Source organism: Salminus brasiliensis, chromosome 2 (assembly GCF_030463535.1).
Source record: "Salminus brasiliensis chromosome 2, fSalBra1.hap2, whole genome shotgun sequence".
NCBI lineage: Eukaryota > Metazoa > Chordata > Actinopteri > Characiformes > Bryconidae > Salminus > Salminus brasiliensis.
Genome location: NC_132879.1, coordinates 14,230,249 through 14,291,731, shown reverse-complemented (window position 1 = coordinate 14,291,731; position 61,483 = coordinate 14,230,249). Strand labels below are relative to the sequence as shown.

At 41.9% G+C, this 61,483-nt stretch overlaps 1 protein-coding gene across 1 annotated transcript; it reads left to right on the top strand.

The window, feature by feature from the left end:
* The first annotated feature begins 11,504 nt into the window (after window positions 1-11,504).
* On the top strand, window positions 11,505-44,877 carry LOC140549835 (BTB/POZ domain-containing protein KCTD16-like). Its single transcript, XM_072673575.1, has 2 exons — window positions 11,505-13,423; window positions 41,643-44,877. Exons 1-2 carry the CDS (start codon window positions 12,646-12,648, stop codon window positions 42,092-42,094), a joined length of 1,230 nt encoding a protein of 409 aa, XP_072529676.1. The 5' UTR covers window positions 11,505-12,645; the 3' UTR covers window positions 42,095-44,877.
* The last annotated feature ends 16,606 nt before the right edge of the window (window positions 44,878-61,483 follow it).

Genomic DNA, 61,483 nt, shown 5'->3' with positions numbered 1-61,483 from the left:
CAGCCAGTATTTGTTTTTACTTTAATTCACTGGTTTGTTAGTGCAAGCCGATCTGCTAAAAAAGCTTGAGAGAAGGTTCCAATTTCATCTGGACAGTGCTAACTTTCTCCCAAGCTTTAGTTTTTTGCAGTATCTCTCTGTATTTAGAACCACCCATCTGTCTTTCGGTCTTAACAAGATATTCAGCCCCTGCTGAGGAAAAGCATCCCACACCATTATGCTACCACCCCCATGCTTCATTGTTGGGGTGATGTTTGTTGAAGAAGAGACAATGTTAGGTTTGCAACACAGATAGCATTTTAAATTCTGTCCAAGTAGTCTGTTCTTGTTTATCTGACCACAGAACTTTCTGGCAAACTCCAGACGTGCTTTGATGTGTTTTTCTTCAGTAAAACCCTCCAATACAGGCCACTTGTATGCAGTGCTCTTGAGATTGTTGACTGGTGCACCTTCACTCTGGTTTCAGTCAGTCTAGCTCCTTCAAAGTGGTTGTTGGCCTCTTTGTGGCTTCCCTCACATATCCTCTTTTTGCTTTGAAGCTGCGTTTTGAGGGACAGCTTTGTGTAGACAGTGTCTGGGTGGTATATTGTAGCTTCATTTCCTCACAGTTGGCCCAGCAGTACTCACTGGAATATCCACACACTATTATTTTGTAGCCTTTTCCTAACTAGTGCATGTCTACCCTTGTATGCATGTCTACAACTTGAATTAAAGGGGTTCTTTCTACAGAAAAGGTCAACCTTTTTTTTTTTTTTAAAGTACTCAAGTATTCAAGATTTTCTGTACTTAAGTATAGCAAGTAGTTTATTATAAAATGTACTGCTTAAGTACTGAAAGTAAAAGTGCATGTAGGTATTACAGAAATCAGTCAAAAGTCTGAACATCATTGTTTATATTATTTTAAATGCTTTGGCTTAAGGACTGTCACAATTCCTTTGTGACAAGGACAGGAACGTAGAAGAGTACATGTACATGAGTCTTCAATTAACTCTCTAAACAAATTCTCCCAAAAGAAAGGCTAAACAGACCTGACAGCAACCTGCTACACACAAGTGTTTCATATGTAAAAACGAGTGAGGAGAGCACTGAGCTTTACTCTCTGTAAACTGAACTACCACTAACAGATCTCAGGCCATTAGGCCACATACAGGTATTTGAAGGAGGTGAAGATGGTGTTTGTTCTGGTGGATCCTCCATCTGGAAATAAACTAACAAAGCTCTAGTGTTAGTGTCCTCACTGCAGCAGCGGAGTGAGAGGAAGCTCATAGCTCGATTGCTTGTCCTGCTCAATGTTGAGGCGGCTTCATCAATTCCGGTGACAGCGCCATCTACCGCTCTGGTGGTGATAATGTGGGTTTGAAATGATTCGTACCAATTTTATAATTGTAACGAGTAACGAGCACATCAAAAATGTAACAGAGTAAAAGTTTAAACTCATCCAAAATATGTAGTGAAGTAAAAGTGGACCATCTGTGTTTTTATGGAACCCAAAATGGTTCTTCTATGGTATCACACAACAAAAACCTTTGTAGCAGCTTTATCTTAAATCAACTCTGGTGAGTTTAATGCAAGTCCCACTTTCCTAAGTTAGCTTGCTGTGTTTGTTGAAGCCTATGTGTTTTTACACTGAGCAATCCTGTTCTCACAGCATCTTAAGCATGTCCAAATATTTGTACAAATGTTCTTTGCTAAGTGTTTGAGTTATAGAGTTACAGAAACCCAATCTACGTAAATATGTGTGTTATTTACATGAGGTTTGACAAAAGACTGTCATTAAAATTACATACACTGCAGCAGTTCTTTTGCCTTTGGCTGCAGTTTGACCACCTTACTAAACTACCTTGAATTGCTGCAGGTTTTGCACCCTAAAACCTATTTTGTAATTTTATATTAATAATTATTGTAACTAGTCAGCAGTGGGGTCTGCAGTACTGTGCAAAAGTTTAAGAATGAAAAAGATCCTTATCTTGAAAGTAAGTGTTTATTTGCTCAGAACACTAACATTAGAATACATACTAATAACATTCAGACTAAAATGAATGGTTTTACATCATTGTGTTCATTAAAACATCTCCAAAACCCTCCTCATGGGAGTCTGGTATTTTTTATAGTTATCATCCACCATGGTAAATCTGGTGATGGATTTAAAAATTGACTTTATCTCAAATCTCTCACTTAACTTCATCTCAACTCAACTCCACTTTATCTCAATCCAACACCACTTAACTTCATCTCAACTCAGCTTCATTTAACTTAATCTCAACTCAACTCCACTTTATCTTAATCCAACACCACTTAACTTCATCTCAACTCAGCTTCATTTAACTTCATCTCAACTCAACTCCACTTTATCTCAATCCAACACCACTTAACTTCATCTCAACTCAGCTTCATTTAACTTAATCTCAACTCAACTCCACTTTATCTTAATCCAACACCACTTAACTTCATCTCAACTCAGCTTCATTTAACTTAATCTCAACTCAACTCCACTTTATCTCAATCCAACACCACTTAACTTCATCTCAACTCAGCTTCATTTAACTTAATCTCAACTCAACTCCACTTTATCTCAATCCAACACCACTTAACTTCATCTCAACTCAGCTTCATTTAACTTAATCTCAACTCAACTCCACTTTATCTCAATCCAACACCACTTAACTTCACCTCAACTCAACTCCACTTTATCTCAATCCAACACCACTTAACTTCATCTCAACTCAACTCCACTTTATATCAATCTTGCTAGTGGTTTGTCCCAAACAGAGTAGAGCTAGATCTTTTAAACACACCCACAAATATGACAGTGTAGGTACATTTCAGCAGTTCTGTTTGAGTGCCAGTGTAAAAATCATACTCTTATAATCACATATTTTAGCAACACAAGAATGGAAATTTGTCCGGGAGTGTGTGTGTTTGTCAATATGCCACTTAAACCTGGTGACCTTACGCCTGCTTTATGGCGGCGTGAATCAGTAATGTAGCTGTGGTACTCAATACTGCCATCATGTGGATGCTTTTCCCCACACACACAGGAATTCAGTGGCAGATCTAAGTAAAAGGTTATTCTGTTTGGGAAAGAAGACTGATAACTTTATAGATTCATGTTGACTGAATAGCTTCATGTGTGGACCTTTACCTAAAACACCTTATCCACCAGCAATCAGTGATGCAGGATACTAATTGAAACTGACAACAGAGGGGAATACTGCAACATATTTTACATGATCAATACTTTACCTCCACTGGGTGTCACACGTGTAGAAGTAATGCTATGGAGTAAATAACCATTGCTAGGCTGGTATTGATTTTTTTTTTTTTGCCCTCTTTAGTTGAAGCTTAGCAGAAGTAGGTGCTGTGTGAGTGACACCAGCAGAAAACTGGAGATTCTACAGGAAAGGATTGCCTTTTTTGTCGATACATCACAGTCTAATAGGAAATATGCTGTATATAATGTAGGTTGGCCTACTGAGGCCATAAAACTCGATGATTCGTCTATTACCGTGCTATTAAGTTTAATCAGGTGTCTAGTTTGAGACGAGGCACATTGTTCTAAAGCAGGCTCCAGCATTTTCTAATATGAATCTCTATTTTGATCCACAGTGTATTTAGTAAAACAACAGAAACCATGTTGAGTTAAAGCACACTTGTAATCAGGACTCCAGACCAGTTTGAGGAACCAAAACTGACAACTGTATTTTGCTGCGGGCGTGAAGCAACTGAAAACGCAATTATCCTTAACTGTTCTGGAACAGAAATGTTTAATTAAAAACTCTTTTATCAGTTTATAACCTCATTATTAAGGTTATACATAAAGGAGATAAGACATAAATAATTAGCTTATTATGTGTGTTATCTCCAAACTGGTTTCACATGATTTCATTCAGGGTATCATTAAACCGTTAAGCCAACTGGCATGTCTGAGCATTTTCAAATGTGGAATTTGCTTTAAATCTACACTCTTAACAATTGAAGTGCTTCAAAAGGTTTCTTCAAGCACTGCCATTGAAAAGAACCACTACTGGTTTCATAAAGAATCACGTTTGTAATAGAGAAACATTAGTGGGAGGAATCTTTTAAAGGTTTAAAGAACCTTCATTTCTCAATGTAAAGGTTCTTGTCTTTAAAAAACATGATTCTGACCGGTTTATAAATAGAATAATCCGCAAATGCACTGAAAGAAAGAAACTTTCCAGCTGATCCCTGTGGACTGAACCTCACAAGGCCTCATGGGAGGCAGCAGGCAGTTCATAAAGCTTCTCCAAGAGTGAGGAGATAGTTCCTAATAAACGACCTAACAAACTCACCTTGTATTTTTTTGAATATATGAAGGTTGTTTGAACATAGTTGTCCAACCTAAAACCAAAAAATATGAATAAAAAGAAAGTGGGGTCTTACATAACTGTCCTTGAAAAACTGTATAAATTGGGAAGTTAAGAAGCCATTGCTTTGAGAGACACTCTATGGGCCTGTCTTAATATCTGAAGATCTGCACCATCTCTTCTCTCCAAAACTCAGGGTTTGGCTATTTATTTAATTTTATTTATTATTTTTTAATACAAGCCAGAGTTGATCATTTAGTCCCGGCATTTAGTCCCAAAAGACGTTCTTCTATGCAATCCTTCACAGATCCATTTGAAGCATCTTTATTTTTAATAGTGTACTGATGAAGTATAATATTACGTTTGGACCTGTTTTGTTTTGAACAACCTCCTGTGTGTGTGTCTTCATCAATACAAACACAACTGCTGGGTCTTTTCATATATATATATATATATATATATATATATATTAGATATATTTTATTATACTAGGCCTGTATACAGCCTTTACTCTTAAAAAACGTGGTTCTATAAGGGAGCCTGTTCTATATGGAGTGGTTCTATAGTATTTGGAGGCATGAACACTCAAAACTTAAGAACCCTTTGTCAGTTCTCTGCTGAACCATTTTTGCTTAGAGTGCTTGTGAAAGAAGCACTGTGTCATTTTGTTCCACTTGGAAACGTTTTGTTGGGGTCGGGACACCAATAAAGAATCATTGAAATATTGGTTCAACTCTGAGAGAACTGATAGATGCCTATTCTGCTTCTGAGCCCTTTCCTGTAATACAATGCCAGTGGGCTCTTGTTTCTGGACGTGCCCTTTGGCTTTTGTTATAAGAGGCAGCCATTGCCTACAGGTTAGAGAAGCCGGTTTGGGACCAGAAGGTGGTTCGATGCCCTGGACCAGCAGGAAGAGGGGGTGGGGGCAGTGGAGGAAGAGCTATTTCTCCTGCAGCATTCACAGCTGCCCACTGCTCCAGGTTTGTGTGTTCAATAGCCCTGGTCACTAGCATGCAAGTTAGTGCCACAGATGGGTTGAATGTGGAGGTTCAGTCTTAACAAGTTTGCTGTAATTAGGTCCTGTGTTGCAGATACAGCAGTAGCACAGTGATCTTTGAGTCATACTGAGAATGCTACACAGTTGCCTTACAGAGCGCTGCACTCGGCCCTTTCTCCGAAAAGCTGCATCACAATCGCAGGTCTAAAACCCCAGCACTGATGTGACCGCACTGATGGATGAGATTTGGCACGTTCGACCTAAAGACCCCAACAATCGAGACCCTCCAAAAAGGCAGAGAAAAAGCAGCTCCTGCTGTATCTGTGTGACAAGAGTGGCTGAAATCCAGAGAACACTGAAAATCTAGGTCAATGGATTGCTGCACGGCAATGATAGCTCCCTCCTCTGAAGTGTCTCTTTTATGCGGTGTGTGGGGATGGCTGGAATAACATGAGAAAAAAGGCGAAGGGGAAAAAAACAGGACTGGAGCTGTAATCTCGGGGCAGCGATGCACATGCGATTGCTCATTTCGAGAACATGCAAGATTGCACAACAGTTTGTGCACAGTAAATAAACAGCCCTGTTCTGCTGAAATGGGGGTCTGAATTACGCTGATTGCAGATCCACCTCCGCGCAGGAGTCAGCGGAGGAGGAAGAACAGTGCTAGACTCTTACCTGACTAGAGCTTTGCATAATACAAAAGTGGTTTAATGGCAACAGCCGCAGGAACGTCTTCTTTTTTCCCTGTCTCTCTCTTTTTTTGCTTGACACAAACTCAGCCAGTCTCACCCCCGCCCTCAATAATTCATGCCCGACTCACACAGGCCCCTTTTATAAAACCTCTTGGAGGTTCTGGGAGGGAAGGGTGGGTGCAAAAGCAGTTCAAAAAACATTGTGGATCATCCCCAGCACACACAAGCTGATTTGTGTCTTTTCCCAGCAGGCACTGGACATTACTGTGATGTCAGAAAGATGTCGGACTTTATCAGACCAGACTTCAACCAGGCATTGTAGTTTAGTTGAACATGAAAATCTGGTTGAAGCCCCATCATACAAGCGTTAATTTTGGTTAGAAATTAACAGAAAGTTACATATTACTGCTATATATCATATATCTAACAAGCTTATTGACCATTTTCTACTATCATTACTATCATTATGATTACCACTATTTGCCTTCTTTCATTATTTTTACCATCTCTACTATGATCATATTAGTTATTATATATTATATTATGTATATATACATTATGTCATATATATTATATTATGATTTCAGCACACCCGAGCAGAAGAACAGTCTTATGTGTGGGTACAGTGACTTTTATCAATAATTAATAAATAGTTCTGACCAGAGGAGGATAGATGGGTCCCCCTTCTGAGTCTTGGTTCCTTTTAAGGTTTCTTCCTCCAGCTCTGAGGGAGTTTTTCCTTGCCACTGTCGCCTTTGCTTGCTCACCGGAGGGATTTAGGTTTTTAAGTTTGGTTGAACTCTTGTCCTCTTACTGATTCTGCACAATTAAATCTATCCAAATAAATCTGATTTGATTATGGCAAATCTATCATAAACCAGCATTGGACTGACATTGGATCAAGCTCCAGCGATACACAGATGTAAAAGTTTGACAAGACATAAGTAATGAGCTTTTTGGTGTGTTTGGTGGCAATGAGGATCATCTCCAAACTCAGCTCATGATTTCATTCAGTGTACCATTAAACCTTTTAAACCAAGTGGAAAGTCATATATCTATAAAAAAAACAAAACAAAAAAAAAACAACAACAACACTGGGCTGACATGAAGCTCTAACATTAGGCAGATGTTAAACTTTGATAGGGTATTATTTGGGAGACAATATGTAAATAATTAGCTTATTATTGGTGTTCTTCAAACTTGGCTCACGTGGGTTTTGTTAACTCATTTAGCTACGTTGGACTCTTAACATTGGACAGATGTTGAATTATAGTTGAAAAGAAAAATTGCATTGATGTCAAAACCCAACATTGTAAAGATGTTGAATTATTATGGACTATTATTTGAGTTTTGCCACATAAAGGAGACAGGATAATTAAATAATTACCTTTGGTATGTTTGTGGCAAAGTGGATTACCTTCAGCACACAAGCTGATTTGTATCTCTTCCCAGCAGGCCTCGGACGTTACTTTGATGTTGGAAGGATGTTGAACTCTAACATTGGCCAGATGTCAAAGTTTAGTTGAAAATGAAAAGCGGGTTGACATCAAAACACAACGTTGTACAGACAATCAGTTTTAGTTGGAAATCAAAGTTACATAGTTGTCAAAAACCAACACCGAATTGACATCAAACATTAGGCAGATGTTGACTTTTAATTCTTTTTTTTATTTGGGTATTATTTTGGTTATGCTACATAAAGGAGACAAGACATTAATAATGAGCTTTGTAGTGTTTGGAGGCATTGTGGATAAGCTTCAGCACGCACAAGCAGATTCGTGTCTATTTCCTGGCAGTAGGTCAATTTTACATCAGAAAGATGCTGCACTCTATCTGACAGAAGTTGAATTTTAGTTGAAAAGGAAAACCAGGTTGACAATAAGCTCAAACAACGTTTGACAGATGTTGAATTTCAGTGGATTTTGTAGGTTGTGATACATAAAGGAGATACGACATGAATAATTAGCATATTATTGATGTTATCTCCAAACTCAGCTCACATGGTTTAATTCAGTGTATCATTAAATGTATGTTGGACGTCAGACAGACTCTGAGGTTTAGTTGAAAATGAAAATCCAAACATGTAAAGACAATATTCACCAGAAAACAACATTAGATAGACATTTTTGAATTTTGCTTACTAAACAAAATGACTTAAAAATATAATAATATCAACATCACCTGTCATCGCTATTCTATGTCAAATAGACATTGGAAGTAAAAATTTTTCTGACATTGAATTTTGGTCACCCGACTTCACAACTCCCTTTAACCTACATTAACAATGTCTATCAGCATTGGTGGCCAGCTGGGATGGTATGGGTGTATTTTTGGCATGCCCTTAGTGGACACACAGGGATCCAGACGTTGGATTCAGATGACTGTGGACTATGGGCTGCAAAGATCAATCAGACTGGATGTCTCTTCCATCGTGCTGGTGTGTGTGTGTGTGTGTGTGAGATGTGATGAGAGAAAACGAGGCTGCAGTGTGCGCTTTGCCGTGTGGATCCCACTCTCTGTGTCCCCGCTGGTGCTTAGCAACACTTTTCAACCCAGTGCTCCTGATTAGCAGGGTAAGCGTGACCATGAGCTTGAAGGCAGCAGATCAGCACCACAGCACAAGGCCAGGAGCTTCACATCACCCAATAAATATTTGTGATAAATAAATAAATAAATAAATAATTTTTTTTGTTTTTTTACCTGAGGGCTGCGAGACTACTGATCTTACACAACCAGCTGTTTCAAAAGGAACTTTACTTTGAAGTACAAAATCTGAGGCTCTTTGTTTGTGTGTACAAAGCAATATCATTTTTATTCTGGAATTTTTTTACACTAGATGTTGGAAGATCAGTGCTGATGCTGGATGATTAAATCTGGATCACAAAAACTGCTCTAGTTCATACCAAGGGATTAGATGGAGCTCCACCACCAGGGAATGCAGTTCCACTTCTCCACAGCCCAGTTCTTAGGGCTTTATACCCGTTTAGCTGGTGCTTGAATTGCATGGTGACCTGAGGATGTACTAGAATTTCATGATGAATGGCCCAATAGAGTTCAAGTAAAATGAAGGTACATTGATTTTTTTCTTTCTCCTGTAAATTTGCCATTTTTAGACTTTTTATAACATCAAAGACGAAGGCTGATTTCTGCTGAATCTCTTAATGTTGTACAATTGTGGTCAGAAGTGTGCATACACTCATCATATACGTGAATGTCATGCAAATATGGGATTCTTTTTCTGGGGAGTGCATCATACATCTTTAATTTAAAGAAACAAGGCTTTAATTGTAAGTTTTCATTTGGTATGGGAGAGAGTTTCTCATATCAACAATGTGTCAAGATTTTACATACAATTATACAGACAGAGGCAAACATATACATACAGCACACCCAATATTTGGTTACATGCAAGTCATATCTTGACCAGATGCTTTCTTAGCAGACTTGGTAGAGTTCAGTTCAATTTGTTGGTTTACAGCCATGGATCGGACTTTTAAACACAGTCCATTTATTTTTGATAGGTTTGAGGTCAGGACTATGGGAAGGCCATTCCAAAAGGTGGAGGTAGTCCTTTCAGAAATGTACCTACTCCACTGGCAGCAAAACAGCACCGGAGCATGATGCTGCCACCACCATGCTTAACAGTTAGTACAGACTATCTGGAGTAAAATGCTTCTTCAATCATACCTTTGAACTTTGTGGCCAAACAACTCAGTCTTTGTTTCATGAATTTAGTCTCAGTCTTTGTATTCATAAATTGCATAGATTTCTTTTGCTTGAAAGTGCCAGACCGTTGTGCTTTCAGCTCATGTCAGGCCTGTGCCTTTGTGGTTTTTAAGTACTTGGAATTATTACTATTGAAACTACTTGGGACTATTTGAACTAAAATTTCCTCTAAGCCTTTCAGACTTTGTGGCACCTCCAAATAACTTGTAGTTGTTGCCTTGAAAGAATGCTGAGCTATATAAAAACACTGATAGACTATTAATGCTTTTTATAAGGATCTATCCATGGTGCTGAAGGGGTTCGCACTCACCAGACTGCAGTTAATGCAGGACTCACCTCCACCCCCAATCTAACACATCCCATTCAGTTAACCTGGCTTCTGCAGATACTCATTTTCTGGACCATGTGGTGGATTTGAACTGAAAGTCTGTTGAAGCTGAAGTTAAACTCTGAAGGCTAGAGGAGGGGAAGTGACCACTGACCTAAAAGACTATATTGACAATAATCATCAATCATCAACTGAACTTTGAAGCACAATTATGGTGCCAGTATAGACTGGTGTACAAGCTCATGTAACTTTGTGTGACATTGATACAGTAGATGTGAAAGACATTGAGTGAAATGTCAAATGACAAAAATGATCATACTCACATGTATATAATAACAATAATATGAACTTTAATTACCTTTCAGCTCTACATACAGCCTCTGCCAGAGCTGTAATACAACAATACCAGTGTTCCCACCCCATCCCACTGTTTTTTTCTCCTTAAGCTTAACTTCACTTTTTTTAAATGCTTCCAAAAGTCTTGTTCAGATGTTCCTTTAAACACTTCTGATCTAGAATGTTGTGGTGAGGACAGGTGTTGCTGCACAGTGGAATAGTGCGCCACCACTCCAGAGTCTGCTAAATTTGCATTTCTGAAAGGCTTTAACAGCCAAATGTGGTTTTCATTTGCCTTTTTTTGATATTGGGCTTAGCTTGAACTGTAATTTCTTAAATACATCACACACTGTGGAAAAGCCTACCTGAAAATGCTATCTTATAGCTTCTTCTGCTTTGCAGGCATCAGTTATTTAAAATCTCAGAGTTCTAGGCAGCTGCTTAGAGGAGTCTATGGCTGCTGATTGCTGGAATGTGGTTTGGAGGTGTTTTATTTTTTAAAGCTTTAAATTTCCAATAATAACTGTAAACAAGCCACAACTCTAACACGCTAAGTAAGATCTGAGAACTTGGTCAAATATAAAATATATTTGAGAGCTCAACTATCTTACCATTTCTCCACTCTTAAAATGGTACAAAACAAAACGAATACACTAATCTGTGCTTGGAATCGTGAAAAGCATGTTTTCAGATCAGCTCATCTTCTACTGACTGAATTATTCATAGAATCAGAAATTTTGAGCAGGGGTGTCCAAACTTTTGCATGCCACTGTATATGAAACTGGCACTTACCTGTGTGGAATGGAGACGTACTCCACTCAAACTGCAACACACAGCCTCCATCACTGAGTGATTCATGGTAATCTAATGGAAGCATGTGTACTGTTTCCCAACACTGTCATTTTCCTTTAAGATGATGTAAGGCTCAACTGCCTAAGAATGCCCCCCTCCTCCACACACACACACACACACACAGCACACAGTGCTGGAGAAACATCACCCCCCCACCCCTCAGTGCTCGCTGTACGCTTTAAGACTACCCACTCCACCCTCAGTCCACACAAGCGACAGGATCGCGCAGATGTGCCGGATCAGACGCCGCTGAGGTGAGCGGCAAGCGGGACCTTTACGGATGCTGGACAGAGCCACCTTGCCTGAAAGAACCCATCTGGAGAGAAGTTCACCTGAAGAGGCTCCATCAGTAGAAGGACTGTTTTGTTTAGGCAGGCATATCTCTCCTTTTTTTGTTAGAGTTGGAGTTGGAGGGAAATGATGCTCCTCTGTGAGGTGAGCGTTTGGCTTTCTACTTCGATTTCTCAGAGCTAGTTGAGTTCTGGAAGAGTTACAGAAGGAACTGCATGGATGTGATGCTTGAAGGACTCTGAGAGCATTAAAAGCCATGGGTGCTAATCAGCACTGCTGATGACACTGACGATGTTCAGGAGTCATGGTGATGAAAATGATCAGTGGTAAAGATATAGAAGGTCGGTCTTAAAGGGGATGAAGATCAAAGGTGAGAATGATGAAGATCAAAGGTAAAGGTAGTGAAGATCAGTCAGTCATGCCTAAAGATGTGATGCAGATGTTGGTGTTGGTGTTACATGTGATGAAGATCAGTGATGAAGATAAGGAAGGTCGGTCTTGAAGTCGATGAAGATCCGACTCAAACAGGGTAGATGATCAGCGCTAAATGTGATGATCGTCATCGTAGTGAGATAAAAGGGGAGGCAGATCAGTGGTGATGAAGACGAGGAAGATCAGTTTTATAGTGTAAACATGAGAAAGTTCGGCTGTGGAAGTGATGAAATTTTGAGGATCAGTCTGAAAGCTGAAGGAAGGTGAAGGAACTGAAGATCAGGGGCAAAGATCTGACAAAGATCAGCTTGAAAGGTGAAGACCAAAGGCTGCTGGAGATCAGTCTCATTATTTTGGGGAGATTCTTTCAGTCCTATGGCTATTGGGGATAAGTCTCACAGATTATGAAGACCAGTCTCAGAAGTCTTAAAGATCTTGAAGATCTGCACATCAACCCTAAAGATTCTGAAAGCAGTCTTAAGCTGATGAAGATGATCAATGGCAGAGATCAAGGTTAAAGGTGAAGATCGCTCTAATGACCAGTCCTGAGGGTCGATGCTGAAGATGCATCTGTGTGGTTGATGAAGTTGATGAAGATCAGTGATGAAGACGATTCCTCCCTCCATTCTTCTCCGTTTGCTCTGAATTCCTCCAGACAGTCGCAGCATGGCTCTGACCGAGACATGCAGACTCTATCAGTCGCCTAAAGACGGTGGCGGCTCCGCGCACGGCGCGCCGGATGTCATCGAGCTGAACGTGGGCGGCCAGGTGTACTACACGAGGCGCGCGACCCTCACGGCCTTTCCGGACTCCATGCTGGGCCAGATGTTCTCCCACGCGGCAGGCGAGTTAGCGCGGGACGCGCGGGGCCGCTGCTTCATCGACCGGGACGGTTTCCTGTTCCGCTACGTGCTGGACTACCTGCGCGACCGGCGCGTGGTGCTGCCCGATCGGTTCCCGGAGCGCGCGAGGCTCCGGCGCGAGGCCGAGTACTTTCGCCTGCACGAGCTGGCTGGCATCCTCGCGGCGGTGGAGGACGAGGCGGGCGAGGGCGGCGGCGGCGGCGGCGGCGGCGGGGGTGTCCTGGACGACGCGTCTCCGGCCAGCGAAAGGACAGCGCGCGACGGCGCGTGCGGCTTCCTGACGGTGGCTTGTAAGGGCGCGCGGGGGGGAGACGCGCCGACGCCGCGCATCTCGGTGTTCGGCCGTGTCGGGCTCGCGCGCCAGGTGTTCGGGGACGCGCTGAGCGAGAGCCGCGACGCGGACAGAGCGCGCGAGCGATACACCTCGCGCTGCCACCTACGCTTCAGGCACGCGGAGCGCGCCTTCGACATGCTCGCCGAGAGCGGCTTCCGCATCGTGGCGTGCAGCTCCGCGGTGGCCAGCAGGCACGTGGACGCCGAGAGGGGCGCATGGAGCAGCAACACAGAGTACGTCTTCTACCGTAAGTCCGCGGGACACGGGGATGGGGGGGGGGGGGGGGGGGGGGTTTCTGGAACTTGGAACTTCTGGAAAGTGGTGGGATTTGGTGGTCTTGGGTTTGGGGGGCTTCTGCGGTTGATAGTGTGGTTGACTGTGGTTTTGGCACTTTTTACGTTCTAGGGGTGGTGGGATTTGGTGGTCCTGGGGTGGGGGTGGGGGGGTTCTGGGATTGAGGGGACTATTTTGTGGTTTTGGCACTTGAAGTTATAGGGGTGGTGGGATTTGGTGGTCCTGGGGTGGGGGTGGGGGTGGGGGGGTTCTGGGATTGAGGGGACTATTTTGTGGTTTTGGCACTTGAAGTTATAGGGGTGGTGGGATTTAGTGGTCTTGGGGTTGTGGGGCTACTGGGGTTGATAGTGTGGTTGACTGTGGTTTTGGCACTTAAGGTACAGGGGTGGTGGGATTTGGTGGTTTGGGGGTTGGGGGGGGTTCTGTGATTGAGGGGACTATTTTGTGATTTTGGCACTTGAAGTTATAGGGGTGGTGGAGGTGGTGGTATTAGGGCTTGGCTGTATGAGGATGTTTGTGTGGTTTTGGTACTTTTCTGTTCTGGAGAGTGGTGAGGTTGGTGGTCTTGGATGGTGGGGGTGGGGGTCTGGGTTTGTAGAGAATTTTGTTCTCCATCAGGATTGGCAAAACAATATTTGTTCTGTTACGCAGTATTTCAAATATTTCTAATCCACAGTACAGTTTTCTCCACTACGTCTTATAACCACTTCATTCAGTGAGCCTGTAAGCACCTTCTGAGATGAGTCCGGAGTGTTGAGCAGGTGAACAGTGAAGAACATGTACAGAGCTGAAGTTGTTGATGCTTCACATGCCTCACGTTTATATGGTGCTTCCATTAGAGTCCGCTAGAGGGCACACTGCCCTAATCAGCACAGCCTAATTAAGGGGTTCTCCCACCCTATGACAACCCCCAGATATGATCCTGGTATAAGGGGCCTCTTTTCTGCAGGAGCCCACAGAGCCCACCCTAAGAGTTTGTTCTTAAGGTCAGTTAACTATTCTTACTAAGTTAAGAAGAATATGCTGCCTAACCAAAAAGGGTTATTTTGGAGTCCTTTTGTGCCATCGAACAGTGGACCAGCCATGGTCCTGGATGACCCCTTGCCCTGCACACCAAAACACCTGATCCAGCTAATCAGCTAAGGTAGAAAATTGAAGGTAGTAGGTTAGAGCAGGGAGGGGAAGGGGGTCCTCCAGATCCAGGGAATGAGTGCAGTAAAAGACCATCTTTTAGCCCCCCTAGGAACCTTTCAGTGGATGACTGTTTAAAGGATCAATCTGGTAAAGGAGGAGTGTCTGAGGTGCCTTTTAAAGCTTAAAGAACCTCCAGATAATGTCATGGCTTTGTGCCAATTCAAGTTTTTTTAGACCTATACCTTTTAAAGGGACAGTGTCATGGAATCATTTGAAATGAATTAAAGTCCGATAGCTGGTGTGCTAGGTAGCCATGTTTGATGAGGCTGGTGACCGGCATGCTACCACCAAGGTAGCGATGTTGGATGAGGCTGGTGGCCGGCATGCTACCACCAAGGTAACGATGTTGGATGAGGCTGGTGGCCGGCATGCTACCACCAAGGTAACAATGTTGGATGAGGCTGGTGGCCGGCATGCTACCACCAAGGTAACAATGTTGGATGAGGCTGGTGGCCGGCATGCTACCACCAAGGTAACGATGTTGGATGAGGCTGGTGGCCGGCATGCTACCACCAAGGTAACAATGTTGGATGAGGCTGGTGGCCGGCATGCTACCACCAAGGTAGCGATGTTGGATGAGGCTGGTGACCGGCATGCTACCACCAAGGTAGCGATGTTGGATGAGGCTGGTGGCCAGTGTGCTTCCACTGTGGTGGAGATGTAGGATGAGGCTGGTATCTGGCATGCTGTCACCAAGGTAGCGATGTTGGACGAGACTGGTGGCCAGTGTGCTTCCACTGTGGTGGAAATGTAGGATGAGGCTGGTATCTGGCATGCTGTCACCAAGGTAGCGATGTTGGACGATGCCAGTGGCCAGTGTGCTAACACCGTGGTGGAGATGTTGGACGATGCCAGTGGCCAGTGTGCTAACACCGTGGTGGAGATGTTGGACGATGCCAGTGGCCAGTGTGCCAACACCATGGTGGAGATGTTGGACGATGCCAGTGGCCAGTGTGCTAACACCGTGGTGGTGACGTTTGATGAGGCCGGTGGCCAGTGTGCTAACACCGTGGTGGAGATGTTGGACGATGCCAGTGGCCAGTGTGCTAACACCATGGTGGAGATGTTTGATGAGGCCGGTGGCCAGTGTGCTTCCACCGTGGTGGCGATGTTTGATGAGGCCGGTGGCCAGTGTGCTTCCACCGTGGTGGAGATGTTGGACGATGCCAGTGGCCAGTGTGCTAACACCGTGGTGGAGATGTTGGACGATGCCAGTGGCCAGTGTGCTAACACTGTGGTGGAGATGTTGGACGATGCCAGTGGCCAGTGTGCTAACACCGTGGTGGACATGTTGGACGATGCCGGTGGCCAGTGTGCTAACACCATGGTGGAGATGTTGGACGATGCCAGTGGCCAGTGTGCTAACACCGTGGTGGAGATGTTGGACAATGCCAGTGGCCAGTGTGCTAACACCGTGGTGGAGATGTTGGACGATGCCAGTGGCCAGTGTGCTAACACCATGGTGGAGATGTTGGACAATGCCGGTAGCCAGTGTGCTAACACCGTGGTGGAGATGTTGGACGATGCCAGTGGCCAATGTGCTAACACCGTGGTGGAGATGTTGGACGATGCCAGTGGCCAGTGTGCTAACACCGTGGTGGAGATGTTGGACGATGCCAGTGGCCAGTGTGCTAACACCGTGGTGGAGATGTTTGATGAGGCCAGTGGCCAGTGTGCTAACACCGTGGTGGTGATGTTTGATGAGGCCGGTGGCCAGTGTGCTTCCACCGTGGTGGAGATGTTGGACGATGCCAGTGGCCAGTGTGCTAACACTGTGGTGGAGATGTTTGATGAGGCCAGTGGCCAGTGTGCTAACACCGTGGTGGAGATGTTGGACAATGCCAGTGGCCAGTGTGCTAACACCGTGGTGGAGATGTTGGACGATGCCAGTGGCCATTGTGCTAACACCGTGGTGGAGATGTTGGACGATGCCAGTGGCCAGTGTGCTAACACCGTGGTGGAGATGTTGGACAATGCCAGTGGCCAGTGTGCTAACACCGTGGTGGAGATGTTGGACGATGCCTGTGGCCAGTGTGCTAACACCATGGTGGAGATGTTGGACAATGCCAGTGGCCAGTGAGCTAACACCGTGGTGGAGATGTTGGACGATGCCTGTGGCCAGTGTGCTAACACCGTAGTGGAGATGTTGGACGATGCCTGTGGCCAGTGTGCTAACACCATGGTGGAGATGTTGGACGATGCCAGTGGCCAGTGTGCTAACACCGTGGTGGACATGTTGGATGCCAGCACCGCGGTAGCATTATTGGACAAGGCTGGAGTGTTGGATGCTGCGTTTGTGTTTGCTGTCATTCTGGCCACAAGCCTGGTGTTGTTGGCTATGCATGTACGTTAATTGGGGGGTAGGGGGGATTCTGAAGGATCACTGACGAGAGGGTGTATTTGTTTTGCTGTTCAGTTCAAATATCAGGAGTCAATCTCCAGAATCATGTCCAGCCCCTTTAACTGTGGTATGTAAGCAATGTTGCACTTTATTCCCCAGTCCAATCAGTTTAGTGAAACTGTACTACTCTGCTTATGATGACAATCTAAGTCGAGTGTTGGTTAACAACAGTAGCCTTGCATCTCCCATAGTTAACCGAAGTTTGGTTATTACAGCAAAGGGGGAGAACACTGGGTAAAGTTCAGTGAAAGGACGCAGATGTTGAGAAATCCCTCTCATTACAGCTTTCAGAGAGATGCACAGAGTGTGAGGTGAATATTTCACTCGCCCACGTCTCTCTGTTTTTTGGTCTCGTTAAGGATTTATTATATTTAGGTGATGTTTTTTTTTCCGAATTATAGCATTAGAGGAATTTGTCATACAGGTTCATGGACACACTCTGTTGGCGCGCCATCACCTGCCTTCATTAGTGACTAATCTGGCTTGTCGCTGTTTTAGCTGAGAGAAGTTGCGACATATGGCCAATTAAAAAGCGCTTTGTGGGCGATTCTGAATGAGTCCCTTCGGTAATCCTAAAGAAAAGGTGTCTGGCAGGACAGAGTGTTGAGAGAGGCAGGAGCCGCATTCAGGCAAGAGGACATATGGCTGGTTAATGATTTGCACTCTGTTATTAGTGTAATTATGGCAGCAAAAGGGGCTCCGGACCCTCCTTAAAGAAAACAGGGCGAGTGAAGTTAGAGTAGCATATGTCTGTCTACCTGCCTCCCACAGAAATACCTGCATTTTACCCTCAAAGAAAAGCAGGCCAGGCCAAACTGAGCAGATTTTACGACAGTTAACTGCTTGCATCTGCTGCCACCCAAAGCTGAAATTCAGCCTGTTTGTGAAGTTTGTCACGGAGTCACATGCATTGCATCAAAGTCCAGCTCACTGGCTTTGAGACAAAGCAATAAGCCTACAGTACAGAGACCGTATGATATCACCAGGGGGTCTTTTATACCAGACACGTCTGCACAGCAGGGCTGCAGGCCAGCAGGTCGGTATTCAAATGCATGCCTAGAATTCACAGAACACACATATCAGCATTTTTCTCTGAACTGGTTTATTTTGTAGGTTTTTGTCTTAAAGGAAGCACAGAATGCATTTATTGAGTATTTAGTTGTGTTTTTTCATCTATATGAATTCTGTGATTTAGTTGGGGGTGAAAAACAGTCAGATGCCATTTAACAAGCCTATTTACAGCCCTGTTATTTTGCCTTAGAATGAAACACAATAAGCTCTGCTTTCATCGTCTTACCAGATATTGTGTTGCTGTCCTCTCGTTGTGTCCTCTCATGTGCTGTTAGAAAGCTAAAAGATTGTAGCTGGTTAGCTCTTAGCCTTGCCCCACTCGTTTACCTGGGTTTGGCTTATTATTTGAGTCTTGGTACTTACTTCTGATGTCGGTTTAGCTCTAGTTTGGTTCAGCTGAGGTTGTCTAGTTATTTTCATGGGAGTGGACGATAGAAAAAAGAGATGAGAGCTTTTAGCCTAGTGCATATCCCAGTTTGCTCCCCTGGCTTTTGCCTCTGCGGACACTGGCACAGGAAAAGCAGAGGTCACGAGGCCTGGTTCACATAGCAACCTATATTCCCATAACTAGCAGAGTCTGGATGTGATTAGCTGCTCTTCAGTATTTTTGAAGTATTTTTACCAGTAAGACTCAAGAAAGCCAAACCCAGGGAAGCGAATGGGGGCAAGAGCTAATCAGCTACAATCCTCTCAGCATGCCAACAGCACATAGCGCTGAGAGGACACAACGAGAGGACAGCAACACTATCCAGTAACACTTAGCTTACCCAGCCTGGAGTAGAACGTGCACTAGTGGGCTGGGTGTGTACAATTACAAATGATAAAATAAACTTGCAAGCTAATATGGTGTATCCAATTAGCCAGTACACATACGCAGACCCTCCCTTACTACTGAGGGTGACTCCCACTCTTATGCCAAAACCAGCAAGTGCTGTGCATACCGCTAATGGTGTTGACAACCTGAGTGGCGAATGCCGCGCATACTGAGTTCAGTGTGAATACAGCTTTCGGTTGTATTCTGAGCTGACAGTGCTCTGACTTTTTTATAGCATTACTGCAAGGTGAGACTGAGGAATAAATAGACCTCTGAAGTCAGGTGTCATTGCGCCACACTTATATTAGGAACTCTGAGCAAAATGAATGTGATTTTAGAAGGTTACTGCTATCACACCTTAAATTAAAGCTTTCTAAAGCTGATAACTAAACTTTGTCCTGTGCACATTTCCCTCCCCAGTGCCACTGGATCCTCTGAATTCGAGGGACTTTCAGTGACAGTAAATCTGAAGTAAAAATATAAATGTTAGTGGTATGCATGCCTGTACTGCTGCATACTGAACTGGGTCAACCTCAACAAAATACTCCAAACAAACCAGTTGGAGGTAGTTACGTGACATCACAAGGTAGTTAGCTTATTTTGTAATATAATAGTCTTAGTAGTCTATTATTTAGTAACTTATTTTTGTGAGACATCCTTTCTGTGTAGAGGAGTGTTAACCTACTTGTTAGCATGGATGTAGCGTTATTAAACCGCAGTGGGTTTGGAACACGTTCCCAGGGCATGATAGTATGTCTAATAAAACAAGTAAGACATTAGCTTGAAAGTGGCAAAAGTACTGATTACATCTGGCAAAATGTCAGGAAAAGCTAGATTTTATGGATTATATATAGATTATATGGAAAAACCCTATCAAGAAAGGCCAATTTGAAACATATAATATATGTCCAAATATTTGTGGACACCCCTTTTAATGTATGCATTCAGTTACTTTAGGTTGCATCCATTGATGACACACACAATGTAGAGAAGTACTGCCAATAGAATTGGACTCTCTAGAGCAGATAAACATGAACCTATTGGCACCATGACTAATGTCATGCTTGGGCTAGAGGGATATAACGCCACCCAACATTGTTCATTCATTCTCTGGAATGATGGTACTCCATACATTTTAGTTTGGGGTGAGTTGGGAGGGGTGGGGTCTTGATCATCCAACATCCTGGCCTCACTAACACTGTTATCGCAGAATACAACCAAATTCTCATTTCAATTCTCAGTGCTCCAAAAGGAATCGATTTTGGTCAGAAAATGAATGAATACTTTTATTTAATATTATTTTAATAAATTCATTACGAGGATGAGTTAATTTCTTTATGCTTTTGAAGCCAGAGTACACCAATCGGATAAACTCATTAAAAGATCATCCTAATGTTTGCAGCTGTCCTTAAAAAGCCCATAAAAAGAACTGACAAACCAAGTGAAGCAGAGAGTGAACGAGGAGAGGGCGTTCTAGATGCTTCTAACAATCAAACTGGTTGGGCAGAGCGAACAGACGTTCTTGTTTGTTCATGTTTGCCCGTGTTTGTCTGGCCGATGTACTCTGGCCTTTAGACTCATTGGCTCTGGTCCTTTGAATCTACAGTCCATATTCAGTCAGGCTTACAGCACACTGAAGGAGCCTCCTGTTTGTTCTTGTTTTCTCTCAGTTGGGCTTGTTGGCACAAGGCTGGTGAAACGAACCGGCTGCTTTTTAACCAGCCTCAGAAGGTTCTCTCAGATCCTGTCTCATTCAGCTGTCTCTGACGTTTACCAGAGTACTGCTGCACTAATTGATAATGCTTAATTTGACACAAGTACTCAGTCCTATGTGGGAGCATGTTTCTCTACATCACTTGCCAAGTCTTTTTTTTGCATCTCTCTCTCTCTCTCTCTCTCTCTCTCTCTCTCTCTCTCTCTCTCAGTCCAGGGATTTGCCGCAGGTTGTTCTTGACATTTCGTCTTGTATTTATTCGCGTTTGACCAACTACTGAGTCGAGGTCTTGCTGCAGAATTAATTAACAGAGACGATTTGCACTTGAGGATTTAATCACAGGCTGTTTTCTTTTATGAGAAGAGGAATACATTACAGAAGAATCACAGGGTTCATAAATACGTCTCCCACCCACACCCACGGATCATACTTCATTTATGTAGAAAAAAAAATAGAAAAAACAGTCCATTAATTCAGATAAGCTGTATGATTTAATGGAAGTGGAGACTTGGAATAAAGAGATTGGATAAATTTGAGGAAAGCTATGTACATTTAACCAGCTATATGATGAGTCTATACATGAACTGTACTCAGTGTGGACGGACATGGACACACAAACTGAATGTATGCATTTTCAGGAGACGTTTTGGAATTGTCATTGTTCTGAATGGAAACTTCCCTATAAACAAAAATATAGCAAGGGCATTTTGTAGGTAGGGTAGAACCTGCTGAACTAGCTGGACATGGGAACACAATCATAAGAACATTTTGTCCAATAACGTGTCAATGAAAGTAAAGGAGGCCATTGTTAGATAGATCAGATTGGCCAAATGAATGATTTGACCAGTCTAATGCGCTGGGGGGCCAACTATGGCTGTGGGATCACAAGTTCACAAACCGAGCCATGCTGCTTTGCCATCAGCAGCCAGAGTCTGAGAGAGCACAATTGGCCATGTGCCACGAGCATGTCAGCTACCTAACAGTGCAGCAATATGGCGGTTTCAAAAAGAGGTGGTGACTGGTTTTGCATGTGTCAGAGGAGATGCTCCTAGTATCGGGAGCATTGCTAGTGCTAGGGGGAGCTATGCACAGGTGGGATAATTGGCAGTACCAAATTGGATGAAAAAGTAAAAAAAATATTTTTTCTGTGGGGAGCCCAGAAACAACAAAAGCTCTGTATATCCACAGAAGACTTTCATGATGGAAAAAAAACCTTTCATGACATTTGACATTTGAGGTACGTAGGCCCATCAATGCCAAAGTATACAAATCAAGTGACACCCATATAAACACATCACTATCAGTGTAAGGTATTCAAATTCATTTCAAGAAAGCTCAGATTAGACAGAAAAGGTCAGCTTACGTTTGAAGAAGAAAAAATCCAAAGCAAACAGCAACATCTGTCAAACATGGTGGAAGCACTGTTATGAAACTGGGTCACTGGTGTTTATTGAGGATGACTGCTGATAGAAGTAGTGGGGGGAATTCTAATGTGTATAGAGCTATACTGTCTGCTCATATTCAGTCTAATGCTGCGAGACTGATAGGATGATGCTTCATGGAACAGATGGATAATGACCCAAAACCATACCGTGAAAACAACACATACGCTTTTAAAGCAGAGAAATGGTATGTTCTTAAAAGTCTAAAGTGTCACTTACTGGCAATAAAACTCACAACCCAGAAAACTGGAGCCAGCTGCCTGGCAAAGCATCTCAACAAAGGGAAAGTCAGCCTTTGGAGATGCCCATCAGAAGACTTCCAGACTCCAAAAAGTAATTTATTGCAAAGGATTTGCACCCAAGGATAAAGAAATATGCATGATTTAATGATAAATATTTCTAATTATGTATCTTTGTCCAATTGGGTCCTGGAGGGACTTTGTTCAAATATCTGTAATTCTGAAATGCTTAATACATGTTTTGTTAAACCCCTGAAATTAAAGCTAAAGGTCTACAATGTAAACATATCTTAATTATTTATTTTCTACAGAACCATTGCAACCATACGAATGTTAAATTCGGTTCTTTGTTGGGTAAATGGTTCTTTTCTATGATGTAGGAGAGTTTATCAGTAGGGTGGTTGATTCATATTTATTTTAAAAAATGGCATAGTGATGAGATAACTGGATTCTGAATTTGATAGATCTTTATTTGGCTACTGAACAGGGAAAGTGTCCTCTTCGTGGTGCCACCTAAACAAAATGTGACAAGACTCGCCACAGAAGATCATCTAATGCACAGAGTATCTCCTTTTTACTAATGTAGCTCAGTGCTTTTTGGGCACCTCACTAAGAGCTTCAGGCTTTCTGGTTTAAAGCCCAGACAGGGCACCAGAATGTTCTTGCAGTTGAGGAACGCTGCAGGTTTTAATGTCCCTGGGTTTTTATCTGAGCACTGTCCATGAACTGGAAGACTGAAGTAATTCCAGTTGGCAGCTAGATTATAGCCTCTTTCTCGCTCCTCCATGGCGTGTGTGTAAATGAGACAGTATTCTCTGTCTACTTTGCCTGATTAAACAGCTCAAACCTGGGCCATGTTTCTAGTTCCTTCACACGCAAAAGTAAATTTAGGTCACAAATGACTTGTTGTTTAAAGGCAGTTATGCCCGGGAGGGGTTTTTGCTATTTAGATTTCTATCAGTCAGTGGAGCTCCTCACAGTGATAAATGAGCTTAACCTGATTTCTTTACTCATTAAGGGACGGAGCCCTGTAGCTAATTACCTCGTGGACCTGCTTGAATGCTCTCTAATTAAAGCGCTATCAGATGATGGTGAATATTACCTTCATTTTCATGCGCAAAAGGGTTTCAAATGATAATCAATGACAAACTTTGGCTCATAGAGCACCAGGACCAGGGATCAGATGATCAAATTGAGCTTTGCAAAGCAGTGAGTCAGCAGGACTGTTAATGATGACTAAAAGCATTATTAATGACATTACATTTATTGAGTGTTCTTGTTGTTTTGCATAGACAACATTTTTTTAAAATCATCAATCTTTTAAATAGGCAACTTTAAAGGAGAAGGAAAAAACATCTTAGCATTCAATGGAAGTCAATGTAAAAATATGTTATTTCCAATCATTTTGGAGCATTTCTATTGGTCCATTCGTCATAAAATTAAATAAAAGACATAATGTAAAAATCAACCTCCACAGTCAACATCAAAACATCACAATAAAGACACAACGGTGAAATACTGCTAAGCACCACGGTTGCACCCCACTAATATCCAAAAGAAGCTTTGCTTAACTATTTACACTAAGGACAGGGTGATATCCACTCTCTGGCCACTTTATTAGAAACATCTACACTTTTAAAAAGAATAAAACCCTTAAAGAACCTTTTAATAATTACTTTATTACAAGAATGTTAAGGTTTAAGGGATCTTACTGATAAAAGTATTAGAAAACTTAAGCGGTTCTTCAATTTGAAGGAATGTGGATGAACCTCTTAAGGTGTTTTGAGGAACCTTTAACTTCTAACCTTTTTCTTCTAAGAACCTTTTCTTAAAGATTCCTCAAAGCACCCTACGAGGTTCCTCCACTGTTTCAAATTGAAGAACTGCTAAGGACCTTATCCTGTAACAGTGTACAATAATGTAAAGGTTCATGGAGGAACCCTTACAATGGCAAATAACCTTTAAAAGTAGAGCCATAGAAGAACAACTTTTGGATCCCTGAAGAACCCCATTTTTAAGAGTCACAAATCTCTTCTTCAGCATGGGCTGTGTCCCAATTGAGCACCACACACTAATACTATAAGGTATATATTATATAATAATCTTAAAAGTGCGTGTTTGGCGTTTTCTACTAACAGGAAGTGATGAGGCGTTGCTATGCCAACATACATCACTGAAAGTTCTCCTGCTGCCATTGCTTCTGCACTTGCATTGTTATCAGCCTTTTTTCCAGATGTGAGTAGCTGCTCCATTCCCATTTTACATATGTCCAGCTCTTCAACAACAGTCAGTTTCTGTCCACAGAGCCGCTTTTGGCTGGATATTTTTCAGTGGTGGAACCACTCTCAGCATACCCTTGACACTGACATGTGTTAAAGCCCCAGCAACACTGCTGTACCTGATACAACCGTACCAGAGCCGCATATACTGCCATGCCAGTGTCACTGCTCTGCTGACAGTGAGTGAACGTACAGGGTATGTGTATCTAATAAAGTGGCCAGGGAGTTAAAATATTAGGTAGGTGTTTCTAATAAAGTGGCCAGTGAGTGAAAGTATTAGGTAGGTGTTTCTAATAAAGTGGCCAGGGAGTGAAAATATCAGGTAGGTGTTTCTAATAAAGTGGCCAGTGAGTGAATGTACAGGGTAGGTGTATCTAATAAAGTGGCCAGGGAGTGAAAATATTAGGTAGGTGTTTCTAATAAAGTGGCCAGTGAGTGAAAGTATTAGGTAGGTGTTTCTAATAAAGTGTCCAGTCAATGAAAGAACAAGGCAGGTGTTTCTTATAAAGTGGCCAGAAAATGGCCAGTGAGGGGAAAAACAAGGTATGTGTTTTTAAGAAAGTGGCCAATGAGTGAAAGTACATGGTAGGTGTTTCTAATAAAGTGGCCAATGAGTGGAAGTACATGGTAGGTGTTTCTAATAAAGTGGCCAGTGAGATTCTGAAAGGTAAGAAAACTGGAGAACCTTCATAGATATTTCACATTTGTGTTTTGTTCCTTTGATTTGAGGCAAATGTCATAGCACACACACACACACACACACACACACACTGCCACACTGTTTCCATGGCAGTGCAGTGAGGGATGTAGTAACACAATGGCACATTGGAACCGCAGCCCTGATTCCATTTTCGCTTTTAGCAAAAATGTGCAACCAGGCTCGTCAAAATATGGCACGTGCCAAGACTGAGTAGGGCGAGAGAGATGAAGGCGAGGAGAAAACGAGAAAGTAAGAGAGAAAGAGAGATGGTGATTGCACTGACTTCTTCCTCTCAGAACTGTAATGTGGACTTGCAGTTTTCATTTTGCCCCTGAATGCTGTGATTTGCAGCCATAATGGAGTCTACGCAGCGGCAGCGGGGCGGCGGTGGCAGTGGAGGCCGGGCCGAAGGAAATCAATCCTATCATGGTAATAGGGGCTGAGATGAGGCCGACGTTGCCTGCTCTCACCATGCGGGCCGAGCCATTCCGAGATGGATGGCGCAAAGTAAATAGCATGCAGCACAAGCCACCGCGGGTTTCCAGGGATAATGTCGCAGCGGAGAAGCCGATAAAGCCCACCACCACCTCCCTCATAGTGTTAATAGTATCCACACCTCGGAAACGTGTGAATCTGCCGTCCCTCTGACAAATGCAGTGTGATCCTAAGCCCGCTGTGATGGCATTTCGGTTTCACTGCAAGCCATGAGCGAACAGGTTTAGAAGCAGAGCCTCGATGATGCTGAGAGCGGCTTATGGGGGTCTAGGGAATCCCATCCCGCTTCACTGTGTGGCTTGAATGAATGGAGGAAACATGTTCACCGCCCCTGTAGAGCTTCAGGCCCATGCAAAGGTTACTGTTTTGGCCCTGAGCCATCCCTTTTTATTGGTGTGACCTCTAACCCAGCTTGCACTCTGGTGGTTTGTTTGTTTCTGATTTATTGTACTTCACCTGCAGTCTCTGGAGTCTAATTAGTGCACTTTATGCTAGCAAACATACTGGCAGCCTGACATACAAGGGTTTTGTATGCTAGCGGTATTTCACTGAAAGCGTCCACATAGGACCACCTAATTACCGATGGCCCAGCTTCTTGTGTGACGCTGTTCTGCATGTTGGAAGCAGATAACTTGTCAAAAAAAGCTGAGAAGGCATAAGCTGGAAAAATACAGTATGTTACGCTGGCATGCAAAAGGTTGGCCACCCCTGGATAATTATGTTAGTGTAAATAGCTAGGCGGGTAGATGACGACCTAATTTCCAAAAGGCATGAAGTTAAAGCAAGTTTAAGCAAGATTACTTACTTGCTTTTAAAATCTTTTACAGTTTCAACTTTTCTTTTTAGCTACCCTGCATAGTCAATAAATAACACCCCTTTTGTTAAATAATACAATTACAAAATGCTTGTAAATGCTTTTGGTAGCAGCTCTTTCATTCTCAATTCACAGATTTATTTATTTAATACATTTGTTGAATTGTTCCATTTTTCTCCCAATTTGCTACTACAAATGAACCCACCTGTTCGTAACTGCCCCTAGCACTAGCAATGCTCCCAAAACTAGGAGGGTAAGGACTTACTAACATGTCTCCACCAATATATACAAAGCCAGCCACCACCTCTGGCGATACAGTATTGCCAGGCAGCTGACATGCTGAGAGGAAAGCACAGCGTCCCCAAATCCACCACACCAGCCAACAGAAGCTTGTGCTGGCCAACATTGCACAACACAAAGAATGAGCAATAAAACCACCCTGGTGAAATGGTTACTTTCTCATTTGTAAAGCACTTTGATTGACTGCAGTGTATAAACTTAACTATAATAAAGAAAAGGTTCCAGTTTTGTTTCATTTGTTGTTCATTTTCATCGCAGACTCACAAATCTTCTGTGGAGCGATGAAACAAAACTGGAATGAAGCATACGCTGATAAGAGCACCCTGCCTACAGACTCTGTGATGTTCTGGGGCTGCTTTGCTTCCTCTGACACTGGAAACCTGTAGCGTATGAAGAAAATGTCCGCCAAGGCTTTGTTTCAGAAGAAGTCCTAAAAGATTCTGGAAACTCGAATTGACTCAAATATGATTTTAAGAAGGTGGTTGCAGAACGCAAACACAAGTAAATTAGTGATCTTGAGCCCATTGGCCATGAGAAATAAGCTAAGATGTTTGCAGCAGGTCATAAGAGCAAAAGGGTGCTCTACTAGGTACTAAAGATGCTTGTCATGAAGGGGCTGAATAATGCTGTGACTGCAGTCGTCACCAAGAGTGGAATTTTTTGTTGAATTTGAAGAAATGCATGTTCTATCAGTTGTGTTGAGCTATTTAAAGTGTTCTTGTTTGATTGGTTGATTGCAAGTAAAGTTGAAGCTCGTAAACCTAATTTGCCATGGGGGCTGAATAATTCTGAGTGCAACTGTATGCCAGTGGATGATCTTACAGCTTGTCTAATCTCTTTAGAAATATCTCCTGAAAAATTCAGAACCTGTGCTTGCTGTTTTGAGTGAAAATTCAATTTAAATAAGCGACCTTACGTGAGTCAGAGGAAGCTGGCATTTCTTCTACTAGCGAGTGATTCCACCAATCAATTTTACCTCACCACTTTTGGAAGTGTGGCGCCACCCTGATTAAAATTTAAAGTGTTTTAATGCTCTCCTGTAGCTACAATTTCTCCACTTTTTTACAGTGTTAATGACATTCAACTCGTGTTAAAGGTTTACACACTGGCATAAACTCCAACCACTGCATCACAATTTTTCTCAGCAGGGAACCGAGCACAACGGCACACTTTCGGCAAGTTCTTTCGTTATGTAACCGGTGTGTTCTCTCTCTCTCTCCACTCTGCTGTCTTTGCCTTGTCAGTCGATAGCACAGTCTTGCGCTCTCCATCTCTCTGCAGAGTTCATTTTGGCGATGACAAGAGCTCTGCAGGATGTCTCCTCAGTCTGGCTGTCCCATTACGCTCCATCAGCTGTTTTGTGAGGGGGTCGCGACTACAGGGAGACGATCCGGACGCTCCAATCTGTCTGCCTGCCGGCCTGCTTCCCCACTAAGCTCAGAAAAGACGGCCGCACTTGTCATCATCATCATTCAGGCGGTGCAATTGTCACTTTGCCCGCGCAATACTGCCGCAAAAGTGCCTGGCCAGCGTGGCTCGCCCTTGGACCGGGACAATGAGTGCTTATTAAGTCTAGCCCAGATGGACCCCTCCTTCACCCTGCCTCATTTTAAATCTCTTTGCACACTGCTTGTCAGCGCTTTTCTTATTTCACGATGATGCTGATTAGCATTAGTATTGAAGGAATAGTGGGTATCTAAATTCTCGCTGCCTAAATAGATGCGCATTATGCCAGGATTATGGCAGGGCAGATGATGGCGGCCCACGGGGGTTAAGGTGGGCTTGGCCTGAGCTGACCACACCGGCTACAGGCTTCCTGTCTGTTGGATATTGGGTTTCTGTGTCGGTAAGGACGAGTTATCAGTATACGCTGCTGCCTCCCTCTCCAAGGACAGAATGGCCTCATTTGTGCGCTAACAAGAAGATAAAGAACACTAAACCCGAGGGTAGGAGCAGTGCAGACCATAAAGACACATACAATGCCATACAAGAAAGGGCTTGGTATCTCTTTTTAGACCCTAATTAGACCAGGTGGTTCAGTTATGAAATATCTGCTCACTTGCACTTACTGCCTATTACAGCAATAATTTGACAAAAAATTGACAGACTTTACTGTGCAAAATATCTTCATTTATTTTATTCCAGTCAAACAGATATTGTAAGCAGACAGAATGAAGCAGAAGACTGTCTCTGTTTAACAGAGGCCACACAGGATGCTCAACAGCGAAATGGTTCAGTATGTAGTTTGTCCATCCTTTACCTTTATTATAACTTCCATTCTTTCCAGGAGACTCACTTTCAGTGCAGGGAGATTTTTCTACAGATCAACGTTCAGTCTTAGCTGTTTTGAAGCATTTCCCCTTAGGTGGTCAGTCTACTGTTTTGAGACCACCAGAAGTGGTTTGATTTTGATCAAATTGAAAAATTTAGATCTAAAGTGAGAATGGTTCTTTTTTTTTGCCACTTTCTCAGAGATGAAAACCTTGATAGGGCCAGTTTAGTGGTCTGTCTGAGCTTGCACAGTTGTTATGGGTCCCCTTTTCTCTGTATATTTTAATAATTTATTAAACTCAGTTTTGGCATCTGCTTTTTTCATGATAAAAGTGGGTAATCTTAAACTTAAAAATCTTAAAGAGCAAACTAGCCTACTTGACATTTGTACTGAAGTACCTGGGAACCTAAAACTGAGTTTTCTGTCTAATTGGGCAAATCTGGTTCCAGAGGGCCCCCAGTGTAAATGTATGTCTTCTAAAAGTATGTGTTCTGAATATCTTCCCAAAGACTAATAAATACCTGATGTATTTCACCAATATTGCTCTCCTATATAAAATGGGCAGTCTTAAAACTGGGTCAGCATAATCCTGACCAATCACAAGGTAATGTGGCTCCGTCCTCGCTTCAAATCTGAGCAACCTTGTGAGATAGAGCTAAAGTTAAACCTGGTAAGCTAAGGTTTGCGCCGTGACAGCAAGATCTGCGGGGAGGCCCACTGCTTGCCACACACTCGTACCGTATCCTACTGGTCTGACAGGTGCCAGACGGGAAGGATGATGGGGCACGGGGGCAGTCGCTCCCCCAGTCGCAGGTCAAGCTTTGTACCTATATCTGGGCTGGCAACTCAGAACCTCAGTAAACCCTCAAATTAAAAACCTAAAAAACTCAACTTCCCTGTCTCAAGGCTGTTTGCGTTGCCATGGTAATGTGAACACAATTTTATTCGCCAGTGATTGAGGGCTGTCAGTCACTCACGTTCATTAGAATATTAGGACCACACCCAGACCTTTCTGATAAGTCTGATGTTCACTACTTTCGGTTTGTTCTGGAGCTACAAGTTTAATGTAGCTAACATGTAATATAAGTTTATGACTAGCAGTTAGCATCATGAAGTAGCATACAGAACAATAAAGTGACGTTTTTACATACAAATCCCCCCACAAACACTGTGTTGAATCTCAGGTAGACTTGCTTATGTGGCGTCTCACACTGTATGCCATAGAAATGGGAGTAGCCATGCTGCTGGGCTAGAAGTCACAATTTTAATTTTAATTTTAAAGCTTTAATTCTGTGCTTTCTTTCATTGCTGTTGATGCATAGCAGTGTGTCATAAACTGTGTGTGATGTGTGATGGTTTAGGCATTCGGTTTACACGATGCTAACGGGTGGGTGTAAGCTTATGTTGCTACATTAGCCTCGGAGCTTCAGTGCAAAACTACAAAAGCAACCTTCAGGCTCCGAACATTAACCACACATCCCACACAACATCTAAGAGCCCAAATAGATTTTGTTAGCAAACCTGCATCTGGGGCTATGTACAGTAGTTGTATGTGTGTGTGTTTGTTTGATCTTGTGCTCTGCAGTGTATTGGCAGGGCGAAGCATAGCACGCAGTGCCAAGACTCATCAGGCAGCAGCATCAAAGTCACTCTCAGCAGCCCGGCTTTAGTGAGCTGAGAGCATTACGCTGGCTGCTCATCGCTCATCGTCTCTACTTTCTCCAGCAGACTGTCGGCCTGCGCTCCTGGTGTGGTCGTGTAGGACAGGACACCAATCTGAACACTCAGCGCTGCTCACGGGATCATCGCAGCATGATAAAGCATCAGAAAATGACAGATCTAGTGCCATATGCACACTCTCTGTCATATTACAGGGCTGTTTTCAATGATTATTGCAGCTCTGAGCAACTGGGCGTGATTGGTGGCAAAGACAGGGATGGATTAAGTTGCAGCTGGCGTTCAGGTTTTGCAGCACGCTCTGATAATCTGGTTAACTCTTAGGAGTTACTGTTATGTTTTGCTATACTACAGAAGTTTAATTAGCAATTAGTACCATTAAGTATTCCATCTAATTGTATTTAATTTACATTTTGATATTTTAAATTAATTTTAAATGTCAAGCAATAGCAAAACATTGTAATTTTGGGATTTTGATAGCAGCATTTTATCAAATTGAAATGATATAAAACACTATGCTAAAGCATTACATAATTAAAGGGCCTTATTTATTCATGTATACTTTCTATCGTTGACCAGATTAAAATATTTGAATGGGTGTATGAGCCAAAAAAATTACTGTTTTGGACCTCTTATCATCCCTTGAAATGAAACAGACAATTTTAGTTACTGTACCTTTAAAAAGAATACATGTAAATGAGCTGTTTTCCAATTGGTTTCCCTACTTTGCACCTTATTCAAAAAAAGTACACTGGGCAGAAGCAGTTGTTTTAGTCCTTACACCAAGATGATGTAGGCTGAATAGGCAGGGTTAAACTGCTGTAGGCTAAATGGACAGGACTGAACTGCTGTAGGCTGAATGGGTGTGGCTTAACTGCTGTAGGCTGAATGGGCAGGACTAAACTGCTGTAGGCTAAATGGACAGGACTGAACTGCTTTAGGCTGAATGGACAGGACTGAACTGCTGTAGGCTGAATGGGTGTGGCTTAACTGCTGTAGGCTGAATGGGCGGGACTAAACTGCTGTAGGCTGAATGGGCAGGACTGAACTGCTTTAGGCTGAATGCGTGGGGCTTAACTGCTGTATACTGAATGGGCGGGACTAAACTGCTGTAGGCTGAATGGGCAGGACTGAACTGCTGTAGGCTGAATGGGTGGGGCTTAACTGCTGTAGGTTGAATGGGCAGGACTAAACTGCTGTAGGTTGAATGGGTGGGGCTTAACTGCTGTAGGCTGAATGGGTGGGGCTTAACTGCTGTAGGCTGAATGGGCGGGACTGAAATGCTGTAGGCTGAATGGGTGGGGCTTAACTGCTATAGGCTGAATGGGTGGGACTGAACTGCTGTAGGCTGAATGGGCAGGACTGAACTGCTGTAGGCTGAATGGGTGGGACTAAACTGACATAGGCTGAATTGGTTCCTTCAATGAATGGTTCTTTTTAGAACCATGTATGTAAATGAGATGTGTAAATGTGAAGAACCGGATTAAGGTTTAAAGAACGTTCACACACTGTAAAACAAAAGAGGGGCTCAATTTATTCATCTAAATGAAATGAATGGATGTTCTGGCAAGGTGACCCTCCCTGAGTGTGGTGTGTGGTGTCTGTGTGGTCCGAACTGGAGAAGCCCAGTGTGCACCAGAAATGCCTGCAGGGGTGTGAGGGCCGTGATTAGTGGACTTGTCAGAACAGGAAGCCTCAGTTCAGTCATCCAGTGAGAGTGGTGGATATTTGATCATTTGTAATAGTGTTTTAGGCTGAGCCAATGTGAGGTAGCTGTTATTGTCCTCACGACCGGGGAGTAACAGAATACCTGAAAAAGGATTACGCACTCAGAAATAAAAAAAGGCATCCGTAAGCAGCTTTAGTTATGGGGAAAAAGAGCAATCTGATTACAGGTGCCTCTTGAAAAATGTGTTGTTTGTTGTATTTATGGGATTATGGCATACAAAAATAACAGACAGTAATCATAACACATTATTAAAAATGAGGGTTCTCTTATCCAACATCCTGTGTGTCTGGCATGGTTAGTAGTCTATTAGGTCTTTTTCTAACTTAACATCAGTAACTTGTCTCCCAAATGTCTCTTCAGTTGGATCAGGCTGCTTTTGTAACTTGTATATGTGTTCTACTTTTACCTACTTGCATCCCAAAAGCATGAGGTTCTTCCTAATGCTCTTAATGAGTTTCTCTATTTGGGTCTTGGTTCCTCTCAATGGTTCTACCTCATGTTCTTAGAGAGCTTTTCTTTTGAATTTCAGTTCCTCTCAGTGGTTCTACCTCATGTTCTTAGAGAGCTTTTCCTTTTGAGTCTTGGTTCCTCTCAGTGGCTCTACCTCATGTTCTTAGATAGCTTTTCTCTTTAAGTTTCAGTTCCTCTCAGTGGTTCTACCTCATGTTCTTAGAGAGCTTTTCCTTTTGAGTCTTGGTTCCTCTCAGTGGTTCTACCTCATGTTCTTAGAGAGCTTTTCCTTTTAAGTTTCAGTTCCTCTCAGTGGTTCTACCTCATGTTCTTAGAGAGCTTTATCTTTTGAGTTTCGTTCCTCTCAGTGGTTCTACCTCATGTTCTTAGAGAGCTTTTCCTTTTAAGTTTCAGTTCCTCTCAGTGATTTTACCTCATGTTCTTAGAGAGCTTTTCCTTTTGAGTCTTGGTTCCTCTCAGTGGTTCTACCTCATGTTCTTAGAGAGCTTTTCCTTTTGAGTCTTTGTTCCTCTCAGTGGTTCTTACTTGTGCTTGTAGAGTTTTTTTGTCATGTTTGTCCTTGGTTACATTAATCAGAGGCTTGGTCTTGAGCAACTAAACTGTACTGCACTGTACTGACTTGAACTGGATTGAAGTAAACTGAAGTAAACTAAACTGAACTGAAGTTTGAAGTCAGTCTGTCCAGACCTCAATGTCTAGGCATTGGTGCTGGGTTGATTAGACAGGCAGTTTTCAGTAATGCTTTAAGTGGTTTATTGCTCTTAAAAGGGAAGACAGTCTAATAAAAGATCTTCAGTAATCAGTGAACTCAGCACTCGCTTTATTCTAAACCATTTACAGCATTCAGCAGCAGCAGCAATATTTCATGCCATTTAAGTCTGAAAGTTCAGCAGCACACAGAGAGCTGGGAATACTGTTTATGGGAGAGTTTGGATTATGGGACTCTTCTGAGAAAGTCACAGATATACACATATACAACTGTAGATCTACTTAGAACAGTATTAACTTATTCTTAGGACTTGAAAGAGAAATGCTGACCCAGCTCCTTTTACAGTGATCTGGAGCACAAAGAGAGTGGTGCGGCTTTTTTGCCCCGTGCCAATCGCCTTTGATGCACAGCACTCTGTGGCTCTGGATTTGAATACATCTGAGGCATTAGAAGCAGGAGGCACTATAGGGAGATGCACAGAGAGAAAGAGAGAGCGAGACAGAGAGAGAGAGAGAGAGAGTGGGAGGAGGGGATGTGAAAAATGCCCCTTGTGATTTGATGGTCTGCTGGTGCCAAATGCCTCTCAGCAGCTCTTTGAGTGATTCTTCTGAATACTCATATATAGTAACTGAGTTAACTCTGGAGGCGAGGCCTTACCCTAATGGACCCGCAATATAATCTGTATGACTGAGAGAGAGAGAGTAAAAGAGAAGGAGAGGGAGAGAGAGAGCAGGAGAAAGGAAATGATAGAGAGACCGGGAACACAAAGAGAAAGAAGGAGACAGGGAGGGACAAATGAAAGAGAGAAAATTAGAGAGAAAGAGAAAAACAACAGACACAGAGAGAGAACAGGTGAGATATAAAAACAGGTGCAGACAGAGAGAAAGGAAAAGTGAGAGAGAGAAAGAGAGAGAGACAGACAGACATACAGAAAAGATAAATGTTAGAGTGGTAAAGGTGTGTGAGAGAGAGAAAAGAGATAACGGTGAGAGAGAGATAGAGAGAGAGAAAGAGGGTAAAAGTGAGAAGGATTAAGAAGAAAAGGATTAAGGTGAGAAAGAGGGAGGGTGAAGGAGAGAGAAAGAGGGGATAAAGGTGATGGAGAGAGAGAGAAAGAGGATACAGGTGAGAGGGAGAGAGAGAGGGGGTAAAGGTGATGGAGAGAGAGAGGGGATAAAGGTGAGAGGGAGAGAGAGAGAGAGAAAGGATACAGGTGAGAGGGAGAGAGAGAGGGGGGGTAAAGGTGATGGAGAGAGAAAAAGAGGATAAAGGTGAGAGGGAGAGAGAGAGAAAGAGGATAAAGGTGAGAGGGAGAGAGAGAGAGAAAGAGGATACAGGTGAGAGGGGTAAAGGTGTGAGGGAGTGTGAGAGGAGGAGAGAGGCTAAAATTGAGAAAGAGAGGGATGAAGAGAGAGGGTAAAAGTAAAAGTGAGAGAGTGGGGTTAAGGTGAGAGGAAGAGAGGGGGGTAAAGGTGATGAAGAGAGAGAGAAAGGGGATAAAGGTGAGAAGGAGAGAGAGAAAGAGGATAAAGGTGAGAAGGAGAGAAAGCGGGTTAAAGGTGATGGAGAGAATGAGAAATAGGACAAAGAGAGAGAAAGAGGATAAAGGTGAAAGGGAGAGAGAGAAAGAGTAAAGGTGATGGAGAGAGAGAGAAAGAGGATAAAGGTGAAAGGGAGAGAGAGAAAGAGTAAAGGTGATGGAGAGAGAGAGAAAGAGGATGAAGGTGAAAGGGAGAGAGAGAAAGAGTAAAGGTGATGGAGAGAGAGAGAGAAAGAGGATTAAGGTGAGAAGGAGAGAGGGAGAGGGGTAAAGGTGTGTGAGAGAGACAGGGAATAAAAGGGTGAGAGAGAGCAAAGGTGAAAGAGAGAGGGTAAAGTTGAGAGAATGGGGTTAAAGGTTAAAGGAAGAGAGAGAGAGGGGATAAAGGTTAGAGGGAGAGAGAGAGGATTAAGGTGAGAGGGGGAGAGAAAGAGGGGGTAAAGGTTGGAGGGAGAGAGAGAGGATTAAGGTGAGAGGGAGAGAATGCAGAGTAAACTCAAGTGCAGGGTGATCAATGCTGGGTGTAACAGACACTGCAGAGACACTGTCTGTGTAGGAATTGATTATAATGCACACACTCTTAAAGTTTACACTATCTGAGGTAAACAGAGGCCTATGCTGTACATACCTGCTGAGATCATCTCCATACCTGCTGCCCAGCACCTGTATGTTTACTAAACAGGCTCCTGTGAGGGGCTCTGAGAACACAGCGCCTTTGGTATTTAATGCAGCTGTGAGTTAAACAGCATCACCCCCTGAAACGAGAGAGTCAGCAGTCAGTCCCCACGCAGCACACAGTCAGGATGAGTGTATTATCAGCGGGAGACAGACGGGACTGCTTCTGAGAGACTGCTCAGGACGAGTGGCTCAGGCTGGGTTGGTGTGAAGAAGGTCTGAAGTTGAGGAGCCGCTGGATGCAGGGCTTGTTTCTCTGCTGCAGTCTCAGAGTTTTAGCAGCTGTTTTTTCTGTGAGGCCTGGCCTAACTCTGCGACTTCACACTCCCACTGGGACATGCCGAGCCCTCACAAACAACACACATACACACAGCCTGAGCACTTCACTGCATTAGAGAGAGAGAGAGAGAGAGAGAGAGAGTAGGACAAAAATAGGAATGGAGAGAAGAGGGATTATGTGAAAGACAGAGGGAGAAAGAGAGAGAGAGAGAGAGAAGGAAAAGCAATAAAGAGAGTCAGAGAAAATTTCCCTTCCAGATTTGTAAGGAAAGAAAAGTGTGAGGCAGCTGAAAATGTTAGCTGAATGTATCTGAGCACTCCGTGCCTCTTTTTTAGTGCAAGTTAAGCTTTGTTGAACAGACTGAGAACTTTAAGTTGGATGTACTAAACATTAGAATATTGTTTTCACTTACATCATTTGAATCTGCTTGTTCTTTACCTTAATGCTGAATGGAACAGTGGAAATGACCTAATAAAATCATTGACATCACTTTACTCAGATGGTCCATTGTAGATGTGTTCTGACATTCAACCAACATTCAGCTGAATATGTATTAAATGCAACTGAACTCTATGTTGAATGTAAATGAATTTCTGTCTTTTGAATGTAACCCTACACCTAACCTTGACCTTACCCTTACTCGTTTAGGGTTTGTTGTTGTCACAATGCAGCTTTACATAATCAGTAATTAGTATAAGACAGAAAAAAAGAAAAATAAATAACATAAAAAGACATGAAAAATCTAAGACCCCCGGTGAGCAAGCCAATGGCGACAGTGGCAAGGAAAAACTCCCTCAGAGCTGGAGGAAGAAATCTTGGAAGGACTCATAAGGGGGACCCATCCTTCTCTGGTCTGAACCATTTACTCAGAGAAGGTAAAGAGACAGACTTAGTTCTGAGTAGATTTATGGAGAGCAGAGAATTTTGAGAGATATCAGAGTGTCTCTGATGACTCTGGCAGGTCTGACTATAACAGCCTAATTAAAAGGAGAGAGCCAGAAGGTAACACAGACACGGGAGCACCCTGAAACGCTAGTGTCCATCTGCTCCACCATCCACAAACCTAAATGATTGTGTGCAAGCAGCAAGATGACAGCCCCAGCATCTCAGTGTACTACAATTCCCTGGGTCCATGAACCCCTGGACCTACAACCTTTAACTAAGGGGAAACATTAATTACCAATAATTTTCAGCCTAGATTTATGATTGAGACGGTGTCTGAGTCCTGAACATTCCAGAGTTGGGGGGCTTTATAAGAAAAGGCTCCCCCTGCTGAGGTTTTCTGAAATTTGGGAACTACTAAGAAGCCAGCACCCTGAGATCTAAGTAATCTTGATGGTTCATAATATGTAATAAGATCTTTCAGGTACTCAGGAGCGTACCTGACATATAAAGCCCATGTAGGAAAATAGAAAAATTTTATAGTCAATACGGAATTTAACTGGGAGCCAATGAAGTGCTGATAGAACTGGACTGATATGGTCATATGTTCTAGTTTTAGCAAGGACCCTGGCTGCAGCATTTTGAAGGTTAAGGTCAGGGTTGGAGTTAAGTGTACTGTTGCATTTAATAGACAGTCATTTACATTCAACTTAGAGTTCAGTTGCATTTAGTACATTTTCAGTAGAATGTTGAATATCAGCTGAAAAAAAACAAAAAAACATATTAACTTAACAACGGCCAGTTTCCAAATTATGTTGGCAACAATGGTGGAACAAGGTTTTGGTTCTGACAGTGACGCTAATTTAATTCAAGGCAAATATCCATTTTTAACATGCGAAAGGACCACAAATGTTCACTCAACTCAAAGTAGTTGAGCCATATGTGAGATATATACAGTTTTACATACAACAGACTTCATTTCTACAGGTTACACCAACACATAGAATAACAGTAAAAGAAGGCGAGGAGGTGAAAGAGAAAAACAGGTATAGAGAAATCTTAAACTTCCACATATAGTGTATGAATATGCATGAGAGGGAAAGAGGGAAAGAGAGAGAGAGAGAGAGAGAGAGAGAGAGAGAGAGAGAGCGTGAATAGAGACTGATGTAATTTCTGTAAAGGGAAATTAGTCTGCAGATTTCTTTGCACTGGTGGATTAGGCAGCAGAAAGCTTCTCTACCTCTACCTCCATCTCAGGCTGGGGCAATCATCCCTCATCTCATTACTGCTCTCACCTCCAGCAGAGCACTGCCCCGTCCAGCACTGCCCTGTCTTGCACTGCCCCGTCCAGCACTGCCCTGTCTTACACTGCGCCGTGCAGCGCTGCCCTGTCCCACAAGACAAGACAAGATAAGGCAAACTGCAACATTCAACACTGCCCCAAGGCAAGGAATGGGGTCCTCCTGGACCATGTTGGGGAACCACTGTGGGAACTACAGGTTTGAGAACACTCTATGATGTCACAATTGGATTTTACTCATCAAAGGTGACTGTCCTTCGTCATGGTTACCTAACAAGCCAAGCCTGAATTCATTGAGAAGTTTCTAATCACTATTTGAAAGTTTGCATTCAATGTGTACTGTAATTGAAATATAAATATTGTAATGAATTCTAATTGCAAATTAAAGATGTGAAAAATATTTTAAAATTCTAATGTTTGGAATCATATTTTTCAATATTTTCAATCATTTAAAGCAGATTTGGTTGCTGATATGTGTATAATTGTAATATGCTGATAATTGTAATAGGCTATTATTACTCTAGCACCAAATATACGTCACATCCTAGGAAGCTGTAAAATAATTACTTCTTTCCAAAGTACTGAAATATACAACTTTTAAAAATAGTACATACGCTCTTATAAAGCAACAAAAAATGCAATTTGTTCCATACTTTTGTTTGATAGTGTACATTTGGAGAGGACAGGTGCAGGACTGTAGTCTAATCATCAAATATTTGAGGGTAGAGTGCTATAGAATACAGCAGTATGTAATATTAGACGAAAGCAGGAGATGAAGGAGAACAGGGAGATATGATGACCCCCGGGTTGAGCGCATTTGATTTATTTTATTGACCGCTATCCAGTATATAGGGTCTCTGTTATTTAAAACACAGTTAAAATGAGCGGAATAAGATAGGGCAACACTCACACACACACACACACACACACACACACACACACACACACCCACACCCACACACAAATATGTTGAAATTCATGACCTTCTTGTTCTAATTCATGATGTGCTTGCCATGTTTATAGGCATCAGAGGATTGTTGTCACTTTATAGTTTTCCATAAAATATATGAATAAATTAAAAATATCAGTGTGAGAAACTGCTCTGAATTGTACTCTGGAGTTAACATGTATGTTTGGCAAAGGGAACATGAGCGAATTTGCATTTTGACTAGTTTTAATATATGGAATATCTGAACGAGTTGACTGGAAAATGACTGAGAGAAGCCAGTAGAGCTAAAACTACAGCTAACTCGTCCAACACTCCATACTGATGAGGACTCATTGTCTTCCACACAAGGTATTTTCCCTAAGTGGATGTGCAAGCATGTTAATTTGTCAGAAAAACATATATTTTACTGTGTACAGCACTTGTCTTAGTAAGGTTTTGTCACCACAACCAATTAGAACAATATGAGAGTATCCTGGCTCTGATTGTACAGGTCTCTGCAACTAGAGGGATGGAACATGACAATTCTTTCGAAAGATATTTCCTTGGTTGTTGTCTAAACATTTAACACATCAGTCCAGAAAAGTGTTTAACTGGGTTGAAATGTTGTACACCTGTGTCCAAATGTTTGTGGACAATAATGCATGCATTCAGCTACTTAAGTTGCACCCATTGCTTGTCACAGCTTGTCTAATAATGGAATAGGAATATGAGCTGTGGAGCAGCGGAACTATGTTCTCTGGAATGATGCTGCTCCATCTAGTACTTTTGGGATGAATTAGGGAGTTGGGGATGAGATGTGGTGCTGATCGCCCAACATCCTGACCTTACTAACACTCTTGTTGCTGAATGCAAGCGAATCCTCACAGCAACACTCCAAAATCTAGCAGAAAGCCTTCCTTAGATAGGATACACTTTTTAAATAATATAGAATAAATAAATAAATAAGCAAGTGTCCCAATACTTTTGCCCATATAGTGTACAATACAGTGGCTGTTAGCAAGCATAATCTCATAATCTACCTGCAATGCCGCTCACCAACACGTCCATCAAGAAACAAAAAGCTGCTCAATGCTCACCATTATCTGATGGGGACAAGGACTAAGCGCTTTGTACCTGAAGTTAAGCTCCCATCCCTAAACACAAAGCCAATCAATCCTATTAAAGTTCAAACTGTGATTTAAATGTTGATGCTTTACAGCGTAATGTCACTGATAAGGTCAAATGGCTAGCGCGACCTTTCAGGGTTAAGCGATTGGCTTTGGTTAGCATTCTGATGCATTCCGCTGAATGTCAGTGGTTTGTGTTAGGCCTGTGAGTTTCATTTCCCGAAGACTAAATGCTACACTCTGAATGGCACAGTATTAGCGTGGGTGCGAGCTGTCTTTATGGAAGTTAGAGTGCACCCGTAGCATCTGAGAGGTGTGATGTAGCTGTAAGCTAATGGCATCCTGAAACTTTTCAGATAGCATCTTCGTTCATCTGTGCTTGTTGACCTTTGTTATCGGGTTGCATGCATGCTCTCAGGTTCCTTAGGAGCAAATCCTCTGCAACGTGACACCCTCAATGCTGTAAAACCGCTTTTGACGGGCCCTAGAAAAAATGACTTGCAATTTATCTTCCAGAGTTTTACACAGTGTCGTACCTCTGAAGCACTGATGTGTGTGTGCGAACGTGTGAGCTAACCTACAGGACGGCTCTAACCTAAAGGTCAAGGGATCTAACCTAAAACTTTTTTTTTTTTTTTTTTTTTTTACAAAAGCTCATACATAAGAGCACCATCCATCATTTCAGAGAACACAGTTCCACAGTTCAATACTGGGGGGGCTTGATGACCATCTAGCCCACACCTGACATTTGCCATGGTGCCAATAGGTTCATGTTTATCTGCTCCAGAGAGTCCTATGTGTTGGCAATACTTCTCTATGGGGACTAGATATGCTGTGTGTACATTTGCACATCTGTGTCAGCAAAGGGTGCAACTTAAAGTAGCTGAACACATGCATTAGAAGGGGTGTCCACAAACATTTGGATATATAGGGTATTACTACATATGGATACTTACATGCATATAATAAATATGTGACATTATTACATATATTTCCTTACAAACATGTAATGCATATATGTCATTATTATTATTATATATAGATACATATATACATATGTGTGTATGTAATACATATGGGACATATTACACATCTGTGTGTGTGTGTGTTTTTTTCCAGGTGGCCCATCTGCTTGGTCGTCCTCCCATTGTGAGTGCTGCTGTAAGAGTCAGAAGAGTGAGAGAGAGGGTGAGAGTGGGACGTCCTTTAACGAACTCTCCACATCCTGCTCCGAGACCCAGTCTGAGGCCAGTTCTCCACAGGAGACCGTCATCGTCCGGCCTGCGCCGCGCCAGCCTAATGTCCAGACGCTGGACCGGGTTATGAAGAAGGTTCCGGCCCAGGCTCTGCAGCAGGCCGAGATGAGGCGCAGGACGGACCTGCTGAGGGCCCGCACATCTGGACCCCGCGACCTCCTGCATGCAAAGAGGAAAGCCGGCAAGGAGAAGCTGACCCCCGAGCAGGAGCTGCAGAAGTGCATCCAGGACTTCCGACGAATCAAAATCCCAGAGCGCTTCCCGGACAGGAAGAACATGTGGCAATCTGAACTCCTGAGGAAGTATCATCTCTGAAAGCTGCGAGGGTGTGTGCTTTTGTGTGTGTGTGCGGCGTGTGTGGGGGGAACATGAGCTACTTATCTGCACTCAAGATCCCACTCTGATTCGCACTTCTCTCAGGACGCAATCTGTCGCTCTGATCTTCCAGCGAGACGCTCAGTGCGCTGCAAACAATGCGGTTAACCTTGACTGACTCACAGACGCCACTGTTCTGCTCTGTTCTGTTACAAAGCACAATTACTCCAACGTACACCCTTGAGCTGCGAATCAATTTCACACTGTCTAAACAAACCAGCCCTTTAAGGAATGCTGTGGAATGGGTTGGACACGCACTGAATAAGCACCTGTCACCTGTTCTCTGCAAAACACAGAACACTGCACCAATCAGACACACTGGATTAGAGGATCCAGTGGAGGAGTTACACTACCCTTCAAAAGTCTGGTCTCACTGTTGTCAATGACATCAGATCAATTCATGCATCCACAAATGCACATATTTCATAGCAACTGTTGCCAGATTAGACAAGCTTTACAGATTTAATGAGAAGTAATATGTTATTTGGGGGGTTCCCAGTTTTTCCAGTAGTCATTTCCTATTCCCAAGCACTGGCTGCACTCTGAAATAGAGCCACTTTTGATTCCATAAAGAGCTACCAGTGCTGTAGGGTGAAAGTTCTGGCGCTTCCACCTGCCATTAAAGCAACATCACTGGACAGCTGAATGTGCTTGGAGAAGAATGCTAAGTGCCAATACTCTTACATTCCATAGATCATACAAAATAAGCTGCTGCTAGGGCTGCATGATAATAAAAAAATTACATTGCAATAGTGTTTTTTTCTGCAATATATATTGCAATATTTAAAAATGGATTTCACAGGATTTCACCAAAAGTCTCCAAGATTGGAGTAATACAAATAATATTGGGCAGATATATTAAGAAATGATAAGATAAGATAAGATAAGATAAGATAAGATAATCCTTTATTAGTCCCACACTGGGGAAATTCACAGTGACACAGCAGCAAAGGGATAGCAAGACACTCAGATGAAAAAGATATATAAATTACCAATATATAAACAATATAAATAATAAAACAAACAGAAAAAACTGAGGAAAAAACAATATTGTTATTATTATTATTATTATTATTATTGATTTATTTATTTTTACATTTACAATGACAATGCTGGAAGGATATCCTGTGCAGAGTTCTGACCATAACCTTATAGAGATGCTGTGGCATGACATGAAGAGGGGTGTGCACTCAAGGCACCCCAGAAATAGTGATGACATATTTGCAGAAAGGAATAGTCTAAAATCCCTCCTCAATTTGCAGCTAAAATTATTTGCAGTTTGGTGGAGGTAATTCCTGCATTATGAAATTCAAGGATTCAATTATTTGTTCTAGCCTGCACTGTGAATGTTGACTCAGTAAAATACATGGACAGCACAATAGTGTGTGCGTTATTAGATTAGTTAGATTTTATTTCTCTATAATTGTGACTTTTCTGGTTGGGACCATGTCATCAGCATATGACGATATGGGAGGAGACTGCAAGAGAGAGGGAGAATTATAGTTCAGGTGGCTTCTGCTTGTGGTAAGAAGCCGGCACCCCCTCTCTGATAAGTGGAGCTAGGAATGAGAGATTGGACACAGTTAAAGGGAGGTGACGGGGTGGTGACAGGTTGCCAAGACTTGTCGTTGACACTTGAGCAAGGTAAAGATGGTATTTAAAGGATGATAAACTGGGAGGAGGGGCTTCAGTCATGTTCCTCAAATGTTTTGTTATTTCACAACACCACTGAGATTAAAATCAGACCAAATTTTATTAATAATCAAAGCAAAACTCCAGCATATTCCAAGTGGTTTTACTTATATTTAACTTTATTAAGGAACTAAACAATATGCACAATGCTGTTCTCATTTTGTTATGTTTTATAAAACACCAACCTGAGAACGCCTGCTATGAAAGAATGCATTTGTGGGAAAAGCAGGGATAAGTCAAATGATTCTTGTATGATTCTGGTTAAAACAAAAGTAGCAACCAAAAAATGCTATATGTGTCCAGAAAGACGAACTGTACATAATTCCATAATATCTGAGAGAGCTGTAGAACATCACAAATAGCTTGTGTAAATGTATTATCCAAAAAGGCCTGCATTTAAAAAGGCGCAATCAAATATTTAAGAAGGCAAATTTGATTTTAAAGTGTCCTAGTTTCTAATACATTCTTCAAATTGGTGAATGAAATGACAGCATTCCAAACTTTTGAATGGTAGTGTACGAGTGAATGTCGCAACTAATGAAAAGCAAAAAAAAAAAAAAAAAAAATTAAACAAAACAAGCAAACTGATGTTGTGTTCAATTGTATGAACTGTGTTGACACAAGTTGTTCTTTCTTGGTGGTTTAGCAAAAGATGAGGTCATATCATTCAGTGTGGTGGTGATGATGATGATGATGATGATGATGATGACAATGTTCCCTGTTGTAGCAATGCAACAATGCATGTTGTTTCGCTGAGGCCAGTATCATGCAACATAGAGCAATTGAGCCTCATCAATTAGATCCAGTTAATTTGTGCTATACGCCCCACATGATTCACTGACATTTAGCAGCACACATCAAATCCCAGAGAAACGATGCATTCGGGAGGATTAAGCAGCGCTGTTTATCATTGCTAGACTGTTCCTGTTTGTCGTTGTGAACATTACTTTGTCCGGACTGTTGTTTGTGGTGTATCTGAACCGGTCTCGCCTCTGAGTATGTGAAGAATCTCTTATTGTGAATGTGCAATGATTCAATAAATGAGCTGAGTTTAAAGCGTGATTCGCTCGTTCGCCTGGCTGTATCTCTGTAATTCTGCAAGGTGCGGCATGGAGGAATGCTCAGCAGCGTAATTGGAATAGGCACAGCTTATGGCAAGAACAAGCCAGTGGCCAATTCTGCTGGTTTGTGTCAAATGTGTGAACGCAGTCTCAGCAGATTGGATAGCAGGAACGTGGAGGTGCATTTGCTATTTTTTCCCCAAACAATGCAAGATTCTAATACCGCCTCTGAATTCTCCAGATTATAAGCTTTACTGGATCTAATACAGAACAGGCAGAGCTAACTCTCTCTGCTCGCTGGTTACTCGGCTGATTGCAGAGGTAGGATTTTGCAATGCAGCTTTTCACGGCTTCCAACGTGTTTGTTCTTCCATCAGCTTTTTCTTTTTTTTTTCCCAAGGAAAACGTGGCAAGAAATCCATGCATCACAAGTACCATTTTTAGACGTGACTATTTTTAGTCAGCAGATTCTGCAGTGTTGCCATATTTCTTCAGCTACTGAGAAGCTTAGGGGCTGCGTCATGGCTTGAAGAGATTCGAACACTTTAAGCACGACAGACTAATAAAGACGTGAGTTCAGAATCTAAAACAGCTCCATGAATTTGTCCTTCGTTTGGCAAAGAATGCAGCGTGTGCTTGACCCAAGATCACCTTGAAAGAGCTTCCAGTGGTGGAAACAACACTATGGTTGTAACTCCTCATAATTCAATCTTGACAGAGATGAAATTCAAAACTTGCAGTAGGTGAGAATTCCTCTTCCATCCATTGCATCTCTTTGCTCTTAATGTTTACTAATTCTGTTTGCTTGACAACGCTCCTACATCACAGCCCTTTTTAAAAGATAAAAGTGGTGTTTATGCATTAACCCTTTCAGACCTACAGTAAGGTCTTTCCTGTGTTTTACACTAATAGTTCTTCATTACTATACTGAAAAAGTATCTGTTGAAAAGTGCTGTGTTTTACTCAGACATTGCATCTTCTTTTCTACTTCTTCCAGGGTTACTGTGGGTCCATGTATTGGGCAGGAATACCCCCCTGGACCAAGAACCAGACCCAGTTTCATTTCCAAGAAGGAAAAACAATTTACTAATTTCATTAATGCATTCGGATCTCAAAGGTCAAGAGATGTTAATTTTTTTGAGATCCAAATGTTTGTGGAGACACCTTCTAATGATTGTATTCAGATACTTTAAGTTGCACCCATTGCAGACACAGATGTGCAAATACACACTAACACAGCTTGTCTAGTCCATGGAGGGAAATACTGCTAATAGAATAGGACTCTCTGAAGCAGTTAAACATGAACCTATTGGCACCATGACTAATGCCAGACGTAGTCTAGAGGAGTACAAAGCCCCACAGTCTTGAGCTGTGGAGCAGTGGAACTGTGTTCTCTGGAATGATGGATGGTGCTCCATCCAATACTTTTGGGATGAGTTGGGGAGGTGATCACCCAACATCTTGTCCTCACTCATACTCTTTGTCTCTGAATGCAATCAAATCCTCACAGCAGTGCCCCAACATCTAGACAGTCTAGACAGCCTTCCTTGGACAGTAGAGACAATAACTCCAACAAAAGCAGGATAAACTCTTTTTTTAAATTCCTTGATTTCAGAAGAAACAATGAATGAGTGGCGATCCCAATGCTTTTGTCCATATAGTGCACTTCATAACAATATGGCTCTTGTTAAAGTTACTTAGGTTTTAATGCCTGACCATTTCTCCTGCATCTAATATGTCAACTAGGGAGAACTGTACTACAGCTACTATATAACCCACATAGTCACAGACTTTGACAAGCAGCTCTGGGATAATCAACACCATTCACTTTATTTATTTATAAGCCCAGAAAGGCATAACATAAAAACTTCAGCATTATTGTACAAATTGAACATTTAAGGTGACTGTACTTAATTTTTACCTTTATATACTGGTATATACATTTACAAGATAACGTAGTCTGTGGGGAATGACTACACATTGGTGGGTAAGGGGGAAAGACATGTCCAGTAGGTAAATAAATGGTGCCAGGAAAAAGGTATAAGTTTTACTCGTCGAGGTTGCACTCCCAAACATAGGCACACCCTAAAAGGTGAATATTAATAATTAATTGAAACAACTCAATTCACTCCAGCAAATATAACTGAATAAATTCTAAATTTTACACAAGCTTAATCAGCTTGTTAACTACCTTATTATTACCTTATTACTTATTTCATTAAGAAGTGCAGTGAGATTTTACAGGGTTATGAGTGATGTTAATGTTTGGGTTCATCACTGTATTTCCAAGTGAATACAGTGTAAGGGAGAGTCTTCTACCTAGCCAAGCCTTTTTTTAATAAACAGGGATAGTGGGAGCGGGGAGGTAAAACATGATACCATTGTGAATGTTATATTTCTCTGCTAGCTGGTTCATGGTGAGGGAATAAAAACAAATCATGTTATAGAGGCAGGCATCAATAAATTTTGATGGAACATTAAATACATTTTGATGGAACATGGTTCAAAACGCTGCAGCCAGGGTCCTTACTAAAACTAGAAAATTTGACCATATCAATCCAATTCTATCAGCACTTGGCTCCCAGTTAAATTCTGTATTGAATACAAAATTCTTCTATTAACATATAAAGCTATGTGTCTTGTATGCACTGTCTATGTTGCACCATGGTCCTGGAGGAACGTTGTTTCGTTTTACTGTGTACTCTGTATGTAGTTGAAATGACAATAAACCCACTTGACTTGACTTGACTTGACTTGAAGCTCTACATGGCCTCGCTTCTGAGTACCTGCGGGATCTTATTACATATTACGAACCATAAAGATTACTTAGATCTCAGGGTGCTGGCTTCTTACTCGTGCCCAAAATCCAGAAAACCTCAGCAGGGGGAAGAGCCTTTTCTTATAAGACCCCTAATAACCCCCTAATAACCTTCCAGATAATGTTCGGGACTCAGAAACAGTCTCAATCTTTAAATCTAAGCTGAAAACTCATCTGTTTAGTTTAACTTTTGGAAATTAATGTTTCCCCTTAGATAAAGGTTGAAAGTCCAGGGGTTTGCGGACACAGGGAATTGTAATACACTGAGATGCTTGAGCTGTCATCTCGCTGCTTGTACGCAATCACTCAGGTTTGTGGACGGTGGGGCAGATGGACGCTAGCGTTTCAGGGTGCTCCCGTGTCTGTGTTACCTTCTGGCTCTCTCCTTTTAATTAGGCTGTTATAGTCAGACCTGCCAGAGTCATCAGAGACACTCTGATACCTCTCAAAATTCTCTGCTTTCTATTTACATTTACGGCATTTAGCTGACGCTCTTAATCAGAGCGACTTACAACGTTACTCATATTACAGAGGTGGGCCAACGTAGTGTTAGAAGTCTTGCCCAAGGACTCTTATTGGTGTAGCGCATCATAGTCACCCAGACCAGGAATCGAACCCCAGTCTCCCACGTGGTGTGGTAGCTCACTGGCAGGTAGTGGTGTTATCTGTTGCGCCACACCAACCACTCCATAAAATTCCTCTCAAAACTAACTAACTCTTTTTACCTTCTTCGAGTAAATGACCACCCAGCCTGACCTGCTGGAAGATTGCCCGCTGAGGTCCCCTCTACCTGCATCAGGCCAGCTGCCACCTACCAGTCCAACCATCAGCACCCCCCCACCCACCACCACCCATAGCAGACCAGCGGCACACCCTACTACCGCTGCTACCTGTTTAATGACCATGTTAAAACCTAAATGGACTCTTAACTATCTGCCACTATTAATATCACCATTATTAACTATCTGTTGTACCTAGTTTGGTCATTTTCTATCAATAATGTTTAAATAGTTCTGACCAGAGGAGGATGGGTCGGGTCCCCCTTGTGAGTCTTGGTTCCTCCCAAGGTTTCTTCCTCCAGCTCTGAGGGAGTTTTTCCTTGCCACTGTCGCCGTTGGCTTGCTCACTGGAGGTCTTTAATCCTTTATGTCTTACCTCACTTCTTTTTTGTCTCTGTCTTTTACTAATTACTAATTATGTAAAGCTGCTTTGTGACGACAACAGTTGTAAAAAGTGCTATACAAATAAATCTGACTTGACTTGACATTACAAGATATTTTTGTCTTTAAATGGATAAGTTGTGATTAATGTAGCATAGTAAATAATAACAATGCCAAAAAGGTCATCTATGATTTCAGGTTGATTTTAAACAGTCTACTTAATATAATTAAAAGGGTTTTTGCCAGTTTTCTGTAAAGCTCATCCAAACTCATGTCAGCTGCTGTAAAAGAACGCATTGGTGGGCGGAGCAATCAGCTAATTAAGAAGCAGTGGAAAAGCCATTGGTATTTCCGCTCTGATAAGATTAAATACAGACGTGGGAGACGTAGGAGAGTTGCCACCTCCCCACCATCACCCTGCCTTTCCATCCCCTCTTTAAAACCTACATAATCAATTTTGCATAGGAAATATTTCAAACAGCATCAGGAATCCCTCTGTCTGTCTCCCTGCTCCAGACGGCACTCTGTACATTTAAACCCCATCCTATGACCCTAAATGGCCCATCCGGATATTCTTCACGCCCCTGACATATTCCCGCATGGATCGATGCTAAGAGCATGAGAGGGCTATGGAATTTGGCTTCATGAACTGCCTGCTGGTCTGAGTGGAGGATCAATAGCACACATCCTCTTCAAGAAGGCCCACATGGATCCGCGGCTGACCGACCAGTGGCTATTCTCTGCCCCTGCCTGCTTTCAGTGGAGGTACAATCAAGGGGTAAGAATAGGCAAGCTGGTGTCTGACCACAGCATATATTGGAAAAAGCTGCCTTCTTTAAAAATACTTCCCTGAATGTTTAAAAAAGATTTGTTACCATAAAACAGACATTTCTTAAAGCACTCGCTAAATGGGTCATAACAAACCACATGAAAACGTTCTCTCTGCTTATTGGTCAGACCTGTCTGGGGCTGGAGCAAGAACGTAAATACAGGAAGAAGGTTCTGTGTTCTGGACTAGTGCAACATGGAGCAACAGCAGAGATGGCATTAGTAATAACTGTAATAATGATCTGGGCAGAATACCAGGTTAACATCTGGCTATAAGGGAGCTGCGGAGTACACCTGATGGTTGGGTCAGATCAAGGTCAGATCTCATTCTCACCAACCCGCTCCAGAGTTTGTTTGGGATCAGTTCAAGAGCAGCTCTTCTCAAGGGTCTGTTTTGCTCCGCATCAGAGAGTGATTATTGTATTCACACCTGCCCAAACGAGTGACCCCAGAGGTGAAAACCAGAGTCTAATTTAACCAGACTAAAAAGTGCAGGTGTGAAAATGCCCTTAGTCTGAAGAGCTGCACTTGCCTAAATAATGACCTGGTAATTTTCCAAACAACTTTTTAGGCAGACATTGATAGAACTATAAAATAAGAAGCGATAACCCCCATCCTTTCAACAGCATTTCCCTTTTTTAGATTTTCAGCTGTAATAACTGCAACCAAACACTTTCTTCTGTTGTTATGGAGTTATTGAGTTTCTGATGCGCCGTTCTGCTATGAATCCTATTCTAGCCCAGTGTTTGTCATATGCTTCAGTAATTAACACTAACTTTACAGCTGAGGCAAGAGAGGCCTACAGTTGTTTTTACATTGTTCTTGGGTTCTTTGTCACTTTCTGAGTAATTTAATGCCTTGCTCTTGATGAGAAGGAGGCCTCCATCCTGGAAAGATTGCTAGGACTGCTGTCCTATACTTTCTCTGATTGTACTTCAACAAGGTCCAATATTCTTAGAAATGGCATTTTGCAATCTTTTCCAGACTGATACATGTCTATAACCCTTTTTCTTCAGGAATCTCTCTTTCTCTCTGTGCCATGATTGGAAAACTTGACATGCTGCCAAGTTCATTCGAATTTAAAGGCCCAAAGATTTAGATTGGGCAAGACTGGCCCAAACCAAGCATTTATACTGGTTACTGATCATGGATCACTAATTACTCCTACATTAAGTAGCATAGTATGTTAAGTGCTTACTTCAACAAGAGTGAGTATGTTAAACAGTAGCAAATGCCAATGGAAGATCACACTTGAGACTGTGATTTGTCTACAAGTAAAGTATATAAACTTTATGTCACCATGAGCAAATCTGTAAACAGACTTTTTTTTTTCTCTTTTTTTTAATATGTCTAAAATAAATGACAACATATTAGTTATTCAGCCAACATGTGCCTATGGGCTTGGATTTATTGCACTGCAAAAGTATTTTTCTTACTCAAAATCCTTCTCACGTAGGAAGTCAGTTATTATCAGCATACCTCTGTTATAGCACAATTTATGCTGTTCACTGAGAAGTGCATAAAAATTGCCTGAAGATTTTAAATATTGCCACACTGCCTCCCAACCACCTTTATGGAACTACACTTCATTTGGTGTTATCAGATAACCCTAACTGACTCCAGTGAATCAGAATCTACCTTATACTGCATATCCATGAACTGTGAAATCAGCTCGCTCCCACATCACTGAGTGTCTGTGCTCACATCAACAGGCTGTGTTAGGGTTTCTGTGGGTGTGTAGCAAAGGTTTTTCCTGTCTGGAGTCTGGGTGCTTTTTGCTTGTAGCCATTTCCATCCACAACCAGGCACAACCTGTACCGACAGACGGTAAAGGATGAGAAAGACCAGTAAGTTCATGAACTGTTTTGTCATATAAGCATGAAGATGCTCCAACTGTGCGGTTTATGTTGAAAATTCCACCTCATAAATAGCTATGGTATATGCATTTTAACACACTAGCATAATGCTAATTTCTATTAACTTCTGGATTTCCTTGTGCTATGTTAGCATCAAGCTAACAGTTCTGTTCATTTGTTCTGTACTTTCCAAGAGTTTTTTTAATGCTCCTTATAGCTGCGGTAGACTTTAACCTGCCTGTTTCTGTGTCTTCTGCGCTTGTAACACATAATCCTATTTTATGTGGAGTTGTATGCAAATGTTTGGGCGCCCCTGGCCAAATGACATGTTGTTGATTTTTCTAAATGAAACTAAGCCAACAAATTCTTTACTGCAGAGGTGACATACATACATAACACAGGATAAAGGTTTTTTTATCTGGCCTGCCAGCTGAATTTACTATCTGTGTTCTCAATACTGCTCCTCCACCGCTTTGTGGTTGTGTTCAGGCAGCTTACTTAACCCTTGAGCACACACAGTTGCAAAAAGGTATTATTGGTAAAAGTTTGTTTCCTGAGTTTTATTTGGCAGCTATTCCTTTTTGCAGATGACCTATGCAGAGAGTGGATATGCAAGTCAACCAGCTGGTTGACTTGCCCAGTTAGACCAATTGTAGGCAACTAACACTAATTACAGAAGAGTCACTGTAATAGAATAGAACCTGAACATAATAAATTTTACTTTGCTAAATAAAACATGGACAAATAAGTTTTTAATCTCAGCCTATTAGACTCAGCTATAATGCTATGGCAGAAATGATGAGTTCTACTAGTTCATGTCTTATTATGTAAAGGGCTTTTAAGGTATGTGATTTTGGGCAGTGTTGAGCTAACATTAGCATCCACTTCTGTTTACCCTAACCGGGGCAACTCAACCAAGAGGTCGCAAATGGTTTTCAGGTTAACACAGAAATACATTTTCAAATGCATTTTCAAATACATTCAAAAATGAATTGCTGGGGTGTAGAACATATATATATATATATATATATATATATATATATATATATATATATATATATATAAATGTCTCTTGAAGTAAATGTCAAGAGAGCTGCATCACGTCAATACACTTACCTTTTTTTCTCAGCAATGTCATAAAAGGAAATTGCTTTCCTGTTGCGACATTGCGACCCTTTGGATATAATTGGTATTATACGTTCTATTCAATGAGGGGAAAAAGGCAAAACAGCTGAATATGGGTTTTGCCAAGTTTTTATTACAGCAGTTAGATTGTGAAATGTACACTGTGCGGTTACAATGCCTGTTAAAGGGTTAAAGAAAATCCAATCTCCCCAACAGCACATACACTGGTCAATAGGCACGTTCAGACAGACAGTCAAACTCAGCAGAAAAAGCAATCAGAATCTTCAGCATGGGAGTTGGACTTTTGCAGTAGGTCTACAGACTTTTAACAGCAAGTCTACTGTGAGTTCAGGCTGCAGTAATATTTATACTGCAATTCACAAACTAATGTTTATACACAGTGTTCTACACTGCGTGAAATTTACAGAAGCAGCATTTCTTACTGCTATCTCATAACAAGACTTTCCAGCAAAGTTAATTCCACTTTCTGAGCAGTGCCCTTCATGATGTGTTTTTGGGACACATAATTGTTATTATAGCTGTGAAGGAGCTCTGTGTGAAATACTGAAAGTTGTTTCAGTCAGTCAGTGTCCTGGTTGTCTTCTATCAGTCAGAGAATCATGACTGTCAGTGATTTGTCAGGCAGACAGCTGCTGCTCCTCCATCATTCATTAGCCAAAATGTGCAAATGGTGTGTAATTCTTCATTCGCAAGATAAGAATTTCTAACCGCCAGCATGTCTCTTTCTAGAGGAAGTCAGAAATCACAGAGCTGTGATTTCCAAGAGTAAATAAAAATACCAAATAAATAAATGAATAAAGAAATAGGTTACGCGAAACCTTCATACATTTTAACTTTTAACCCATACATGGCCAGAAAGTTCTATTGTAACTTCATATATCTACAGGACTTCTTTTCAAAATGCATCAGGCCTATTTTGATGTTGCTTTGAAAGCTGTTGAAACTTGTGACGAGGACAAGGTATTTCTTCTGATATTTAATGTTCTACAAATATCTTAAATTAAAAGTCATAGAATGCATTTATTAAATATTTAAGTTGACATATCATTCTTTTGTATGTGACATGGGCTGAGGTGAAAAATGCCCTGACACAGTTTTACAAGCTTTTTTACAACCCTGTTATTTTACCTCCAAATGAAACACGTGAGACAGCTTCTTAGCTTAGCTTACAATAGCCTAGCATAGCTCAGCACTGTAACAACCTTACAAGAGCAAACACATTTTTCGAAACCTCTTGGCACAGTTAGCTAGACGGGAAAAATTGTAGCCGGTCTGCCTTTTGTCAGTCAGCCTAGTTCTTGACACAGTTCTTTTGGCCTCTGTGAGCCACTATGCGGTACGTTGTACTGTCGTGCATGGCTAGCTCTCTCTCTCTCTCTCTGCCTGGCTGGACGTAGCAACGGACTAGCTTCATTGGCTTTTTTCATTCTAGGGTCCAGTAATTGTGCATTGAATAACAATAGTCCGGACTTTTGTATACGACTGTAAAGCTTGTGTAGAGTGGTTTGAGGCCCTTTCCTTTCAAGATGAATTCAGATATCTGCAAACTTGGTTCATGTTCTGTGTCTGTGTTCTTCTGTGACTTGGAAATGTAAACTGGGGTTAGTGTGACGCTTGGCATCTACAATTAAGTCGGACAGTTAGTTCGAAGAAGGAGCTGTCACTCAAAAGGTGGTGAGAACTGATGAATATGCATGAATATGCTGTACTTCACACCCATGCAGTAAAACAGAAAAAGGAATCAACAGAAAAATGAAGAGTGTAAAATTCTTGAATCTTGATATAGTGGACTGAAATCTTTTTTTTTGACAGACCTTAAAAAGCATCAGTGCTGGGTCTTTAATCATCAGACAAAGGTTAAGCCTGTTTTTTTTCGGGTTAAATTAGTCATTTCATTTCTGAGTCTGGACCTGGTTATAGTCCATGTCTAAATGATTCTGCTGTACTACAGTGTAGAAAACAATGTGGAAAGATTTATGAGTCCTGTTGTAATCCAAAATCAGAGATGTAAGGGGAGTGCCTGGCGAGAGTAAGTTCGTTTTCCCTGAAAGAGTTTCTCTCACTGTCTTAATGATGCAGCTGTCACAAACAATGCATCACAGGGTTGACAAGTTCTACACTGGTCGAAGAGAAAAAAAAGGGACTGCATTACATAAGATATTTATTTTAGCAGCAGCTCTGTCGCTTTGTGAAGATCTTTGCCCATGGCAGCTCTTTTTCCTTGCAATAAAACAACGAGAACAACAACAATAATGAGCAACAGCCCAGTACAAACAGAGGACATCATTAAGGTCGGCGCAGACTGACCTCTGTTGACAAGGGGTGTGATGTGTGTCAGAAAAGAAGGAAGCCTGGTGACTAACATGCTCTACACTCTAATAAAGGTTTTTGAGTGGGGCAAGAGAAGAAACACTTTTGCTTACGTAAAGAACCATATTTAGGAGCTGTGAGTATAAAGATCCTTTACATTGAGTTCCTTAAACCCTTAAAATCTTCTTCACACATATTTCTCATTTACAGACACAATGAAACTCAACACCCTTTTTCCTTCAAACTTACTTTTGCTCATTGCAACCATGAAGTTCTATCATTCACGTCCGAAGGACCTGTTTCCAAAATGCATTAGGCTTTTTATGTTCCTTTGAAAATGAGGATACGCTGAAATGTAGGTCTGATGCTGAAACGTCAATGTCAATGTTTTTCGTTCTTTTTTTTTTTATATTTGTGCATGTGTTGCTGCACAGTAGAACAGTGCACTATCCCCTCAGTGTCTGCTAAATTGTCCTAAAGGTCTTTTGCAGTCAAACAGGAGTTTTAATTTGCATGTCTATCAACCTTATGAGCAGTTCGTTCAGAATATGTTCTTGGTCTTCCAGACCCTAACTTCACCTTGATCATTCCTGTTAACTGATATGTCTTCATAACATTATCAGCTGGGAAAACTGCTACCTAAAAACACTTTGCTGTAGTCTCATACCCTTCTTCACACTGACATCCACTTACAATAAAATTTATGGCATTTAGCTGATGCTCTTATCCAGAGCGACTTACACAGTTTCTTGTATTGCAGAGGGGGGCCAATGCAGTGTTAGGAGTCTCGCCCAAGGACACTTATTGGTGTAGCGCAGCACAGTCACTGAGACCGGGAATCAAACCCCACGTGGTGTGGCAGCTCACTGGCAGGTAGTGGTGTTATCCAAAGCGCCACACCAACCAGCTTCTTCCGCCTTAAGATACTTTAATGTTCAGAGTGCGAGGCAGCTGCTTAGAGGAGCCCATGTTTTGGCAGGTTTGAGGAGTTAGTGTATTTATAAAGCTTTGAATGGTGCATGAATGATGACAATGAATGTGGACAAGTCATAGTCTTAAAAAGCTAATTAAGGTTAGAGACCTTGGTAAAAGTTATCTGAGAACTTCTGCATGGTGCTACTTTTCCTTTTTTCCAATTGTACAAAACAAAACCAAAAAGATGATGGGGTTCAAAGCCATGGTCATGATTCAGGCTTTTCCTGAGCAGATATTAGAAAACACATAGCCAATCACAGTCATTTTGAACACACTTGGTCCCTCTGTGATCTCTCTTTTTCTGCCCCCTTTCCCATCCGTCTCTCTCTCTTCTGTTCTGTGTATATTAGAGAAACTGTGAGTGAGTAAAAGTGGAGGAGAATTTAAAAGGCTGTCAGAAAGTAAAAGTGAGTATGAGACTGAACAACTGTGTGTGTGTGTGTGTGTGTGTGTGTGTGTGTATGTATGTGTGTGTGTGTTTATGTGTGTGTGTGAGTGAGTGAGTGAGAGAGAGAGCAGGGGGGTTGTGTAAGTGTGCAGGTCAGAGGTGTATCTGGCTCTGTAGCTGTCTGTGGTGCTGACTGCAGCAGATCTTCTGGCTCCTTCGTTCTTCACTGCTGCAGCCATGAGGCTCCACTGACAGCTAACGGCGTCAGAGCTTCAGCACATGGTGAGAGAAAGCGAGAACACACACACACACACACACACACACACACACACACACACACACACACACATTATGACAATTCCTTGGGAGATTCTCACCCATTCTTTCTTGCAAATGACTTCTACTTTTTTGAGATTGTTGAGCCATCTTGCTGTACTGCACTTTTCTGGTTTATCCACAGAAGTCAGGGAACTGAGGGCCATTATGGATTTTGAGGTGTATTTATGATCATTAGCCTGCTGGTTGCTTTTTTATTTTTATTTTATTTTTTACAGATGGTGAGATGTTTGCTTCCAGACTTTTCTGGTATTTAATTAAATGCATTCTTCCCTCTACCAGTGAAATGTTACCTGTACCACTGGCTGCAACACAAGTCAAAGCATGATTGATAAACCCCATGCTTAACAGTTGGAGAGGTCTTCTTTTCATGAATGTGTACCTTCATCAGTCCACAGGACGTGTTTCTAAAATACATTTTGGTGTTCCTTTAAAGACTTCTGATGCTGGATTTTGTGGTGAGGACACAGGAAAGGTTTTCTTCTGATGACTCTTCCATGAAAGCCATATGTGTTCAGGTGCTGCTGCACAGTAGAAAAGTGCACTACCATTTGAGAATCTGCTAAGAATCTTCTTTAGTGTCTTTTGAAGTCAATAAACAAGAGAAGTTGTTTAGGAAAGTCTTCTTCTCCAGACCTCAACATGACCTCCACCATTCCTGTTAACTGTTATGTCTTCATTACATTATAAATGGCTACCTAATAACAGTGTGCTATCATCTCAGTGCCTCTTCCTGCTTTGTGGGCATCAATTATTTTCATTTTCCGGCAGTTGTCAGAGTGTCTGTGGTTGCTGATTGTTGGGAGAAGGTTTGAAGAGTTTTTATAAACCTTTGAAATTTGCATCACCTGGACTTTCCTAAAGATTATTGTGAACAACACATGGTCCAAACAAGCTAATTAAGATCACAAAACTTGGTTATAAAAAAAGTTATTGCGTTTAAAAAAAGTTATTTGCGTGCTCAAATCCCAAACTTTTGCAGGGTGCTTCTTTCCTTTTTCACTTTAAACTGGTGACCAGAGATACCCAAACATTTAAATGCCACTATATACTGTATATATGTGTATGTACACCTTTCTATGTACCCAATCCTATGTATTAAGAATGACCTAAGACTTAGCCTAACTCTCATTGTACCTCAGTAAAATGAAATGGAATATGGAGGTTTTGTAAAAAGTGCTTCACAAAGTGGGTTAAGTGGTCCTTTAAGTCTTGTTTTCTTACAAAATCCTGAAACAAAAAAAGAACACACACAGTCCCTCCCCCCTCAACGAGCTCCTGCACTGCTTTGTCTTTTCTGTGAGCTCAGCAGTGGCGCCCCTAGCTCTCGCTCCCCAGAGAGCCCCCGCACCCCCTCCCCCCCCCCCCCCCCCACTGCAGAGACAGAGAACCGCCAACCCTGCAGGTCAGCTGCCCCTTCCAACAGATGGAGCAGAGAGGAGTAAGAAAAACCCACCACCAATTTCATTTCTTTTCCTCACTGATTTCCCCTCATATGTGCCTTGCTGTCCACAGAGCTTTCTGTCTGCATCATACACCCACAGAACGTACCACAAGAGCCTTGATTACGGAAGAAAGTGTAGAGCATGGTGAGATTAAAAACAGAACTGACCCCTCTGGAGACCGTTGTCACAGAGAGAAAGATGCTACTAGGATGAAGAGTTCTTCAGCAAATCAAAGCAAATTAAAATGTCATTTAAATGTAAGCTAAATTAAAAGGATGCTGTATCTCTGGTGTGAAAAATTCATCCAGCAGCTCAATGTTTGTGTGGAACCAACAATATGTTGTGCTTTGAACATGGACATGTTAGTCAGCTAGCACCAGACAAGCACCAGACCATCATCCACCAGAATTTGTTGTATTTTAACCAGCATGTTTTGTTTTACCTAGACTATACAGACGTACCTAGAAGTATTGAGACACCTCCACATTCTTTGTAGGTATTAAAAAAAGAGTTCATCCAGTTTTTGTTGGGGTCACTGTCTCTACTGTCCAGGAAAGGACATATAAGTAGTATAAAACATTTTGGAGCATTGTTGTGAGAATTTAATTGCATTCAGCAACAAGAGCATTTGTGAGATCAGGATGCTGGATAATCATCACCCCACTTTATTCCCAAACTCCCCAATTTATCCCAAGAGTACTGCATGAAGCGCCATCATGCCAGAGCAGTTCCACTGCTCCAGAGCTCAAGGCTGTATATATTATATATTATTATATATATTTATATCCCTTTATCCCACCCATGACATTCTTCATGATGCCAACGGGTTAGTTATCTGCTCCTGAGAGTCCTATTCTATTGGCAGTACTTGTCTACATGGACTAGACAAGCTGTAAGCTGTAAGCGTGCACATCTGTGTCAGCAATGGGTGCGACTTAAAATAGCTGAATACATTCATTAGAAGGGGTGTCTACAAACATTTGGACCATTACACACTTTCATTTACTTACATAGGCTATATTTGCAAGTAAGGTGTCTGTCATGTTCTGCTGTTAGCAGCTGGCTACATGTAACATACTGTAACGACTGGAAGTATGGTGTTAGGTGGGTGCTCTCGTGGAGAGGTGAATACTTAGCTCCATTAAGAGACACGCAGGGAACACGCCGTGCAGGGGTTTCAGAGTCAGTTTTAATGAGCAATGAGAGCACCTCAACTTCGCTCGTCACAACTTCCCAGACAACACCAGCTGGAGAACCCAGGCTACAACCCAGCACAGTTCACCATACGCACACACTCTCCTGCGTTTTCCTCCACACTCTCCATCATTCGCTCTGGCTCTCTCCATGCACATGCGCACTGCACCCCACCTTAAAGTGACCGTTACAATACACACAGCCCTCTTTATATTTTACATTTATTAAAGGAAAGCAGATACTTTATCTGAGCTTGTTTATATTTATCTAACTAGAAGAAAGGTTTGCTAGGTTAGTCATAGACTACATAGATTCATGTTAACCACATGTTAAATGTGAACCACATGTAAAAATGAAATGTCACAGCATATCTTATCTTATCTTAGCATTAGCTGACAAATAGCTAAAAAATAACCTGCAAAAGGTGACTATTACAATAATCATTGGAACACACACATTACAGAGAACAGCTTCATGTTAGCCAGAGGGTGAAAACAATAAGTAGTTTATCCTTAATATAGAAAGTGCTTCTACTCTTCCATACACAAAATCCTCCCTTCAGTTGAGCTAAAATCACTGATGAGCTTGAATCCATTTCTTCCCTGAGTGTAAAAGGAAGAATAGCGCCGCTATCACTGCTACTCCAAGATCGTGAGAACTGCGTGACCTGAGACGTAAACTGTGAAAATCCTGTATTATTACTCTACCGTATCAGGTCTACATGACTCTTTCACTTCAGATGATTGTTCTGTATCTCTTGTAAAATTGTAAAGCTTGTAAAATGCATGTGGAAAGCTTTTTCCTTTAGTGGCTAAAAGCACAATGTCCAATTGGCAACTTTATGGGAAGCCCAGGAGCAGAAATGCCAATTCACACTTTGCAATAAAGGTGTACCTGGATATGGTATGCTAAAGTTACTTGATGGTAGCTAGCACTTGCTTTAGTTTCTAGAGACAGTGGTTTACTGAAATCATATAAACCAAATCAGAATGTTTGTAAGCATACAGGTTAAATACGAGTGAATAAATTACACTCAGGACCGACTGCGACCTTGGATGGATGGAAGAAAAATGCCCTTCGAGATGGCATCACAGATTTTTTGTGTGCATAACTGCTTGTGCCTGTGAAAAATACGGCCGTTTTATCTGCATTCACTGGAAAACAGCAACATATTGTGCAAAACATGAGTGACTTCCTCTCATCACACTCCATCAGTTAAAACTGTTGTTTCCAGGACATTTGGAAAGTCATTTTCATTGAGCATCATAGTTTGACTGGTTGTTATTGTAGAATATCTACTCTTTAGCTATAGCAACAGCAGCATTACTGCTACTACCACAGATAATAAAGGTAAGACTTTATTTGGAGTGGTCCTTTTTAGATTATATAATAACTCACCAGACTCTCACTAACATCTCAACAACATCTCAGTGATGTAGCAACACCTGAACATTCAGTAGATTATCAAAATACTTTTACTGAAGACCTCTACTGAATTCAGCTGTTCTTCTCTTTATTTGAAGAGTCCAGGATCAGATCTGTAGATTTTCACCTGATAAATCACTGATCATCTAACAGGTCTAATACAGACCATTGTAACACCGTCAACCAGCTGTTGTAGACCTGCTGCTGACACCAGTCTGGAACTGAATCTTAACTGGATTAGACAGAGATTAAGAGGCCAGGACTGAGGGTTAGGATTAGGTTTTGGGTTGAGGTTAAGGTTAGGATTAGGGCCAGGATTTAGGGTTAGGATTAGGTTTTGGGTTGAGATTAGGGTTAGGATTAGGGCCAGGACTGAGGGTTAGGATTAGGATTAGGGCCAGGATTTAGGGTTAGGATTAGATTTTGGGTTTAGGTTAGGGTTAGGATTAGGTCTAGGACTGAGGGTTAGGATTAGGTTTTGGGTTGAGGTTAGAATTAGGGCAAGGGTGATAGTTAGGGTAAGGTTTTGGGTTGATGTTAGGGTTAGGATTAGGGCCAGGACTGAGGGTTAAGATTAGGTTTTGGGTTTAGGTTAGGGTTAAGATTAGGTTTTGAGTTGAGGTTAGGGTTAGGATTAGGGCCAGGACTGAGGGTTAGGATTAGGGCCAGGACTGAGGGTTAGGATTAGGTTTTGG

What these genes read in the sequence shown, in the direction of transcription:
- LOC140549835 (XM_072673575.1), top strand. Translation starts at nt 12,646, where the DNA reads ATGGCTCTGACCGAGACATGCAGACTCTATCAGTCGCCTAAAGACGGT. An exon ending in CACAGAGTACGTCTTCTACC is followed by an intron (nt 13,424 to 41,642) that starts GTAAGTCCGCGG and finishes GTTTTTTTCCAG; the next exon opens with GTGGCCCATCTGCTTGGTCG.